A 72,089-nucleotide genomic window follows, 5' to 3' on the forward strand; every position below is an offset into this window, starting at 1 on the left:
TTACCAAGTTCCAAAGTTGCTTCCACATTTTCAGTTATCAAAGATAAAAGTCCTGGCAATTCTGTGTCCAGTGAGGGCTCACTTTCTCATAGATGGCACCTGCCTTTTAGATAACTCTACCCTCACAATCTAGTCACGTCTCCAAAGCCTCCTAATACCATCACCTTGGGGGTTAGGATATTCACACGTAAATTTGGGGGTTTGTAAGCGTTCAGTTTATTGAAGTAGGCCACTCCTGATACCCTAGTCTACAGCAGACCCCTTTAGAGGATATTCTTATGGCACTCTCTACTTCATCCATGTGAATCATCACAATTTGTAATTATAGATGCTTTTTAAATTTAGTTTTCAATTGACAAATAACATTGTATATATTATGATATACAGCATGATGTTTTGATATATGTATGCATTGTGAAATGGCTAAATCAAGCTAATTAATGTATTATTACCTCACATATTTATTATTTTTTTCATGCTCAGAGCACTTAATGCTCACTCTTCTCATAGCAATTTTCATATATAAGATCTATTTTTATTAACTGTAGTCACCACAAAATTTTAGACAGAAAGATAAAGTTCTGTCTAACTAAAATTAGAAGGATAAGTTGTTAAGCTTATCCTTCTGTCTAACTGAAATGTTGTGTCCTTTGACCAATATCTTCCTAATCCACCTACCCTCAAGCTCTGTTGACGAGCACTTTACTCTCTGTTTCTATGAGTTTGACTCTTTTATAATCTACATATACGTGAAATCATTTGATATTTTCACTTCTGTCCTGGATTATTTTACTTAACGTAATGTGCTCCAGGTTCAACCACATAGGTGCAAATGACAGAATTTCCTTTCTTTTGAAGGCAGAAAAAGTATTCTAGTATGTATATATACCACATTTTTTTATCCATTCACGTGTTGACGGAAACTTAGGTTGATTTAGTATCTTGGCAATTCTGAATAATGCTGCAAAAACAAGGGAGTGCAGATATCTTTCAAGATACTGATTTAATATCATGTGAATATTATCAGTGAAATTACTGGATCATATGGTAGTTCTACTTTTATTTATTCAAGGAAACTTTACACAGTTTTTTTTTTTTTATCATGGCTCTACTAATTTACATTTTCACCAACAATGTTCAAGGGTTGCTATCTATCCACATCCATGCCAACACTTGTTATCTTTTGTCTTTTTGATAATAGCCATTCTAACGGGTATAAGATAATATCTTGTTGTGGTTTTGCTTGCGTTTCTCTGATGACTTGTGATGTTAAGCATGTTTTTATACACTGTTTTTTTGCTGTATGTATGTCTTCTTTGAGGTCTTTGACCTATTTTTCAATTGGGCTATTTTTGTTTGGGCTAAATTGAGTTTCTTATATATTGTTAATATTAACCTTCTATCAGATTACGGTTTGCAAACATATTCTCCTATTCTGTAGGTTGTCTCTTTACTCTGCTTATTGTTTCTCTAGCCATGTAGAAGGGTTTTGGTTTAATATAATCCCATTTGTCTATTTTTGCTTTAGTTGCCTGTGCTTTTGGCATCATATTGAAAACAATCTTTATTCAGAACAGTGTCATGGAGTTTTTCTCCTATGTTTTTGGCTAGTAGTTTTACAGTTTATGGTATTACATTTAAATCCTTAATCAATTTTGAGTTGATTATTGTATATAGAGATGTGGCTCTAATATAATTTTTCTGTATGTGGATATCTAGTTTTCTCAGCAATATTTATTGAAGGGACTGTTCTTTCTTTTCTTATTACCTTTGTCAAAATCAATTGACCATATATACATGGATTTTTTTTCTCATTTCTATATCTTGTGTGGTTAGTCTGTGTGTCTGTTTTATGTGGGTACCATGATGTTTTGATTGACATAGTTTTGTTGTATATTTTGAAGTGAAGTAGTGTGATGCCTCCAGGTTTGTTCTTTTTGCTCAAGGTTGCTTTGGCTATTTCAGATATTTTGGGGTTCCATACACATTTTAGGATTGTCTTTTCTATTTCTGTTAAAAATGCCATTGGAATTTTGATATTGATTGAATCTGTAGATCAGTTTGGGTAGTATTAACATTTTAACACTATTAATAATTCTAATCTATGAACACTGGCTATATCTATCCATTTATTCATGTCTTCCTCAATTTCTTTTATCAATGTTTTGTAGTTTTCAGTGTTCAGATCTTTTTCCTCTGGTCAAATTTATTCCTGAGTTTTAAATTTTTTTTGCATCTATTGAAATTAGATTAAAATTTTTTTTTGAATAGTTTGTTGTTAATGCATAGAAATAGTACTGATTTTGTATGTTGATTCTGTGTTCTTCAACTTTACTGAATTCATTTGTTTGTCCTAACAATTTTTGTTAGAACAGTGGCTCTGGGGTTAGGGATGGGAGAGGTGGAGGATCCTTTCCCAAGGCTGATCAAGAGAAACTGCTTCTTGGCTGGGGAGGAGTGTGTAGCTGTATCTCCTTATATGGGGTTCTCCAGTGGGAATGGATATGGCTTACCTCAGTGGCAGGAGATGCCTGTGTTCTCTGCAGAGCAAGCCAATGGTGACCAACATGATTCTTGTCACTTGGCTGATATTGATAGCTTCTGCCTTTCTTTGCTCCTAGCAGTCGTCTGGTGCCTCAGATATGCTGATCTCACCAGCAATCCTTTCTATGTGGATAATATCTGGGTTTTATTTTGCTCCACTGTGTTGCTCCAGATTCTCTAATGGGCCCTCAAATCCCCTCTGAGCTATTTTGGCTTTTGAAAGCTGTCTATATATGTTTTTCTTTGTGTGGGGGGAGCAATGAGGGCCAGTACTTACACTGCACCACTGTGGTGTCATCACCCTATATATGTATTTTTTAATCGTTTGTTAATGCATATTTCTCCAGCTAGACTAAAGACCACAAGAGAGAAAGACCTTTATATTTATCAATGTCAAGCATCCTACTTGATGCATAATTGTAGGTACTCAATAAATACTTATTGAATAAATGAGTTAATGAAGGATACATAGAAGGATGGATAGGTAATGTTATTGTTATTTTAGTTCAACTACAAAATGAATGACCTTCTAGAAGATACCTCCCAATCTCAACGATTTCTTCCTGCTTGAAATTAGTTTTTCCTTTGGCTCTGGCCAAACTTCCCTCTCTTATTTCCTTTCCCATCTGACAACTTCTATCTAATCTCCTTCACAGTCCTCTATTTCTTTGCTCATCTCCTAGCTATTTAGCCTCCCAGAGTTCTGTTGTTAGGTCACTGCTCTTTTGTTCATGTACTCTCCTGAGATGATCTCCTCCAAACCAGTCACTCCTTTGTTAATAGCTCTGATGATTCTACATATCTAGCCAAATCCTTGCCCTCAAATTTCAGATCGTGTGAACTGCTGGCATCTTCATTTTGAGTTTCAAATCCATCATAACTAGAGCCAAATTTATATTTTCCTGCAAACCTGCTTCTGTTCCTATGTTTTCTATCTGCATTCTTATGTGTGGAAGTGTGTTGCCCCCCTGTGCAAATATTTATCATAGCACTTCAGCACATTTCATTAAAATTCCTTTTTTATATAAGTGGTTAACAACTTTTAGACAGCAACCATGTCTGATTTGTCTTTGTGCTAAGCTCTTAGGGATGGCCCATCATAGGGATGGGCGCAGTGGCTCACCCCTATAATCCCAGCACTTTGGGAGGCTGAGGTGGACAGAGTACCTGAGGTCAGGAGTTCGAGACCAGCCTGGACAACAAACCCTGTCTCTACTTAAAATACAAAAATTAGCCGGGCATGGTGGCAGGTGCCTGTAATGCCATCTACTCAGGAGGCTAAGGCAGGAGAATCACTGGAACCCGGAAGGCAGAAGTTGCAATGAGCCGAGATTGCGCCATTGTACTCCAGCCTGGGCAACACAGCAAGACTCCATCTCAAATAAATAAATAAATAAATAAGACTCCATCTCAAATAAATAAATAAATAAGTAATTAATAAATCAGACATGATTCCTGTCGAAAAGTTGTTAACTGCTTATACAGACTTAGCACAGTATGTGGCATAGAGTTGGTATTCAAGTACATTGCTGACATGAGTTCATGTCTGAATGCCACAATTATCTTTGCAGATTCCTTAACTTGACCTCTCATCATTATATTTGATATATCTTTGCTGCAGGATTGTGGCATTCAGTCAACCACTACATTTCATGGTTTCTACTTCTAAAATATCTCATAGTCTCCCTTCTTTCCAGTTTTTCTGCCCGTATCTAGAATCATTCACAAAACTATTGTCATGGCTTCTTAACCTTTATGATTACATATTTATTTTTCTTACCAATATCTCCTATAAAATGTTCTCTTCCTTCATTCCTATCTGACAGATGTTCAATGGCCGATTACCATTTCCCAGACAGTTTTTAGTCACTGGAGATATAACAGTTAACAGGACAGAACAATTTCTCAAGGAGCTTTCTTCTGATTGGAGGAGACCTACAATTAAGCGACAGCCAAATTTATTATATATTTTAAAACAGTGTTAAGTGTAGGAAGAAAAAGTAAAGCAGGAAAAGTGGATAGACAAGTGGTTCCTTGGTGTGTTAGTGAGGGAAATATTTAGATTGGTTAGTCAGGTAAGGTATATCTGAAGAGGTAACATTTTAATAAAGTAAAAGAGTAAATCATGTGAATATTCCTGGGAAAAGTATACAGGACAGAAGGAATTGCAACTGTAAATCTCCTTAGATGGGAGCCTACTTGGTGTAATCCACATGGCTGACATGAAGTGAACAAAAGGTAGTCAGGAACCAGAGTCATGGTGCTTGGAGACAGTAGTATAGATACTGTATTTTATTCTAAGCACATATAAAGTTATTACAGTGTTGATAGCAGTGGAGTGCCATAGTCTGATTTAAGCACTAAAAGGTGGCTGTGAGGTTAACAGAAGGTTGGAGTCTATATCAGTAAGTCACTGATACAACAATACTGAGAAACGACCCACTCTAAAACTCAGGAGCATATGGAATTTAGCATTATGTCTTCCTTAAGCATTTGTGAATTGGCTATGGGTTGAACCCAAGTATACTCCATGTCTCTCATCTTCTTTGAACTAGCAGCTACTCAAGGCATGTTCCTGTTATGGAAATAGCAGAAGCACAAGAGGGCAATACCAAACACACTCACTTCAGGCACTACTTATGTCACATTTCCTAGTATTCCATTGGCCAATGAGTCAGAAAATACATGCCTTTCATGGAGGTGAAGGAGATGGAAGTAGAAATATTTCATACCAAACGTCTAGTCTAGTCTATGCTAGATGAGAGATTGGAAACAGAGAAACCTGTCAGACTATTACTGTAGTCCATTTGAGAGATGATAATCATTCAGAAAATGAGGTGGTGAGAAATGGATAGATTTAGAATATTTAGAGTTTACATGGATTAAGGATGGTTTTAATAGGATAGATAAGAATATCACACAACACTCAGTTTTTTCATATGAGTAATTAGGTGCCTAGAGTTGTCATTTAGCAAATTAGTAAAGACCGAGGGAAGAACAAGTTCTTGATTTTTGGATATGTTAATTAAGGAAACTTATTAGACACCAAAGTGGAGATGCTTATGCAGAAGTTGGTTAGATGATTCTGGAAGTTATGAAAAAGGATAGTACTGGAGATACATATTTAGGAGTCATAAACATCCAGACGAAATGTAAAGCTCTAAGTCTGGATAAAATGATTCCCAAATAAACTTTCAAACACAACTATGACCATGCATGCTGGTCCTTGACATTCTAGTCTTGTCTTCACTACTCTGTTTCTGATATGTTTACACTCTAAGTGACACTAACTTGACATTCTCAAAATGTGCATGAACTTTCATATCTCAACTTTGTTCATGTGATTCTTTCCACTTGGAATGCTCTTTTTCACATTCTTTTCCAATTGAAATTCCCTTTTTCCAAGACCAGACTCATGTGATATGTTCTCTATAAAGCGTTCACCAATATCTACATCTGGAATTGATATTTTGATCTTTGCTGTCCCCACAGTTCTTTGGTAATATGTCAGCTATAGGACTTCTTATATACAGCTTTCTATTAGAGCCCAGTTGATTCAATTTCTCCAAATATTTTTCTATGGCCCTGTCGCATTTCGAGTTAAAAAAAAACTAAGGATCTTCATAATAGTTTGAAAAGCACTTGTCCAGGCCATTGCCCCCATTTTATAGATTTCAGTTTAGCCCCATGTATTGTAATTTACAAGCTCAAACATGTACTGGCGATCATTCCCATTCGTCCATGTATCACCTATTAGAATATGACTTCTTTGAAGGCAGGAATCTGATCTAAATTAGATTTTCTCCCACTCCTTCTGCAAATTGCTGCTGTTGCATATCATATTTGCTGAATTTAAATTCGTACTATTATCATAGACTATATGGGAAGATTCATTAAGTGATGTTTGTAGAAGAGCCATAATAGCGACAGAGTAGATAATCACTGCAATATAAGTTTTTCATTGGAAGAATACTTGCTGTACATTGGCTTATTATGGAAATTCAATGCACTGTGAATCAAAACTAACTGTAAAACCAGTATTTTTTCTTACACTTTATTTTCCCACATATTTTAGTTTTCCTATATATTCAATACTCAGAATGCTTGGATATAGATGAGGAATTCTTCACTGAGATTTATCTTAAGAATACTATAAAAACAATGAAAATTATAAATAATCTGCCATTTCTCTGAATCAAATAAGTGTCTCACGGTGCAGGTAGTGACATGGAAAGCAAACTGCTGGGCCTCACCACAGTTCCAGGAATTACCTTTTCTTTGAGGTGGGGAGTATTGAGCCATCTGCTCCAGGTTGGCAGTGTGGAAAAGGGATATATTGAGTAGATTAGAAAGCCATTTCGAAGAAGTGAACAATTGTTTGACAATAACACATTTTTAAGGTTTTGTTTGTTTTTTATCTTTATAACATTTACTGTTTACTATTATATAAGATATGCATGTTCATTTGTAGATGCAACAAAATACAGAAAAATAAAAAGAAGGAAACAAACCATCATGGTGATTTGTAATCTCATTGCCCAAAGATAATAATCGTTTGAATTTTGGTGTACCTCCTTCTAGTGTTTTTGTCCATGTGTATGTATATGTGTGCATGTGCAAAAGTGTATATGTGTGTTTGTGTTATATTTAAAGGTTAGTAAAAACATTTGAACACATTACAAAATTTGCTATACCATGCAACTTCTACTTGTGGATGTAGGTTAAAAACCTTATGTTTGTGGAACCTTTTTTTCATAGCCCTAAGGAAATGAAGGAACAAATCCTGGCTGTCACTGGTAGTGGTGATATTCTGTCATGAATAGACCACAGAATTGATGAGTGCTGTGTGGCAGGAGGAGCACATATGAAACATTTGTAAGAAGAGAGAAATAACAGAGTTTCTTTACAAATAGGTTTTGATTACATGTTCACATATAACTTAATTACTGAACAATTCAGTTTTTGTAAATATCCATTTATTTTTGAATAACTGTATTTTTAAAGTTAAGATCTGTCATATGTACAATCTATAGCTTGCTCTTTTCCTTTTTTAAACTTTTATTTTATTTTATTTTATTTTACGTTCAGGGGTGTATGTGCAGGTTTGTTATATAGGTAAAAATCGTGTCACAGGGGTTTGTTATACAGACTATTTCATCACTCAGGTAATAAGCCAAGTATCAATAGTTATTTTTCCTGAACAAATTCTTGGAAGATAAATTTTTGAATGTATTTTTGAAAGAAATAGTACTCTCCTAGATGAAAAATTGTTATATTTTAAATACAATGTAGAGTTGCTTCCAAGTAATTTTTATTGGTTTCTTGATCATTTAAGTACACATGAGTGGATTTTATTCAAATGTAGCATTGACCTTATGCTGATGTTTATTTCTACCTAGTACTTTTACAGTGAAGAGGAGAGAGCATTGAACTGAAAGGCAAGAGAACTAGCTTCTTGCCTTGGCCTTTGCTGTGAACCATTATATGATGTTGAACAAATTACTTCACTTAATATTTTCATTTATATATTCAGTCATTTATAAAGTACCTCTTAGTAATAACAATATTGTATAATTGTTATTGAATACAATCCTTTTTGTTGTAATAAGAGTATACTCGAATTAGTGTAGGCAAAAGGGGGGGATTATTATGAGAATACTAGATCATGGAGCCGAAGGTCAATATTGCAACCGAGCCTCAGCAGTGATCTGGAACTTGGGGCGGGTACAGCTTGCGTAGATTTTTTCCTCCCTGACATTCTGCATGTCTGTATCATTCAGTCAAAATGAAATTGGAATTCTATTCCCAGCTTTAAATGATTTAGGAAACAAGCATTCACACAAATGGTGTCAGAAGCCCATCTTTATCTGGTTCAATCAACCGTGGTCTATGAGTAGGGTTGGGGTAAGAGTGTCATGTTATATGACCATGTTTTCCAGGAGCCCTATTACTGTAACCATGTGGATGAGAGGTGTGTAAGGGTGATTGGATGAGTACTAAGATTCAGTGGGAAAGAGAGTTTGAGAAGTTTGAGAAGTTGTGGTATGCAGGATAATGATTCCCCCAAAAATGTCTATGATATAATCCCTAGAATTTTTGAATATATTATATTACATGGCAAGGGAGAATTAAGGTGGTATAGAGAAGTAAGGTTGCTAATCAACCGACGTTGAGATAAGGAGATTATCCTAGATTATCTGGGCGGGTCCAATGTAATGCGGGTCTTTATAGGATAGAGGCAGAAGGTCAGAGTCAGAGGAAGACTTGAGAATAATATGCTACTGGCTTTGAAGGTAAAATGGCCACAAGCTAAGGAATGCAGATGACCTCTAGAAGGTAGAAAAGGCAAGGAAATGGATTTCCTTCTAGATCCTCCAGAAAGAATATCATCCTGTTAATACCTTTATCTTAGTCCAGTGAGACTCATTTTGTACTCCTGCCCTCTAGACTGTAACATAATACATTTGTGTTGTTTTAAGCCACTACTCTCCAGTTAATTTGTTAGAGCAGCAATAGGAAATTAATATAGAGGTTAATTCAATAGTATTACTGTATATTTAGAGATGGCACCTTTACTCAAAGCAAAATATGTAATCATAAACTGTTCTAAATACAGGAAAAAATGAATTTGTTATAAAAATTATAAAACACTGGTCTCTCATAATTATAATTACTTCACTTATTTTATAAATAATTATTAAATTGCTGAGCCTACAATGTGCTAACCATTAGAGGAAACAACCATAAATGAGAGATGCAAACTAGGCACCAAAGAGATTAGCACTAAACCACTGGTGTCATTATGTACAGTCTCTAGGTCATCCCAGATGCACAAGAAATATACTTTATACATATTCATATTCAGTGAGATAAAGCTTATGTTTTACCTAAATAAGTGCAAAGTCCCCAGGATTAACTTCCAATCATTTTTCTATACATTGAAACATTCATCTTTTGTTCATGATTGTAATATAGAATTCAGCTTATTCTGAATTCTTTAGGCTCTATTCCACCATGGTACTAAAATCTCCACCCTCAACTGCTCTGGTAATTAAAATAGCATTAACTGTTTTAGATAACTTAGAATTATATCAAACTTAAAATTTCTGAAGTCTTTTTCCAGTGTGTATAAGTTCCTGCCTAAATGTGTATCCATTTGTAGCAACAGACTTTGTTTTTTTCAGAGAGATACTTTGTTTCTGAACAACAGAATTCTAAAAGACAGGTATTATACAAGGTGCAAATAGATTTTGGGATTTTTTAAATCTCGAGATAATTAGTTGCCTTTGATTAAGAGAAGTTTATGTTTGTGTACATCAGTCAGTCAGTCCATGAAATCTATTTATTTCCTACAGCAACTTTTTTTTCAGCAAAGAGTATCTATGAAAACATAAAAGTTTCAATGTAGCTGAAAATCATCACCCCATCAATTCTTGCCCCTTATTTTTTGCCGTGAGAACTCTCTGTTAAATATGTCTTTTAGAGAGAGGTTGTGCAGTGCACCTCTAGACAGTATTTTATCCTGGCACCAGATTCACAAAGGCCAAAGGCCTCCCCTTAACTTCTGGGCTGTTGATGGGGTCTTATGCATTTAAGCTCACCTCTGTCTCAGAGCTCCTTTGTGCGCATTGCCTTTTCCATTCTGTATAACACTGATAAAGTAATGCACCCCAGCCTCTTCCTCAGTTGCCACATATACATATACACACCAACCATACTCATACAAAATATGAGCTGGTACGTTAAAGTTCACAAATTTGATTGGAGTGGAAGGGCACAGAGGAGTGGTGTACCTTTCAGCAACAGAAAAAAAGTCAAATTCAACATTTTGGCATGCCTGATTGTGTTCGTTTTTTATTGTTGCTATAGCAAATTGACACAAGCTTAGCGGTTCAAAACAAAACAGATTATTTACAGCCCTTAAGGTCAGAAAGAAATCTCACTAACGTCAAAGTGTCAGCACGTCTGGTTTTTTCTGGAGACTGCAGAGAAGAAAGTGTTTACTTGCCTTTGTCAGCTTCTAGAGATGCGATCATGGATCATTTCTCTATATTCAGAGAATCGCTCAGACTTCTGCTTCCATTGTTCCATCTGCTTTTTCTTACTTTGATCTTCTGGCTTCCCTCTTATTAGGATCCTTGCTATTACATTGGGCTCACCGGATAATTAAAGATAATCACCATACTCAAGATCCTTGATTTAATCACATCTGAAAGGTCTCTTTTGCCATGTACTGGGGATTACGTTGTGTACATCGTGGGTAGGGATCATTTATTCTACCAAGAACAGAGATAACAGCATATACAAAGTTTCTTTGCATTCCTACCATCAGGGAAATTTTACTGCAATTTACATAGTGCCTCAGTCTCATACATCTTAGTAGCTCCTCTATTCTCTCCTCCCTCCAACCCCCCGTCAATTTTTCTCTTCACCATGTTTCTCCTAGATTTCTCTAGGTAACTTCAAACTTGTCCTACTTCTTATATATAGCCATTCAACTCTGTTTTGTTATTACAAGCTAACTCTAATTCAGGTCTACCTTCGTCCATCTGAAATTATCAAAGTTTAAGCAGAAAGGCAGAGTTTTTCATTTAACTGGAACCATCATCTATGGTGAATGAATGTAGAAGGAAAAAAATACCCTCATATTATGTAGAGCTTTGACCCTAAGACCTAGAGAACTCCTCCCTATTATAGTCAACTCAGCTGGATATTATTTGAATTGTGAAAACTTGCCTTTTCTTTTGTCTCCAGACTATTTCTTGGTCTCTTACCCTTGGGCTTAGTCAAAGTGGGTATTTTTTTTCCTAAGGTCCAGATGAGAGACTGCCAAAGCCAACCGTGCTACGTAGTTCATGTCTTTTAGAACATTATTTTACCACATTGAACAGATAGGAAGGAAGAACCAGAGAAATAATAAAAAGGGAGTTGTTATGATTTCAGTTGTGTTCCCCAAATTGCACGTGTTGAAGCCCTAACCCCTCGTATCTGAGAGTGTTATCTTATTTGGGAAGAGGATCTTTGGAGATGTAATCGGATTAAGACAAGGCCATTATGGTGAGCACTATATATAATAAGACTGATGTATAAAAGGGGAAGATGGCCATGTGAAGATTTAGATAACAGAGGAAGAGACTGGAGTGATATTATACAAGCTAAAATATGCCAAGGATGGATGGCCACTACCACCAGAAGCCAAGAGACAAGGAAGGATTCTACCATACAGGTTTCAGAGGGATCGTGACCTTGACAATACCTTAATTTTGGATTTCTAGCTTTTGGAACTGTAAGACAATAAATGTTGTGCTAAGCAACTCAATTCATGCATGGTACTTGCTATAGAAGTCCTAGGAAACAAATACAGGAGCCAAACAGAGAAAACGGAGAAAACGGAGCTTTTGACTTCATAGCAACTTCAAACTCTAAGTGCGTGGGCTGTACCTACCTATGTCTTACTCTTTCTTGCAATGGAAGAAATAAAGTTCAGGAAACTTGAACCCCTCAAAATGTTAGATCTGTCACTTATTCTTCACATTTTGTTGTTTGTTATATGTTATCTCTATGGCCAAACAGATCTATAGTCAATCTGGTACATGGTTGATCATTCAAGGAGGATATTTTTAGATAATCAGAAAAGTCTTACTTGCCTCTTGGTGAAGGTCATATCCCAGAGACAAAGGCCGAATATAAGACTTGGATTTAATCATAAGAATATAAATAATCTCACCACATACACCCTACTGGCACACAAACAGGACTTTAATATAATAACAGTGGATTACAAATTAAAGAGCTACAAGATGCAGACTTTCTAAGAAGAAATAGACAGGAAGTACCAAAGTGAAGAAGGGAGACATAAACAAGGATATTAGAGTTATATGAAGCCTCTGGAACCTCCAGCTACAAAAAACCTTAAGCAAAGCTTACTTCCTAGACAGCTTAAACTAAATTCTCACTAGAGTCCTATTTATCTTAGTTCCTATAGCCCACTATATGTCTGATTTTTAACACAGAATTACTATGCAGGCCAAAACACAATAAAAATACAGCATGAAGAGACAAATACCAGAACCAGACTTAACATATGACACAGTTGTTGAAGTTATAAGACAAGAAATTTAAGCTAACCATAATTAATAATGTAAAATCTTTAATACAAGAAGTAAGCAACATGCAAGCTGCAAAAAAAATGTTAAATTTTATACCAACTGTATCAGTAGTCACTTTAAATGTGAATGGTATAAAAGGAGCAATTAAGAAGTATACGGTCAGAGTATATTTTTTAAAAAAGACCCACTTCTATTTCATGTACATGGAACTTGATTTAAATATAAAGACTTAGATAGATTAAAAGTAAAGAAATTGAGAAAGATATGCAACATTAATTCATAATGAGAGGAAAACTGGAATTACTACATAAATTTCAAACAGAGAAGAAATAAAGAATATTGTTAGGTTTATTTAACAATGAAAGAGTCAATTCTCCAAGAAGACATCCCAATCCAAAATCTATATGTACCTAACAACAAACTGTCAAAAAACATGAGGCAAAACGTGATAAAACTAAAAGTAGAAATAGTGAAATCAGGTTTTATACTTGGAGACTATGATAGGTATAGTGATAGTCCTCTCCATAAGTGATAGATAAAGCAGGGAAAAAATCAGCAAGATTACAGAGGATCTGAACAGCATCACCAATCAGCTGGATCTAATTGACATTTATAGACTATCCATGTAAAAACACCAGAAAACATATACTTCTGAAGCTCTCATGGAGCATTCACCCAAAAGGACCACATTTTGTGCCATGAAGCACAAATGTAAAAGAACAGAAATCATACAAAGCATGTCTAAGACCACAATGAGTTTAACTACAAATCAGTAACAGAAAGACAAATGAAAGACCAAAAGATTCCCTTCCTTCCTCCCTCTCTCTCCTTTCCCTCCCTCTCCTTTTTCTCCCTGCCTTCCCTCCCTCCCTCCCTCCCTTCCTTCCTTCCTCGCTCTTTCTTTCAAGACAGAAAGGAATTTTAATAGGTAATAATTAGGTAAACGATTGAGCTATTTTTGTTTTATTGTGGTAAAAAAACACATAACATGAGATTTACCTCCTTAAATTTGTGAGTGCACAGTACAGAATTGTTAACTATAAGTACAGTGTTGTAGAATGGATCTCCAGAATTTTTTCATTTTTCATGACTGAAATTCTATACTTATCACATAGTAAGTCCCATTTCCCCCCTCCTTCACCTCTTGCAACTATGATTCTACTTTCTATGAGTTTGACTACTTTACATACCTCATTTAAGTGGAGTCATGCAGTATTTATCCTTCTATGACTGGCTTATTTCACTTAGATTAATATCCTAATTAATATAAGGGGCTAATTCCATAGCCCCTTAGCCTCATAGTCCATAGCCCCATTGATTTAAGGGACTAAGTCCATAGCCCTTTCACCCATGTTCTAGCATATGACAGAATTCCATTCCTTTTTTTAAGGCCGAATAATATTCCATTATTTGTACGTACCACATTTTATTTACATCTTCATTTGTTGATGAATATTTAGATTGTTCCCACCTCTTGGCTATTGTGAATAATGTGGCCATAAACATAAGAGTGCAAATACCTTCTTGAAATGCTGATTTCAATTCTTTTGGATAAATATCCCCAAATAGTATTGCTGGATCATTTTGCAGTCTTATTTTTAATTTTTTGAGGAATCTTCATACTGTTTTTCATAATGGCTGCAGCAATTTACATTCCCAGTGTACTAGGGTCCCCTTTCTCCATACCCTCACCAACCCTTGTTATCTCTTATTTGTTTGATAATAGCCACCCTACCAGGTGGAAGGAGATATCTCATTGTGGTTTTAATTTGCATTTTTCTGATAATGAATGATGTTGAACACCTTTTCATATACTTGGTCATTTGTGTATCTTCTTTGGAGCAATGTCTATTCAAGTCCATAGCCCATTCGTTAATCAGGTTGTGTGCGTGTGTGTGTGTGTGTGTGTGTGCGCGCTTTTGTGTTGTAGCAGTTCATTTTATGTTTTGGATATTAATCCATTATCGGATATAAGATTTGTAAAGATTTTTTCTTACATTCAGTAGGCTGACTTTTCAATCTGTTGCAATCTGTTGATTGTTTTCTTAGCTGTGCAGAAGCTTTTTAGTTTGATGTAGTCCTACTTGTCTAATTTTGCTTTTGTTTCCTGTGCTTTTGGGGTCACATTCAAAAAAATCATTGTCAAGACCGATGTCAAGGAGTTTTTCCCCATGTTTCTTCTAGGAGTTTTATAGTTTCAAGTCTTATATCTAAGACTTTAATCTACATTGAGTCTATTTTTGTGGCTAAAGTAAGATAAGGGTCCAATTCCAATCTTCTGTATGTGCATATTCAGTTTCCACAACATCAATTGTTTAAGAGACTATTTCTTTTCCCATTGTGTAGTCATGGCAACCTTGTCGAAGACCATTTGATCATATCCATATGAGCTTATTTCTGGGCACTCTGTTTGGTTACATTTGTCTATGTCTTCTCTTATGCCACTCCCATACTGTTGTAATTACTATAGCAATGTAGTATATTTTCAAATCAGAAAGGGTTATGCCTTCAGCTTTTTTGTTCTTCTCTCTCAAGATTGTTTTTGACATGTGTGGTACTTTAAGACTGCACATAAATTTTAAGATTGCTTTTCATTTTTTGTGTGTGAAAAATGCTATTGAGATTTTGATAGATTTTTAATTGAATCTGTAGATTGCTTTGAGTGGTATGGACATTTTAACAATATTAAATCTTCCAATCCATGACCCAGGGATGACTTTCAATTTATTTAGGTCTTCTTTAATTTCTTCCAACAATGTTTTTTACCGTTCAGTGTACAGGTCTTTGGCCTCCTTTATTAAGTTTATTCCCAAATATTTTATTCTTGGTGGTAATGTTGAAAATTGGGTTTCTTTCTTAATTTCATTTTTGGATTATTTGTTGTTAGTGCATAGACACAACTAATTTTTAATGTTGATTTTGTATCTTGCAACGTTACTGAATTTGCTTATTAGTTATAGCAGTTTTTGTGAAATATTTAGCATTTTCTACATACAAGATTATATCATCTGCAAAGAGAGATATTTTTAACTTCTATTCTGATTTGGATATCTTTTATTTATTACTCTTGTCTAACTGCTCTGGCAGGCACTTCTCTTGCTATGTTCAGTAGAATTGCCAAGAGTGAGTATCCTTATCTTGTTTCTGACCTTAGGGAAAACACTTTCAGGTTTTCAACATTTAGTATGATGTTAGTTGTAAGCTTTTCATATATGCCCTTTATTATGTTGAAGTAATTTTCTTTTATTGCTAGATTTTTGCATGATTCTATCATAAAAGGATGTCAAATTTCTTCAAATGCTTTTTCTGAATCTATTGACATGATCATGTGATTGTTATACTTTGTTCTTTTAAGGTGGTATAAAACATTGTTTGATTATTGTATGTTGACCATACCTACATACTAAGGATAAATCCCAGTTGGTCATGATACTTGATCTTTTAAATGTGCTGTTGAATTTGTTTAGCTAATATATTGTTGTTGAAGATTTTTGCATCTATATTCATCAGGGATATTCTCCTAAATTTTCTTTTTTTAAATTGACTTTACCTGTCTTCAATATCAGGGTAACACTGACCCCATAAAATGACTTTCAAAGTGTTTTCTTCCTCTTCAATCTTTTGGAAGAGTTTGAGAAGAATTGGCATTAATTCTTCTTAAGTGTTTGGTAGAATTCACCAGTGAAGCCATCTTGTTCTGTGCTTTTCTTTTTTGGGAGGTATTAGATTACTTAAACAATCAGCTTACTAGTTATAAGTCTGTTCAGACTTACTATTTCTTCATGATTCAGTCTAGAAAGAGGCAATTTCTTAGTGGTTATCCACTTTGTTGATGAATAATTGTTCCTAGTAGACTCAGAATACAGTTGGCCTTCCATATCTGTTGGTCCATATCTGCAGATTCAATTTACTGTACATAGAAAAAAAATTAACAGAAAAACAATATGAAAATAAAAATAATACAAATGTTTAAAACACAATGCAGAATAGCAATCATTTACATAGGATTTACATTGTATAAGAAACCTTTGTATTGTATAAGAGATCTAGAGATAATTTAAAGTATACACAAGGATGTGCATAGTTTATATCTAAATACTGTGCCATTTTATATTAGGAACTTGAAAACTCATAGATTTTGGTATGGATAGGGATCCTGAAACACTTCCCTGTGGAAACCAGAGGATGATTGTACTTTTAATTTTTGTAGCACTGGTTGTAACGCCCTTTCTTTAATTTTTTATTTTATTTTTTGAAACTTCTTTTTTTCTTAATCTAGCTAAGGGTTTGTCAATTTTGTTGATCTTTAAAACAACTTCTTTGTTTTATTGATATTTTCTATGTTTCTGTTTCCTATTTCATTTATTTCTGCAGATTTACCATGTCTGTATCAGATTGAGAATGTAGAGAGCTCCCATTTACTCCTACCAACTGCCTCCCCAACCCCCACCCTGCTTCTGTTCTGCCAGTCACTTACAGGAGGTAGTCATTTTTATGAATTAACTTGTGTATGGCCTTATTTCTGGGCTCTCTATTCTGTTCCGTTTGTATGTGTTCCTGTTTTTGTATCAGTATCAGTAACTTGTTTCCTCCTAGAATTCATATGTTGATGTTATAATTTCTAGTATCTCAGCATGTGACTTTATTTGGAAACAAGATCCTTGTAGGTTTATAACTAGTCATAATTATGTATGATAAGGTCATATGAGAGTAGATTGGGCCCCTAATCCTATATCACTGGTGTCCTTATAAAAAGGAGAAATTTGAATGCAGACATGAACAGAAAGAATGCCCTGTGATGATAAAGGCAGAGATGGGGGTGATGTGTCTACTAGTCAAGGACTATCAAAGATTGCTAGTAAGACCTCAGAAGTTAGGAGAGAGACTTAGAGCAGATCATTCATTCTCTCTCAGCCCTCAGAAAAAATTCAACACTGCTGACAAGTTAATTGTGAAATTCTACACTGCATAACTATGTGAAAATACATTCCTGTTATGTAAGCCGCCAAGTTTGTGATATTTTGTTATGGCAGCCTGTATTAATCCATTTTCATACTTCTATAAAGAACTGCCCAGGACTGGGTAACTGATAAAGAAAAGAAGTTTAATTGACTCACAGTTCTGCATGGCCGGAAATCCCTCAGGAAATTTACAATCATGGCAAAGTCACCTCTTCACAGGGGGAGGCAGGAGTCGAGTAAAGGGGAGCCCCTTATGAGATCTCATGAGAACTCACTCACTATTGTGAGAATACTATGGGTGAAACCACCCCCATGATTCAATTATCTCCACCTTGTCCTGCCCTTGACATGTGGGGATTATTACAATTCAAGGTGAGATTTGGGTGGGGACACAGAGCCAAACAATACCTTTCCACCCCTGGCTCTTCCCAAATCTCATGTCCTCAAATTTCAAAACACAATCAGGCCCTTCTGACAGTCCCCCAAAGTCTTAACTCATTCCAGCATTAACCCAAAAGTCCAAGTTCAAAGTCTCATCTGAGACAAGGCAAGTCTCTTCCAACTATGAGCCTGTAAAATCAAAAGCAAGTTAGTTATTTTCCAGAAACAGTGGGGGTACAGCCATTGGGTAAATGCACCCATTCCAAATAAGAGAAATTGACCAAAAGAAAGCAGTTACAGGCCCCATGCAAGTCCAAAATCCAATAGGGCAGTCATTAAACCTTAAAGTTCCAAAATGACCTCCTTTGGCCCATGTCTCACATCCAGGTCACACTGATGCAAAAGGTAGGCTCCCACAGCCTCGAAATATTGATGATTACATGTCTTAAGGATGATCTTCTTGTGATGGAGTTCTCTGTATTTCCTGAATTTGACTGTTGGCCTCTCTAGCAATGTTGGGGAAAAGTTTTCATAGATGATATCCTGAAATATGTTTTCTAAGTTGTTTGCTTTCTCTTCCTCCCTTTCAGGGATGCCAGTGATTAATAGATTTGGCCCTTTTACATAATCCCGTAATTTGTGGAGTTTTTGTTTATTGCTCTTTATTTTTTTGTTGTTGTTGTTGTTGACTGTCTTATTTCAGAGAACCAGTCTTTAAGTTCTTTCATCAGCTTGGTTTATTCTGCTGTTATACTTGTGATTGCATTGTGAATTTCTTGTATTGTGTTATTCAGCTCTGTCAGATGTGTTAGGTTCTTTTTCATACTGGCTATTTCATCCTTCAGCTCCTGTATCACTTTATTATCATTCCTGTTTTCCTTGGATTGGGTTTTGCCATCCTCCTGAATCTCAATAATTTTTGTGTCTATCCATTTTCTCAATTCTATTTCTGTCATTCCAGCCAGTTCAGCCTGGTTAAGAACTCTCATTGGAGAATAGGTGTGGTCATTTGGAGGACATACACACTCTGGTCATTTGAGTCACTGGGGTTCTTGCATTGATTCGTTCTCATTTCTGTGTGTGAATGTACCTTTAACTGCAGTGTAGATTGAGTAGTCAATAGACTTCTTTTCTGGATGTTTTCAGCAGGCTGAGGCTTTGTGCAGGGTCTTTATTTGAAACTGACTTCTTGTCTCTGGTTTCAGAGGGGTTATGTTAGTTAGGTATTTTTGGTGTTGAAGTTTTGAGGTATGATCCAGCAGGTAGCACTTAGGCTTATTGGTCAGTTGGTAGACTCTTGCTCAGTTGTGTGGCTCCCTTATGCTTCCTCACAGTTGCAGCTGTATTTCTTCTCAATGCTCCAAATGTGTGGGTTGTTCTCCCCCTTGAGTGCTGGCTGTAGATCATAACTTGACACTCCTGGGCTGCCCACAGCAGCTTTGTGAAAATCTCGGTGTTTATGTTCCTTCCTCAACTTGGAGGCAGCAAAGGAAGGGAACCTCGTAGTGCTTGTGGCTGAGGGTTGTTTGCTTGTCTCCTGGGGGCTCCACCCCAGAGTGATACAGATCAGCAGTCACTCAGTGCAACTGGCCCAGGGTGGAGGGTCTGTGCTTTTGTCCCAAGTCAAGGGTTCCCTATCTGGGGATGTGCAGTGGGACGTGTGTGGGACCTGAGGGAGACTGACTGGCCTCTTCTCCTTGGATCGGCTGCAGCTTGTTGGAAGTATGGATAAGGCGCTTAGGGTCTTTGCTCATTCATTAGTCTAAGGGTGGCAAGGGCAGTTCCACTGCAGAGGCAGTGGCAGAGGGGCTTTTAGTTGCCCCTGGAGGCTCTGTCTGGGGAGTTGCCAAGTTGCTGCTGGCTTGATAGCTCTGGTGTAGGTTGGTTGGAGGCCCAGGCCTAGAGGACCTGACCACTGAGGGGATATGGGAATGAGCACCCACATAACAGTTTGGCTGCTTTTCTGTAGGGCTGCTGTCATATGCTTGGGACCCATTATAGTCTCTTGTCATCTCAGATTTTTCAGTACCTGGAAGCATCACTAGTGAAGGCTGTGAAACACCAAACAGGGCAGCCTATCCCTCCCTCTTGGAGCTTTGTCCCAGGGAAGCATGGGCCTGTTCCTGACCCTAAGGCACCTGTAGGAGGTGACTGGAGGCCTGGTTGGGTGGTCCTGCCCAGTGAGGAGGAATGGGATCGGGGTCTCGCTTAAAAAAGCACTGTGGCCATGTTTTGGTAGAAGAGCTGCACTGTGCTGGGGGTCCACTTCAGTCCCTAATTGCCTTGCACACTCAGATTCATGACGGCTTGAAAGGCTAAGTCGCCAAAACAGCAAAGATGATGCCCTGCCCCTCCCTCTGAGAGCTTGGTTCCAGGGAGGTTATAAATCTCTGTCAACCAGCTCCAGAATACTGACAAGGGTGGCTGGAGGCCCCCGTTGGGAAGTCCCACTCAGTAAAGAGGAATGGGATCGGGGACCCGCTTAAAGAAGCAGTCTGTCCACATTTTGGTGGAGCAGCTATCCTGTGCTGGGGAATCCCTTTTCCCTTGGTCAGCTCGAACTCCTCAATGGCCAAAGGCTGAAACAGCTAAGTCTCCTATACAGCAAAGATGGCAGCTCCCCTCCACCTGGAATCTCCTTATGGAGATGCAATGCCACTACTGGTAGCTGACTGGAATTCCAAGCCAGTGGATCTCACCCTGTGAGGTGCCATGGAAGTGGAGCCTGCAGGATGTTTCTGCTCAGCCTCCTGGATTCAGCCTCCTACCTAGAGGTATGTACAGGGATATAACCTCCCACTTTTTCAGAGCTGCAACTACTTTTTCCAGAATACCCAAGTACCTAAGGCTTCAAGTTCTCCATGCATGCTTGAGGTGATGCTCTGCCAAGAATCCACATAGCTGTCTGTCAGACCGAAGGCCCTGATAGAGTGGGTCCACAAGAATATCTCCTGACCTGAAGGTTGCTAAGATCCATGGGAGAAACATGGTTTCCTGGGGTCACACATTCACTCACCACTTCCCTGGGCAGGGGGCAGTTTCCCTGGCTCCACGTTGCTCCTGGATAGGCCATTGTCCTGTCTTGTTTTCTTTATTCTCTGTGGGTCAAGTTGTTTCCTTGATGAGTCCCAATGTGAGTACCTAGATGTTTCAGTTGAAGGTGCTGTAATTACTTGCCCCTTCTGTTTCACTTAATGACAGCCATGCACGCTAGCTGCTGCTTGTCAGTTATCTTGGCCACTCCCCGTCTTTTTCTTTATTAGTCTAGCTAGTGGTCTTTCTATCTTGTTACTTTTTTTCAAAGAACCAACCCTTAAATTCATTGATCTTTTGTATGTTTTTTTCGTGTGTCAATTTCCTTCAATTCGGCTCTGATTTTGGTTATTTCCTCTGCTAGCTTTTGGGTTGGTTTGCTCTTGTTTTTCTAGTTCCTCTAGGTGTGATGTTAGATTGTTAACTTGTGATTTTTTCACATATTAATGTGGGCGTTTAGTGCTATAAGCTTCCCTCTTAACATTATTTTAACTGTGTCCCAGAGATTCTGGTATGTTATGTCTTTGTTCTCATTAGTTTGAAAGAATTAATTGATTTCTAACTTAATTGGATTATCTACCTAAATGTCATTCAGGAGCAGGCTGTTTACTTTCCATGTAACTGTATGGATTTGTGTGATTTTGTTAGCATCGATGCCTATTTTTATTGCACTGTGGTCCAAGAGTGTGTTTGCTATAATTTCTAATTTTTATAATTTGCTTTGGATAGTCTTCTTTTTACTTTTTTTTTTTTTTTTTTTGAGACGGAGTCTCGCTCTGTTGCCTAGGCTGAAGTGCAGTGGCCGGATCTCAGCTCACTGCAAGCTCCATCTCCCAGGTTTATGCCATTCTCCTGCCTCAGCCTCCCAAGTAGCTGGGACTACAGGCGCCCGCCACCTCGCCCGGCTAGTTTTTTGTATTTTTTTAGTAGAGACGGGGTTTCACCGTGTTAGCCAGGATGGTCTCGATCTCCTGACCTCGTGATCCGCCCGTCTCGGCCTCCCAAAGGGCTGGGATTACAGGCTTGAGCCACCACACCTGGCCTTCTTTTTACTTTTAAGTTTAGGGGTACAAGTGTAGGTTTGTTACACAGGTAAACTTGTTTCACGGGAGTTTATTGTGCAGATTATTTTATCAACCATGTATAAAGCCTAGTACCATTAGTTATTTTTCCTAATCCCCTCCCTCCTCTCACCGTCCTCCCTCTAAAAGGCTCCAGTGTGTGCTGTTCCCCTCTATATGTCCTTGTGCTCTCATCGTTTAGCTCCTACTAATATGGAACAAAAAAAAGAGCCTGGATAGCCAAGGCAATCCTATGCAACAAGAACAAAGCTGGAGGCATCATGCTACCTGACTTCGAACTATACTACAGGGCTACATTGACCAAAACACCATGATACTGATACAAAAACAGACATACAGACAAACAGAACAGAATAGAGGGCCCAGAAATAAGGCCATACACCTACAATCATTTGATATTTGACAAAGCTGACAAAAACAAACAATTTGGAAAGAACTTCTTATTCAATAAATGGTGCTGGGATAACTGGTTAGCAATATGCAGAAAATTGAAACTGGCCCCTTTCTTACACCATATACAAAAATCACCTCAAGATGAATTGAAGACTTAAATGTAAAACCCAAAACTATAGAAACCCTGGAAGACAACCTAGGCACTAACATTCAGGACACAGGCACGTGCAAACATTTCATGACAAAGATGCCCAAAACAATTGCGATGTAAGCAAAACTTGACAAATGGGATCTAATAAAACTAAAGAGTTTCTGCACAGCAAAAGAAAATATCAACAGACTAAACAGAAAACCTACAGAATGAGGTAAAATTTTTGCAAACTATGCATCCAACAAAGGTCTAATATCCAGCCTCTATAAGAAACCTAAACAAATTTACAAGTAAAAAACAAACAACTCCATTCAAAAGTGGACAAAAAACATGAACAGAGACTTTCCAAAAGAAGACATACATGCAGGCAACAATTATAGGAAAAAAAACTCAACACCACTGATCATTAGAGAAATGCAAATCAAAACCACAGTGAGATACCATCTTACACCAGTAAGAAAGGCTATTATAAGAAAGTCAAAAAAATAAGAGATGCTGGTGGGGTTGTGGAAAAAAAGGTATACACTGTTGGTGGGAGTGCAAATTAGTTCAACCATCGTGGAAGACAGTTGGTAATTCCTCAAAGACCTAAAGATAGAAATACCATTTGACCCAGCAATTTCAGTACTTGATTGTTTTATGTCTGATTGTGTGGTCTATTTTAGAGTATGTGAATGTGCAGATAAGAATAATATATATTCTGTTATTTTGGGATGGAGAGTTCTGTAGATGTCTATGTACAGGTCTGTGGTTAGCCTGATGGGGTTCCCTTTGTAGGTGACCTTCCCCTTCTCTCTAGCTGCCTTTGTCATTTTTTTTCTTTAATTTTGACCTTGGAGAATCTGATGACTATGTGTCTTGGGGATGTTCTTCTTATGTACTATTTAGCAGGGGCTCTCTGCATTTCCTGAATTTGAATGTTGGGTTCTCTAGTGAGGTTAAGGGAAATTTTCATGAATGATATCCTGAAATATGTTTTCCAAGTTTCTTGGTTTCTCTACCTCTCTTTCAGGGATGCAAATGAGTCATAGATTTGATCTGTTTACATAATCCCATATTTCTCAGAGGTTTTGTTCATTCTTCTTTATTGTTTTCTTCTTCATTTTGTCTGATTGAGTTATTTTGGAGAACCAATCTTCAAGCTCTGAGATTCTTTCCTCAGGCTGACCAATTGTGATGTTAATACTTGGAATAACATTATGAAATTCTTCCAGTGTGCATTTCAGGTCTATTAGATTGGTTTGTCTCATTATTATAATGGCCATTTGGTTTATCACCTCTTGTATTGTTTTATTGTAATCACTAGAATTCTTGGATTGAATTTTGACTATCTACTGTATGTTAATAATCTTAGATCCATATTCTGAATCTCATATCTGACATTTCAGTCATTTCAGCATGGTTAAGAACCATTGCTGGGGAATTAGTACAGTTGTTTGAAGGTAAGAAGACACTGTGGCTTTTTGAGTTGCCAGAGTTCTTGCACTGATCCTTTCTAATTTGTGTGGGTTGTTGTTTCTTCATTCTTTGACATTGCTGTCCTTTGAACTTTTTTTTTTTTTTTTTTTTTTTTTGCTTTTTTTTCTCTTTGATGCCCTTGAGGCTTTTATTATGGTATAAGGTGAGTTCAGTTGACTGGCCTCTAGTCCACTTCTAGGTCTTGGAGGAGTTCCCTCCAATTACTGTCTCCATAACGGCATTTCTTTTGTTGGGTGTTCTTGTCCATGGGGCTCCCTCAGGCATGGGCTGCAGTTAGCAGATGAACTGTATTCTTGCCTGGTCAGCCTTAATCTGCTTTCCACGTGCTTCGTGGGGAAATATCCCACAGAGTTTCAAGCAGAAGTGGGATTGCTGGGTTAGAAGCACTAGTAGGTGTGGCCTATCTGGCTACAAAAGGTGGGGATGGGTGGAGTTGCCTGTCCTTCCATCTGCATGTTTCCAGAGTAACAGGAGGCTGTGTCCCCAGACAAAAATTCAGGCAGAAAAAGGACTGCTGGGCCAGAAGCTCTAGCAGGCATGGTTCACCAGGTTACCAGCAGTGGGAGTGAGCGGGAATGGCCTCCATGTTGTCTGGGTGTTTCCTGGGAAAGCCCTCTATTTGAGTTCACACTGAAGCAGGGTTGCTGTGTCAAAATCTCTAGCACACTTTGCCTGCCTGGCTATCAGTGGCAGGGATGTATGGAGTCACACACCCTGACATCTGGATGCTTCTAGAGACAACAAGAAGCTGTGCCCTCCAGCTGAGTTCACACAGAAGCAGGGCCACTGAGGCTGAAGGTTCTAGCAGATGTTGCCCACCTGGATACCAGTGGTGGGGTGGGCGGGTTCACATGTTGTGCCATCCTGGTGTTTCTCAGGACAACAGGAGGTTGTGCTGTACAACTGAGTTTGCACAAAACTGAGACCACTGGACTAGAAGCTCTAGCTAGCATTGCCTGCCTGGCTACTAGCAGTAGGGCAGGGTGGAGTGGGTGGCAGAGTTTGGGCTGAGGCAGGACTGCTGGACCAGAAGCTGGTGCCAAGCCTCAGCTGCCAAGGAGGACTGGAGCAACCTACTGCTCCCAGGTGCCACAACTCCAACCTCTATAGAGCTGTGGTGCAAGTGCTGGTCTTCTCTGGGCCCCAAAGCTTGTAGAGGTCCCCTTGGACTTGAGCATTGCCACTGCAAAATGTCCAGGTGGCTCTCTGCCTCAGTCTAGAAGCGTGGTGGAGTACTGGGGGTGGTGCGGGGGGCAGGGATATTTTTCCATTCCCAGTCTTGCACAGTTCCCTGTGGAGAGCGTGAATTACCCTGGGGGTTCCCACTCCTGAGGTGTTGGGAGAGGTTCTCCTGGCTCTGTTCTGAGCCCAGACAGGCTGGTGCCCGGCTTCGCTCCTCTCTGCTGTCTGTGTTCCCTTGCTGCCTTGATGGACCTCAATGTAAAACTAAATTTTAAAACAGAAGAGTCTGGGACAATATGAGGTTGAACCGAAATATGATAAAATAAGTTACCTTCTCTGGGCATAGTGGAAGTTCCAATCTAAGCAGAGTATGTGCAATTTTATGAATAGATTAAACTTTATGTTTTTTCCTGAACAGGGCTGCCATCCTGGTGTTTCCCAGGACAACAGGAAGTTGTGTCTACAGCTGAGTTCACACAAAAGTGAGACCACTGGGCCAGAAGCTCTAGCTAGCATGGCTATTAGCAGCAGGGAAGGGTGGAGTGGGTGACCAAGTTCCACTCTCTTGTACAGTACACTGCTCTGATTAGGCCTTTCAAGGTTGTGTGTGTGTGTGGCTGTGTGTGTGTGTGTGCTTGTGTTGGGTGGTTGGTAGTTATGAGGTGTCAGCCCAACCAAGGCCCATTATATGAAATCATATTAGCCACATCTCAGTCACTGAATATTTGAAATAAAAATCAATGCTAGTTTTAAAATATTCCATAAATCGTTTTATGTCCAGCTTAGCAAGACTTTAGCTGTTCTCTCAACATAGAACCTTTGGCATTCATATAGTTTAAAAGAAAGTTTAACACGCTACGTAAGGTACAGATCTACCTCAGATTTATCAAAGATTCTTTGGGTAGTTCATAGATGCATATGTTGGGTGCATGAAAATTGAATATGTCCAGAACGTGTTTTACTTTTACATGACTATCTGGGCAAAGTCTATTTTATTCTAAAGAAGTAAAGTTGGGACAAAATGCAACATAGACATTTTCAGAATGATAATAAAATTATGGAGGAATTATAGGTATATTGTAATTCTGAAAATACCTTAATTAGGTCCTGAGTGCTCAAATATAAGGACTCTCACCCATTCTCATATACATTTCAAATCATTCTCTCTACATGGATGCTTCCTATACACTCTTTTATATACATTTATTTGGATTCGTAACTAGCAACTTTTTTATCTGCACATTGAGATTGAAAATTTAGGGTTTTTGCTTGGGGAAGTTTTGCAGAAATTGAGAAAAAATATTATATGGCATCAAATGTGTACATTTGTAGTAATAAAATGACTCTTTGATTACTGTAATGCCTGAAAAGTTTACATGAATTCCATTTTAAACATATTAGTGCTGGATAGTATTGCTGAGTGGAAAGAATTCTTTGTTTAAAGAATGTGTTCTAGTGTTTATTAGAAGATGGCTGTGAAACCTCAGCTCCTTTGGATCTCATTTACCTCACTGATAAAGTGAATGGATTAGACTAAACTCTCAATTTTCCTTCAATGCCAAAATTCTAAATTCATTTAATGAATATGCATTGCTTCTTGTGTATAAGGCACTGGGCTAAGCATTGATAGTACATCAGTGAATAAAATGGATAAACATGCCTGCTATAGTGCAAATAAAAAAAATTAAACTACTGTTGCTCTCCTGGACTCTAGTGTCTGCCCAATGCTTCCATTTCTATATCCAGTGCTATCCAGTTTGTCTTCTTAAAGCAAGATTATAAGGAAGCCCTTCCAATACTCAAAAGCTTATGACTCCCTACCATTTGCAAAATATGCTCCAAATTCTTTAATTAGGTATTATCTGTGCAATGTGCCCTGTTTCAACACTATGTTAACAATCTCATTACTCAAGAGGAAGTAGTGGGTAGTAGGAAAGGACCTGGCCCAGGAGCCTGAAGCCCTGGGTTCAGGCCCTAGTGCTACCAGTACTAGTTAGATAAATTTTGGAAAACCATATACATTCTCTGAACTTTCATTTTCTTATTGGGAAAATAAGACCAATAATAACTTTGCTCCATAGAACAATACATAAGCAATAAGTTGCACCTCATGAAAATATATAAGTGCCTTGTAACTATTAAAGTGAAGTGGCTCAGTTGAAAGGTTGTAAATTTTGCAATCATATAGAACTAAGTTTAAAATCTGGCTCAGTACTTCACTAGCTTTATGACTTTGAACAAGTTAATTAATATTTCCAAACTGCTTATCTATAAAATTGATTAAAATAGCTATTCTGCATTACTATTATGAGTGCTAAATAAGAGATTATAAGGAGAATATTTGACAATTAATAGGTAAATAAGTGACCATTGACTAGTAGCTATTATTAAGGCAGTTAGCATTTATTTTAACTCTTTATGACTTGTACAGATACCATGTTTCTACTTGTTGACAAGTTAGTTCAAAATTTCCTCAGGAGATAAACTTGGAATTTATCTATCCCAATCTGTGTGTGTGTGTGTGTGTGTGTGTGTGGTGTGTGTGTGTGTGTGTGTGTGTGTGTGTGTGTAGTATATATGTACAAGAGAGGGGATGAAAAGAGAGGAGAGGGGAAAGGAGATGAGGTTAAGGTTGGAGGGGAGAGGGAAATCATAAAAAGTTCCAACTGGAACAAGGATGAAATGCAGTCTAAATTCTGATATCAGACTTATCCTACAGGATTATTAAATAGTAGTAGGCAGTTCACACTTAGAAATACATACAAGATTAAGGGCAGGGAGATTGATTTAGCCTTACTTAGCTTCACAGTTCCTGGCTAGAGTGATGAGAGAGGACATTGTTTTGATTAAAGCTCCTGAGGAAAGGGACTACCAGTCCAAACATCAAAGACTAATGAGTATCAGAGAGCTCAAACCGCCACCAGCCCCTAGCAAACTTGTGGATCTATATATCACATAATATGTATTATATGTCACATTTCTCCTTTTTATTTAAAAATTTTATTTTAAATTTTTGTGGGTACATGGTAGGTGTGTATATTTATGGGGCACATGAGATACTTTGGTTCAAATATTACATGATGGAAAATAGGGTATCCATCTCTTCAAGCATTTATCCTTTGTGTAACAAAACATCTAATTATATACTTTTAGTTATTTTAAAATGTGTAATTACATTATTATTGACTATAGTCACCCTGTTGAGAGATCAAATAGTAGGTTTTATTCATTCTTTCTATTTTTTTGTATCCATTAGCAATCTTTACCTCCCTCTCACACTCCCCCCACCTACCCTTTGCAGCTCTGATAACCATTCCTCTACTCTCTATCTCCATGAGTTCAATTGTTTTGATTTTTAGGTTACACAAATAAGTGAAAGCATGCAATGATTGTCTTTCTGTTCCTTGCTTATTTCATTGAACAGAATAACCTCCAGTTCCATCCATGTTATTGCAGTTACTGGATCCCATTCCTTTTTATGGCTGCATTGTACTCCATTGTGTATGTGTACCATGTTTTCTTTACCCAGTGGACACAGATTTCTTCCAAATCTTGGCTACTGTGAACAGTGCTACAAGAAGTAAAGTAGTGCAGATATCTCTGCAATATACTGCTTTCCTTTCTTTTGGCTATGTACACAGTAGTGAGATTGCTGCATCATTCAGTAGCTCTATTTTTAGTTTTTAGAAGAACTTCCATACTATTCTCCAAAGTGGTTGTATTAATTTACATTTCCAACAACAGTGTATGAGGATTCCCTTTTTTCCACTTCCTCACAACATTTGTTATTGCCTGTTTTTATATATAAGCCATTTTACACTGGGATGAGATTATATCTCATTGTAGTTTTGATTTGCATTTCTCTGATGATCAATGATGTTAAACACCTTTTCTTATGCCTGTTGCCATTTGTATGTCTTCTTTTCAGCAATGTATTTTCACATCTTTTGCCCATTTTGGAATTTTGGGATAGAATTATTAGTTTTTTTCTCCATGGAGTTGTTTGAGTTTGGGAAGTTTGCAAACATTTTCTCCAGTTCTGTGGGTTGACTCTTCACTTTGTTGATTGTATCCTTTGCTATATGGACGCTTTTTAACTTCATGTGATACCATGTGTCCACTTTTGCTTTGGTTACCTGTGTTTGTGAGGTATTACTCGATACATTTTTGCTTAGACCAATGACCTGGAAATGTCTGTATATTGATATTGTGTCTGTAATTTTACTGAATTTGTTTAATAATTCTAAGTTATTTTGTGGTGTCTTTAGATTTTTCCAAATATAAGATTATATCATCTGCAAACAAAAATAATTTGACTTCTTCCTTTCCAATTTGGATGCCCTGTGTTTCTTTCTCTTGTTGGATGGCTCTGGCTGGGACTTGAAATCTATGTTAAATAACAGTGGTGAAAGTGGGCATCTTTTTTGTGTCCCAGATCTTAGAAGAAAGGCTTTCATCTTTTCCCCATTCAATGTGATGCTAGCTGTGGGTGTGGGTGTCATACATGACTTTTATTATGTTGAGGTATATTACTTCTCTGTTTTTTATTTTTATTTTTATCGGGAGACGGTTATGTGACATCTCTGTTTGTTGATGTTGTTGTTGTTGTGTGTGTGTGTGTGTGTGTTTTTTTTTTGAGACGGAGTCTTGCTCTGTTGCCAGGCTGGAGTGCAGTGGCCTCAAATTGGCTAACTGCAACCTCTGCCTCCCGGGTTCAAGCGATTCTCCTGCCTCAGCCTCCCCAGTAGCTGGGACTACAGGCTCGTGCCACTACGCCCAGCTAATTTTTTGTACTTTTAGTAGAGACGGGGTTTCACCATGTTGGCCAGAATGGTCTCGATCTCTTGACCTCATGATCCGCCCGCCTCAGGCTCCCAAAGTGCTGGGATTACAGGCGTGAGCTGCAGCGCCCGGCCAACATCTCTTTATTGGTTCAGTGTATGTCTGGCCTGGCGGCAGCCCCAGGTCCAGGGGGCTGTGACTGGAGGTCTCTGGACAGTCAGTGGCAGCATCAGCAGAGACCCCGGGTGTCGGGGGGCTGCGGGAGTAGCAGCACTGGTCTCCGCGTTGACAGGTGCCCTCCTTAAACCTTTTGCAAGGAAATGTCTTGAGCAGGGCAGCTCGCTGGGCCCTGCCCTCTGGCGGCTCCTTCGGCTTGTTCCGAAGCAGCCTGCGTCTCTACTCCATAGCTTTGCCGGCCGCCTTGTTCCCTGGCCAGGCATGAGGATGGGGACCCCAGTTGGCTTCCGGGTTGGCCCGGAAGCGCTTGGGTCCTCGCTGGCGGGAGCTGGGGTTGGTAATTTCCCGGATGGTGAAGTTGGCCTGCAGCCTGGGCTCCACACTGAAAATGCGGAATACTGGGCTGGTCTCTGAGAGTCACTCCCGTTTCACCGGACATTCCTTCTTTCAGCAGCGCATGATGTTCCAGAGGGCGGAGGCGAGGGCATCCGTCTTCACAGCCTTCTTACCGGCCTGGGAGAGCGAGACCCGGAAGTGAGCGTGGAGGAGGGCTGACGGCAAGGACGGGAGGCTGGGCATGTTGCAGCGGATGGGGCTGCTCTGCTGGTCCAGGGTGCAGTGCAGAGGCATATCCCGGAGCTCCTCAGTGATGACGCTCAGGACCCTTCGGATCCGCCCCGAGGTGTGGAAGCGGCTGGGGTTAGTGCGCACAGCCTCTGGTACACAGCCCACGAAATCCAGGTCATGGATGGGCTCTGCCCACATGGAGCAACCAAGCTGGTGTCGCTGCCCACAGTGTTCACACTCGGGGTCACGGGGGGAACATAGGCTGCAGAGAACTTGACCCGGCCGCTGGGGAACTCCTGACGCTCTGCCGAGGCGCTGAAGGTGGAAGGCCCCACAGCCCACACACTGGAACACCAGCGCCTGCTTGCTGGCTGAGGCCTTAACCTTGGGTTGGCCGGTGAAGACACGGACAAAAACACGCACGTAGAAGTTGGCGCTGTGCTGGGCAGCGGCACCACGAAGCGCTGGTAACAGTTGGCGCAGAGGTTCAGGCTGTGCAAGACGATTCTCAGGGCCATCTTGTGACAGGCCCGGCTCTTGAGGGCCATGGCACCGTATTTGCTGTAACAGTCTCCCCGCTGTTCCCCGCCAGCACCGCCATGTCCGTGCAGGTCACGCACAGCAACTCTCCTTCACTCACAGCCTGCACAGCTGCATCCGTGAAGGGGCCAGGGCTGCCATAGGACTCCAGATGGATGATGTCGAACCTCTCTGACACCCTCTGGTGCTGGTACATCAGCATCCGGGCGTCTACTTGGCTGGGCTGTACCAGGTGGGCCATATCATTGAGCTGCACATGCCGGCGTATGAGATCCACAGCCCGGGCAGAGGCTTCGTTTGCAACCACAGATCTGAGCCCAGGCACCTCTACGGCAAATCGAATGGAACATAGGCTTGAAGCTGCCAGGCCTTCCAGCATATGCAGGCCTTCCTCACAGATCTTTCTCACCGCCGCTGTGCGAGGTTGGTCTCCTGAGGCCAGGTTTGCACTCTCTTTCAGTTCAGCCTTTTCTTCCTCTTGCTTTAATGAGTCCACGACCACCTTTTGCGTATCCTTCTCTCCTGGCACCTTGATCTGGATTCCTTTGGCCCCAAGCTGAATGCGAGCAAACTCGATGATCACAGCACATGTCAGGTTCCGATTGAATTCCTGCACCAGGTTATAAAAGACCTCGTTGGCGCTGGGATTTTGGCAGCCCCCTCAGTGACTGTCATCTGCTGGACTTCACGTGGGCGCTCTTCTCCGCAGGGCCCGGTGCCGCTCTCCATCGCTGCTGATTCGGCAGCCCTGGGGACTGCACCTCGGTAAACCGGGCTCTTCTTGTAACTACAGGAAAGCAAATTAGGACCTGGGTGCCACCATGTTGACACAGTCGAGGTATGTTACTTTTATTCCCAGTCTTTTGGTTTTTTTTTTTTTCTTAATCATGAATGGATGTTAAATTCTATCAAATAATTTTTCAGCCTCAATTTACATAATCATATGGTTTTTCTCCTTCATTCTGCTGATATGATGTATCACATTGATTGATTTACATATGGTGAACCATCCATGTATCACAAAGATAAATCCCAGTTGGTCATGATTAGTGATGTTTTTAATGTATTGTCGAATTATGTTTGCTAGTATTTTGTTGAGGATTTTTGCATCCATATATATCAGAAGTATTGGTCTGTAGTTTATTTATGTATTAATTTTTGATGTGTCTTTGTCTAGTTTTAGTATCAGTGTAATACTGACCTTACAAAATGCATTTGAAAGTATTCTCTCTTCCTCTATTTTTTGGGAATAATTTGAGTAGGATTGGTGTTAGTTCTTCTTTAAATGTTTGGTGGAATTCAACAGTGAGGCCACTGGGTCCCGGGCTTTCATTACTGGAAATAGTCTGTTCAAGTTTTGCATGTCTTCCTGATTTAATCTTGATGGGTTGTTCCTCTCTAGGAATTTGACCATTTATTCTAGATTTTTCAACTTATTGATATATATTGGCATATAGTGGCCACTAATGATCCTCTGAATTTCTGCAGTATCAGTTGCAGTATTGCCTTTGTCATTTCTGATTTTATTTAGATCTTCTCTCTTTTTTTTTTCTTAGTCTGGCTAAAGGTTTGTCGATTTTGTTTAACTTTTCAAAAAACCAATTTTTTGTTTCAAATTTTTGTATAGTTTCCAAAAATTTCTCTTATTATTGATTTCTAGTTTCATTCCATTGTGGTCTGAGAAGATGGTTGATATAATTTCAATTGTTTAAGTTGTGTTTTGTGACCTAACCTGTGGTCTGTCCTTGAGAATGATCAATGTGCTGAGGAAAAGAAATGTATATTCTGCAGCCATTGGATGAAATGTTTTGTAAATATCCGTTAGATCCATTTGGCATAGCACAGATTAAGTCTAATGTATCTTTGTTTATTTTCTGTCTGCAAGATATGTCCAATGAAGAAAGTGTAGTGTTGAAGTATGCAGCTCTGATTGTATTGGAGTTTATCTCTTACTTTAGCTCTAATAATACTTGCTGCATCTACCTGGGGACTCCTTTATTCAGTGCATATATATTTAAAGTTGTTATATCCACTTGCTGAATTGACTCCTTTATTATTGTATAGTGTTCCTCTTTGTCTCTTATAGATTTTGTCTTGAAATCTGTTTTCTCTGATGTAAGTATAGCTACTCTTTCTCTTTCTTTTTTGTTTTCCATTTGCATGGAATATGTTTTTCTGCCCTTTTATTTTTAGTATATGTGTGCCTTTATAGATGAACTGTATTTTTCTTAGGCCACAGGTGATTGAGTCTTACTTTTTTAATTCATTCAGCCAGTGTATGTTTTTTGATTGGAAATTTTAGTTCATGTCTTTTGATTTGAGAGTTTAGTAAATTTATATTCAGTGTTATTTTTGATAAGTCATAATTTACTCTTGCCATTTTGTTATTTGTTTTCTGGCTTTTTTTGTTGTTTTCTCTTCTTTCCTCTCTCTTTTTTTTTTTTTTTTTTGCAAAGGTGATTTTTTCTGGTGATATGATTCAATTTCTTGCTTTTCAGTTTTGGTGTGTCTGTTGTAAGTTTTTTGGTTTGAGGTTACCATGAGGCTTGGAAATACTGTCTTATAATCCATTATCTTAAGCTGATAATAATTTAATGCTGTTTGCATGGACAATCAAACCAGCAAACAAAAAGAAAACTAATAAAAACTATGCCTTAACTTTGTTACCTACTTTTTAACCTTTTGTACTTACTGTTTGCATCTTATTGTGCTATCTCTGTCTTCAGAGGTTGTTGTCATTATTTTTGACTGTTTCATAATTTAGTCTTTCTACTAAGGATAAGAATAGTTTACATACCACATTTACAGTGTTATAATATTCTGTGTTTTTCTGTTTAGTTACAATTACCAGTGGGTTTTGCGCCTTCAGTTATTTCTGATTAACATCTTTTTATTTTTGAATGAAGTACTCCATTAAGTGTTTTTTTTGTGGGGTAGGTCTGGTGTGACTGAAATCCCTCAGCTTTTGTTTGTCTAAGAAAGTATTTCTCCTTCATGTTTGAAGGTGATTTTTACCATATGTATTATTCTAGGGTAAAAGTATTTTCCTTCAGCACTTTAAATATGCCATGCCATTCTCTTCCAGCTTATAAGATTTCCACTGAGAAGTCCAGAAGTTTTGGAGCTCCACTGCATGTTATTTGATTCTTTTCTCTTGCTGCTTTTAGGATCCTTTCTCCATCCTTGACCTTTGGGAGTTTGGCTGTTAAATGCCTTGAGGTAATCATCTTTGGGTTAAATCTGCTTGATGCTCTATAACCTTCTTTTACTTAGATATTGACATCTTTGTCTAAGTTTAAAAATTCTCTCTTATTGTCACTTTGAATAATATTTGTACTTCTAACTCAATCTCTACCACTTCTTTAAGGCTTTTAGCTCTGATTTTCCCCTTTGAAGTTATTTTCTAGATCCTGTATATGTGCTTCCTTGTTTTTTTAATTTTTATTTTTTGTTTTTTATCCTCTTACTGTGTATTTTCAAATAGCCTATCTTTAAGCTCACTAATTATTTCTTCTGCTTGAAGAATTCTGCTATTTAAAAAATGTAATGCACTCTTTAGTATGCCTATTGCATTTTTCAGGTCCAAATTTTCTGCTTGCTTCTTTTAAATTATTTCAATCTCTGTTAAATTTCTCTGATAGAATTCTGAATTCCTTCTCTTTGTTATCTTGAATTTCTTTGAGTTTTTACAACAAACTATTTGGTATTCTCTGTCTGAAAGGTCACATATCTTTGTTTCCTTAGGATTGGCAACTGGTGCCTTGTTTAGTTAGTTGGTTGGGTTTATGTTTTCCTGGATAATCTTGATACTTGTAGATGTTCATCTGTGTCTGGGCATTGAAGAGTTACATATTCATGGTAGTCTTCACTGTCTGGGTTTGTTCATACCTGTCCTTCTTGAGAAGGCTTTCCAGATATTCAAAAGGACTGGGGTGTTCTGATCTAAGCTGTGTCTACTTTAGGGGGCACCTCAAGCACAGTAACACTGTTGTTCTTGCAGACCTGTAGAGGTACTGCTTTGAAGGTCTTGGACAAGATTCAGGAGAATTCTTTAGATGATCAAGCAGAAACTCTTGTTCCCTTCTCTTAGTTTCTCCCAAACGTACAGAGTCTCTCCCTCTCTGTTCTGAGCCACCTGAAGCTGAGCATGGAGTGATATAAGCACCCCTGTGGCCTCTACCACTGTGACTGCACTGGGTCAGACCTGAAGCCAGTGCATCACTGGGTCTCACCCATGGCCTACTGTAAGCACTTCCTTTCTCCCACCTATGTTTGCTCAATGCCCTGGGGCTCTACAATCAGCAGGGGGCAAAGGCAGCCAGGCCTGCCTCCTTCCTTTCAGGGCAGCAAGTTCCCCCTAGCCCCAGGCAGTTCCAGAGTTGCAGTCTGGGAGCCATGGGCTAGATTCAAAAACCTTTTAGAAGTCTGCCTAGTGTTCTGTTGCACTGTGGTTGAGCTGGCACTCAATCCACTGGATGCCGTTCTTTCCACTCTTCCCTCCTTTTTCCAAAAGTAGAGGAGTCTCACCCCATGGCCACCACCACCACGGGCACATGTGGAATGCTACCAGCCTACTACCGATAGTCCCGTAATGTCCCAGGTCTCTTCAGTCAGCATGTGGTGAATGCTGCCTTGCCTGAGACTCACCCTCCAGAGACATGAACTCCTCTCTGGCCCAGAGCAGGTCTAGAAATGCCATCCAGTAGCCAAGTCCCAAGTGCCTGCTTGGTGCTCTGCACACTCTGGCTAAACTGGTACCTAACATGCAAGAGAAAGTCCCTTTTACCTTTCTGTCTGCTTTTCTCAAGCAGAAGGAGTCTTTGCCCACAGCCACCACAGCTAGAAATTTGCTGAGTCTTACCTGCATCCATCAAGTCTCAGACCCACATCCGAAACCCTCAATCTAGTGCTTGGTATCATTGCTGGTTATTCAGGGCCCAGGGGCTCTTCAGTTAGCAGGTGATGAATGCTGCCAGAACTAGGTCCTTCCCCTCAAGGCAACAGGTTCCCTTCTGGCTCAGCGTGTGTCTAGTAATGTCATTTGGGAGCTAGGTCCTGGAAACAGGGCCTCAAGACTCTGATAAGTGCCCTATCCTGCTGTGGCTGAGCTGGCATCAAGGATGAAAGACAAAGTCCTTCCCATTCTTACCTCTCTTATCCTCAGGTGGAAGGAAGGAGTCTCTTTTGGGGCTTTGAAATTTGCATACTGAGGTGAGGAGACGGGTCATGTCAACACTCCCTTGGCTGCCCAAGCTGGTGTTTCAGTAGGTCTCCTGCCTCCCAGTTCACTGACTCTGGCCCCAGTTCCTCACTAAGACTCTTCTAGGTGTTTCAGTCCTTGTTTCCTAGACTGCATTTCATGTTTATTTAGAGCCCCAGAGTACTTTAGCTTAGGTTGGTGAAGTTTGAAGGAACTCAGTTTCCGACCTCAGGGACTGCGTGATTCCCTTCTTGCTAGGGCTGGCTTAAATTCTCCCTTCATGGGCAGGCATTAGTTGAGCTTGGTCTGGTTTTTCTTTCTGCTCTTACACAACATCACTGAGTTCAATGCCTCACAATTGCTGTGTTCTCCCTCTTGCAGTGCACTTAAACACTCTTGGCATCTTGCTGCAGCTGCCATGGGGTGGGGGAGGGTGCCATTGGTGAATCAAGACTTTTTTTCTAGCTTTTTAGTGCCTCTTTCAATGATATGAAGTTAAAACCAGTACTGTGAGTGCTCATCTGATTTTTGGTTATCATAAAAGTGCATTTTTAATGTATATAGTTGTTAAATTGGTGTACTTCAGGGGTGGAGTGGCAACTGGTAAAGCCTTCCATTTATCTTTCTCTGCCTCCTCAGCATATGTATTTTTTGAGAGTTTAGAAGGACAGAGCTGTTAAATACAAAATGTAAACAAGGCAGAAACAACCTAAGCATGTCTCCTGTAACGAAGTTAATTTATATTCCTCTGAGATTACATGCTAGGACTTTATAACCCTCTTTCAATGTGCATATTGTCATGGGAACAGCATGCTGAACCTTGGAAGAAAATATAGAAGAGATGAAATATTTTGTAAGGTTCCATTTCATGAAAATGCAAAAGATTTGATATTTTATCCTGTAGTTAATGTTTATTTGCTGTAATTGAACTTTTTTTTTTTTTTTTTGGAACAGAGTCTCACTCTGTCACCCAGGCTGGAGTGTGGTGGCGCAATCTCGGCGCACTGCAAACTCCGCCTCCCAGGTTCACGCCATTCTCCTGCCTCAGCCTCCCGAGTAGCTGGGACTACAGGCGCCCGCCACCACGCCCGGCTAATTTTTTATATTTTTAGTAGAGACGGGGTTTCACCGTGTTAGTCAGGATGGTCTTGATCTCCTGACCTTGTGATCCGCCTGTCTTGGCCCCCCAAAGTGCTGGGATTACAGACGTGAGCCACCGCGCCCGGCCAATTGAACATTTTTTTATGTGTACAGAGTATGCTGGTGATAGAAATTCTTTATTTTGGCACCCTCCTCTACTGCTTCTTTGATTACTATGAAATAAATCTAGAAATTAAAAATGAACAGTTGAAATTCATAGAAATATCCAACCAATATTTTAAAATATTGTTCTAAATAACACTTAGGTTAAAGGGGGACTTCAAACTCCAAATGCAGACTATTTGTATACGTTACCAGTGAGCACTACATCTCACTCAAAGTATATGGATGGTGGTGAAAGATGAGTTTAGAAGATTAATCATCTTATGTGTTTATCAGTAATTCAACTAAGTAGAATAAAATAAATTGAAATAAATACAAGAGAGCATTTATTTAATACACATTTATTTTGTGCCTACTTTGTGCTAGACACTGTGCTAGGTACTAAAAATAAAGCAGCAAATGCAACCAAGTCTGTGAACCCATGAAGCTTACATTATAATAGAGAGAAATGGAAAACTAACCTGTAAATTGTTAAGTGAGTAATATATCAGATGGGAAGTGCTTGAGATGTGAACAGATGTGACATGTATTTATTCTCAGTGAAAGCTTCAAGAATCAACATGCATTATTTGCCATCTTCTCTTTTTTTTTTGACTCTGATCATGAAAACAGGTGAAAAGATGGAACTTCCATCAGCCATGGTCCATGAATAACTACAATAAGTAGACCTCTTGCTGATTCCCTGGCATGAGGTATAAATGAGAAATAAACATTGTTGTTTTAAGCCACAGGCATTTTCATGCTTTTTCTTATTGCAGTATAATCTGACTCATACATCTAAGTGAAAATGTCACATAGGTAACTGGTGATATAAAATACTGGAAGATAAATCAAGAATTATTAGTATATAGAGGGTATTTAAATCATGTAACTGGAAAATATTACTGAGGGAATAAGTGTATAGAAGGAGTCTGAGGATTGAGCTCTGAGTTTCTCCAAAGTTAAGAGATCAATGAGAAGATAAGGCCTCAGCAAAGGAGAAAGATAAAAAAACAATAAACAATACATGAGAAAGATGAAACAAGAACAAGTATTCTTGAACACGAGAATAGAGTATTTCAAGGAAGAAGAAATACCAATGGTTCTGATGTTGCCAATGGATCACAGAAGAGGAGAAATGAGAATTAATCACTGTATGTATAATGTGGAGGTCACTCCATCTTTGATAGAGGGAGTTTTGGTGGAGTGATAGAAAATTCAGTTTTAATGGAGTGAATTGATGAGAGAATGGATGTAAGGAAGTGGAAGAAATGAGAATAGACAATTTTTAAAGCCATTGTTCGGTAAGGGGGAGCAAAGACTATTTTAGCTCCCATATATAAGTGGAATCATGAACTATATGCCTTTCTGTGCCTGGCTTGTTTCACTTAACATAATGTTTTCTGGGTTCATTCATATTGTCACATATGTCAGAATTTTATTCTTTATTAAGGCTGAATAATATTCTATTATCTATCTATCTATCTATTACATTATCTTTATCCATTCACCTGTCAATAGACAATTGGGTTGTTTCCATATCTTGTCTGTTGTGAATGATGCTGCAGTGAAGGAAGAAAGGAAGAAGGGAAATAAGGAAGAAAGGAAGAAAAGAAAAATTAATAAGAGTCAACAGACAGTGAAATAATCAAATAAGCTATGATATGTATATAGAGAGATAGATAGATATCAGCTTATTTATACTATTTTCATGGTATATATATATGCAAGTATATATATATATGCAAGTGTGTATACATATATATGCACACAGCTTATTTATACTATTTCCATGGTGTGTATCTGTATATTACCTAATGTACATAATATATAATTGAATTTTAAAATGTTTAATTTTAAATGTGAAAAAGAGTGTCTCATATATAATGACATACGCCACATTGTTAAGTGAGAAAATAAAGTTTCAGACAGTTGTTTATAGTATGATAGTATTTTTACTTTTTTTTTTTTTTTTTTTGTAAATACCTACTTTTCTTTTAGAGCTATTTGTGAATGAGGAATGGAAATGCAAGGATTTTAATATAGAAAGAACTCTAAGTGAAAAAAAGGGGTAGAACGGTAACACATTTCTAAACTTGGGTTTTTCAAATGCCACTATCTAAGCAGAGAGGTGGTATATGCGGTAGGATTCTTCTTCAAGGATTAGGAAAGCTGGCTCTTAAAATTAGCATCTTGATTGAAGGCTAACTCAAAGTTGAGTGTTAATTCATTATCTGTCAAGTATAGTCAACTGTGGTAGGTTGAATGGAGTCAAAGTGATGCTGAAACTCAGAGTGTTTACTCACTTTTCTTACCCCATTTGAATACCTTCTTCCAGGTAATACTAAACATCTGCCCAGGTCTGCAGCTGGCAATAACAATACTGGTCAAGATTTTGATGTGTGTTTCTTTGGAGACATTATTTTTGTTCGTCCTGAAGACATAATTTTGTTGTTTCTTTTGTTTATGTTTTTATTATAAGCTTTTGAAGCATTGAAAATTTTGTTCAGTTTTTGAGATGTTACAGGTATGAGGCTGTGTGTCCTGGTAAGTCTTTAGAACTTTGGAAGGTGGGACACAAGAGAGACTTAAAGTCATATTAAACTCAGTTTTGAAGCTGCTTGAAGCACTACCAATCTTTGATGGGAGACAGCCTTGGTTATATTTGCTGAAGGATGTATCAAGACTAACGAGGTACCTAAGTGAGACCCCTCTTAATAGTATCAATCATAGTGATAATATGGTGAAGGAGAGGCTTAGGGATTATTACTTCTATTGCAAACCAGGAGGAAGGAAATAAATTCACATTCTATTAAAAGTAGAAACATATTTAATGTGCTATCAAATAACGGCACATAATAAATAAGCTATTATTGTTCTCCAGCAACTTCTGTAATGTTACTGTCAATGGACATCATAATTTCTGTGATGGCTGATGCTGGACTCTGGGAGTTGATGGGTTGGAGAGCAGAGTTTGAGATCACCCCATTTTCCAAAAGTGTATTGTCTGGGGATCTAGGGAGAGAGGCAAACAACATTCCCCGATGTTCTGCCTGATCTAAGTATGGTGATGCCTTGGCTGTGGCTCGGTTACAATATTAGTATGACCTCTGTCTCTGTCTTGTGTTCTGCGGGTGGGGGTGTAGAAGCCAACGTGAAGTGATCTCTGCCCAAGCTTCTGTCACTTCCTTTCTGCTGAGTACTAAATGATTGCATACTACACACAGGAGAGGCCCTGAAGATATAACAAGTGACAGAAGTATTCAATAAGGGGTTAAGAGGACAGCGTGATTTTCACCTTTGTTACCAGGGACAGATGATAATGGGATTCCTGTCATCATGGCTTATAGAGAAGAAATGACACAATCAAACTACGTTGACTGCTCTGTTACCATCAAGAATGATGGAAAGAAGAGAAAGACAGCTTTAATAATTCATTTCAATCAGCTGTTTCTTTGGTTTGGTTAACTGTCAGTTTTCGTATATCCATATGATGGAATGATATACTACCAGTAAAATTATATTTTTGAAGAATATTTAATGACAAAGGATAGTCTTATGATATAATTTTAAATGTTAAAAAATGAATGCCACACTTTAGGTATAATATAATCCCATACAGGAAGAAAAGCCTTTGAGTTATAAACAATGATGAAATCTCAGTGATGGAAATAATTTTGTTTCCTTTTTCTTATGTTGATATATTTTCCAAATTTTCTATTTTAAACTCTTGCTTTTGCAGTTTGAAAAATCAAAGACATTATTTTTTTAAATGTCATTTTTTCTTTCTTTGTAAAAACCACAGGACTTAATTCAAAGAACACTTGAAATTACACAAGTAAAAGGTAAGATTGGAAGATGTAAGGGGGAGGGATGGCATAGTTTTCTAATTTTGCTTTCTGCTGAGTTGTTTTGGCAGCTCAATTTGAATTACTCAAGCTGATGGGTTTTATTTTAACCTTGTCTTTCAGAGAACCAAGATGGATAAAGTAAATGGAATGAAAAAATATAGGGTTGGCTAGAAATTCCATTATAATAAAGAATTAGAGAGCTAATATAGGCATTGGCACAGATAGCTAAGTTTATTAATTCTTAGTAAAAGCAAAGGCAAGGACATCAAGGGGATCCATCTCCTCTGACATCATTTGGGAATGTCTTGGTAACAGACTCGGTACTCATAGTTTATACTCTGTAACAAAACAAGAGCAAATAAAAACAACTTACAAATCCAGGAAATGAAGAATATTTAATCAGTTCATCACTACATCTCCCTACATTACACTTATGCTTTAATTACCCTTTCCCAGTTTTTAAACCTTAAATTTCAATTGTTTTAGATAAAAAGTCAACATAGTAGGGAAAAAGTTTCAGAGCTACTTGTAGTAAATCCATAATTACTGTACCCCATTGGTCATTTCCATGAGGTTCCTGGTTATCTAAGCTGCAAATGCTATCCTTAAAGTGCACAGATGAGACTACATTGAAAGAACGTTTGTGGCTGGGCGCTGTGGTTCATGCCTGTAGTCCCAGCACTTTGGGAGGCCGAGGCAGGCGGATTGCCTGAGGTCAAGAGTTTGAGACCAGACTGACCAACATGGTGAAACCCCATCTCTACGAAAAATACAAAATTAGCCGGGTGTGGTGGCACATACCTGTAATCCCAGCTACTCGGGAGGCTGAGGGAGGAGAATCACTTGAACCGGGAGGCAGAGGTAGCAGTGAGCTGAGATCACACCATAGCACTCTAGCCTCTGTGACAGAGTGAGACTCTGTCTCAAAACAAAAAAAAAATTAAAATTAAAAAAAGAAAGAATGTTTGTGCATGCTGTACACTCTGTTCAATTTTAACAAGTAAAGAAAATAAAAAGTTGGCAATATAATAAACTTTACATCTCCAAACATCACTAGATCCCAAGGCATTTTATACTATACTGTGGTTAATGAAAGCCAATTCACAGAATAATTGATTTTTAAAAAGCAGAACTTATTTTAGAAATATAAAAAAAGCCAACCACTTCACCTTACAGATTAGAAAATTGAGACTGAAGAGGTAAAGAGAGTTTCAAACCTAGGACAAAACTCGTCTGTATAGTTGTCATTGCACAATAATACCTATTTAACTTGTCAAATATCAGAGATAATTGATGCTTTTATTTGAAAGGTCATTAAAGTCAAAATGAATCAGCATAATATTTTAATATTAAAATATTCCAGATGACTCTGAGCTGTGAAATTTCTTCTGCAGCATTCCCAATTAGGTGTCAGGAAGTTTCTGTTAATGAGTGGGAAGTTAGGCTAGAAGTTTCTGCAAAGTAAAATATGTTATTTGTGCGTGTGGACAAGTAAAGAGTTTGCCAAGCAGAAAGAAATACAATGCCTTTTAAAAAATATTTAATTCATCACATAAAAATATAAACACATAGGTTTAGGTTTCACATATCTTCAACATTATTTTTCAAACAATGGTGGATGAACGAGAAGCTACAGCATTTATCTTTTTCTACTTTCGTAACACATGACATTTATTTCCCTTTCTGACCCCCTTGCTCCTGCTGATGGATGTAGTATCATTTTCATGTTACTGTGTTTTCGTTCATTTGTTATGTATACTTTTCTTATTTACTTTAAAGCAATTATCATTAGCTTTGTAGTTTTCGTCGCTTTCTTTGGTCGTCATGTCCAGTGACTGATATTCTTGGTTGCAGTGGGTAAGACGATGAGCATATAAAGCGCGCCTTTTGACCAACAAATACAGACCCTAAATGTTCACCCTAAATCCAAGTAAAGTTCAAAAACCAGGCCTTTGCTTGAACAAAGATTATCTAATGAAATTGCAAAGGGCGAGTCCAGTCCATTCCCAAATGCTATTTTAAGCCTCTAACTGGACCTGCTGAAGTAGTATTAACTCATACTTAATGGAACAGCTAATCTGTTACATTTTAGAGGAATTCCATTTAACAAGTTGTTTTTAAATACATTATTTCATTCATTCTTCAGATATTTATTGAGTTTCTTTAATGGGTCAGGCATTCCTGAGGATCTGAGAATACTGACATAAAGAATCCCATTTTCATTTAGTTTACATTGTACTGGGGATGGAGGCAGATAACTGAAAACAAATGAATAAATAAACAACATGAGTTCAGTTAGTTATAAGTACTAGGAGGAAAAGAAATTAGATGGGTGTGAATAAATGATTGGAGGAGAGGTAATTTAGTCAGGGTTGTTAGGAATAGCCTCAATGAGGGAATGTAAGCCAAAACATAAATATTGGGAGATCTACAGGACTAGAACATGTGAGGATGTGAGGAAAGATTGGAAATGGTAACGACAAGCCAAATGAAGGTCTAGGGTAAGACTGTTCTGAAGAACTGGGCAAACACTCTAAGGGAAAAAGTAATGGCAGGTTTAAGAATTAGAAATCCAGCGTGGCTGGAATGTAGTTAATGACTAAGTTAATGGTGAAAGATAAAGGAGTCTAGTACTGGGCCATCAGGTACTGGGACGTTTCTGGTTCCTTGATGTTAAAAAGAAAGCTGCTGCTGGGCGTGGTAGCTCACACCTGTAATCCCAGCACTCTGGGAGGCCGAGACAGGCGGTTCACAAGGTCAGGAGTTCAAGATCAGCCTGGCCAATATGGTGAAACCCCCATCTCTACTAAAAATACGAAAAAATTAGCCACGTGTGGTGGTGCATGCCTGTAATCCCAGCTACTCAGGAGGCTGAGGCAAGAGAATTACTTGAACTCAGGAGGCAGAGGTTGCAGTGAACTAAGATTGTGCCACTGCACTCCAGCCTGGGCAACAGAGTGAGACTCCATCTCAAAAATAAAAATAAATAAATAAGTAAATAAAGCTGCTATAAACATTGTATACAGGTTATTGTGTGAACATAAGTTTCTATTTTTTCTGGTATAAATGCCCAGGACTGTGATTGCTGGGTGAGAGGGTAGTTGCATATTTAGTGTTTAAAGAAACTGCCAACCTGTTTTCCAGAGTACCTGTGCCATTTTGCATTTCTACCAGAAATGTATGTGTGACAGCTTCATTACATCCTCACGGGCATTTGGTGCTGTCATGGTTTTTTTTTTTTTTTTTTTTTTTAGCCATTCTGATAGGTATATAGTAATATCTCACTTTACTGTTTTAATTTGCATTTTCCTAAATAGCTAATAACATTGAACATCTCTTCATTTGCTTATATGTAATCTATATATCCTCTTTTGTTAAATATCCTTTCATGTTTTTTGCCCATTTTTAATTATATTGCTTACTTTTCTACCTTTGATTTTTGATAATTATTTATATATTCAAGACATTAGTATCTTATCAGATATGTGGTTTGCAATTATTTTTCTCTCATTTGATAGCTTGTCTTTTTTTAACTTTTGATGAGGTCCAAGGCAGCAATCTTTATCGATTTATCAGTCTTTCTATAGTACTTTCCTATGTAAACTAGTCTAATGCCATCTCAGAGTCTTCCATGAACTGCCTGCAACCACTGTCTTATTCATGCTATACTCTTGTATCTCACATTCTGTCTGTTGAATAAACTCCTATACAATCAATGAAAATGTTCGCTCCTCCAGCCAGCCTACTGTGATCATTCCAAACCAAATCTTCTAATGGTTTATCTTACTATACGAATAAAATTCAAGGGCCTTACCACTGCCTGCAAGACCCTACCTGGTATAGCCAGTGTTAGCTCTATGACCTCATCTCATCACTATTTCTCTGCTGCACACTGGGCTCTAGTCACGCTGGCTTCCTTGCTTTTGCTTAAATACACCAAGCATATTCATACCTCTAGCCCATTTCACTTACTGTTCTCTCTGTTTAGAAAACCCTTTGCTCCTGCATTAGTTTGCTACTGAGGCTTTTACAAACTGCCATGCATTTAGTGGCTTCAAACAACACAAATTTATTCTCTTACAGGTCTGGAGGTCAGAAGTCTGAAATGGGTCTTGCTGAGCTAAAATTCAGATCTGGGCAGGGCTGCCTCCCTAGTGGAGACTCTAGGAGATCGTTTGTTTTATTGCCTTTCACAGCTTCTAGAGACCATTCACATTCCTTAGCTTGTGGCACTTTTCTCCATTTTCAAAGCCAGGCAAAGAGCATCTTTAAATCTTTCTCTCACCCACACTTCTGCTTCCTTCTTTCACTTACAAGGACCCTTGTGATTACGTTGAACCCACCTAGATAACCCAGGATAATTTTCCCATCTCAGAATCCTTAACTTAATCACATCTGCAAAGTCCCCTTTTCCCTGTGAAATACTACATTCACAGATCCCAGGGATTAGAACATGGATGTGTTTGGGGAGCATTGTTCTGCCGGTCACACCATCCAAATCTTCATGTGTTATTTTCTCACTTCAGTCAAGTTTCTGTTCAAATTTCACTTAATCATTGATGCCGCTTCTGAGCATTCTAAATGAAATATTGTGCCTTTCTATTGCTCTATATTCCTCTTCTCTGTTTTCCATTCCTCAATAACACTTATTACCATTAAATGAATAATTTTGTTTTTGTTTATTGTTTGTCTGTACTAATATACAAACTCCATGAAAACAGAGATTTTACCTTTTTTGTTCACTGCTGTATCCCCTGCCCCTCTTATCTAAAACAATGCCTGCCGTTTGGAAGGTGCTCAATAAATGTTTATTGAATTGATGAATATTGAACTTCTGGGCGTATTATTTTCTATTCCAATGTACGTTCTTAGACTATCATAACCATGTTTTGTGTGAAACATTCCAAATCCATAAAATTTAGATACTGAAGGAATCTGATTGTGTTATGAGGATTCTGTCTCACCTAGTGAGAAGTTACAAATCCTCTCTTCTGCAACACTTATTCTGACCTTGTTCACCTTTTTATTTTTAGAAGATTTCATTCAGCTATTTTTGTATAATAGAAAGAGCTCCCCTCACCCTTCTCATGAGATGGAAGGTACAGACAATGATGTGAATTTCCTTAAAGGCACTGGGCTTCAGCCTTATTAAATGGTTGGGAAAACAAAAACTCATAGAAACACAGAAAATTCGGTATCATATTATATATGGTGTACATACATATATATTCAATTTATTGGAAACAAATTTTAAATAACTATTTGCATAAAATCATGTCTTAAATAATGGTTACTTTATATGGTTTTTAAAGTTGCAATAAAGCTTAATGCACATTGACTTTTATGAATATTTTTAATATAAACAGAAACAGTATCTTATACAGTAGTGTTGAAGGAAGAAGTGAAGGACAAAGGAAATCTGTGTCATTAGCTTACTGTGTAGTGTTACATACTTTTTTATTGTTTTGAGTCTCATTTCCTTATTTACAAAATGGTCATCATAATAGCAACTACATTTGGCTAATATCAATTGGTAAAAAGAGTGCTAATATGGTGAACAAGTCAGATGTGGTTTCTAAAAAGCTGTTATTATAATGGCCAGACAGAATGCTTGGAGGAGGGTGGCACAGAGGAGTGGGATAAGGGGCAGAAACAGAGGAATAAGAAGGGTGCCCTTCTCCCCTGATGGAATTGGCAGTCTTCTTTTTCCTTAGGAGTTAGAGGACAAACATTCTTGACAAAAGGACCTAGGAAAATATTAAACTTCAGTAGAATCTGAAGTAGAGGTCAGAATCCAAGGGGGTTTGAAAGTGTAGAGAACAATATTGGGAATGAAGTTTCAAGAGCGTAAAACAAAGATTGCAGGGGCAGGAGATCCCTGGGAAGGAAAGTTGACTTTAAGAAAGGAATAGAGAGGTTCTCTAGCAACACAGCTAGCTAGGAGGAATGGGGCAAGAAGCAGGGCTGGGTACTCTGAGGGACCAAAGTTTACACAATAAATAAGAGGCCTATTTCCAGAAGTTCTGAGCAAAGGAGAACCAGTCATGAAAACCACACATTTTCCAAGGTATATGCATGCTGCTATTCCTGGATCCTTGGGTTCTATGTCTGTTATGTGTCAGACACCAGTATATGGCAATATCCGCTTTTCAGGTGAATCATCTTAATACATTGAGAGACTTAGCTCATATTGTTCCTGATTTATACATGAGCTCCTATTATTTTTCAGTTTACATGTGTGTGGAGGGTAGGGGAGATGTCTGGGGGTAAGCCTTAATAGAGGCGGATGGATCTGGGAGCACCTATGATCAATAGATGACTGATCACTTGTATTAGCATACATAGCAATAAACATGGCAATAGAATTTTAAAAAGCAGCATACAAACAAGATCCGTACAAATGTAATGTGTACTTTAAATTAAAGTTTATATTTTTTCACAGTACTCAAATAATTCAACAAGGACAGTAGAGAGACTCCATAGCTGTTAAATGGCTACTCTAAAACTAGAGTAGTTTTACTCTGGTGAACAGCATGTTACTAACACTCTTGCTTTAACAATGCTAAAAATACCATCTTAAAATGACCCCACTGTCATTGTAAGACTGGGGAAGGAAAACATAAAGAAGGTTAACTAGGTTATTTATCAGCAATGATTGAAAATAATCTAAGCAAATCATTTGGATATGCCACTGCTGAGAAAAGAAGGTATCCTGATATTTTGACCTGTTTCCTAAAGGCCTCAAAAATTTGTGGTTTGTTTGCCTATTGGTTTGTTTGTTGTTATGAAGCCAACTTGACATAATGCTATAACAACTGGTATTTTGATCACATTAAAGAGTGAGTCAGTTTGTTGAAAATAGATTAAAATGTAATATGCTTTTATCAGATTATGACAATTTTTTTTTTTGAGACGGAATCTGACTCTGTCTTCCAGGCTGGAGTGCAATGGTGCCATCTTGGCTCACTGCAACCTCCACCTCCTGGGTTCAAGCAATTCTCCTGCCCCAGCCTCCTGAGTAGCTGGGATTACAGGGGTCCGCCACTATGCCCGGGCTAATTTTTGTATTTTTAGTAGAAACGGAGTTTCACCATGTTAGTCAGGCTGGTCTCGAACTCCTGACCTCTGGTGATCCACTGGCCTCGGCCTCCCAAAGTGCTGGGAGTACAGGCACAAGCCGCCATGCCCAGCCGGCTATAAAATTTTTAACTCCCTCCACTCATATCCCTAAGGCGTCAAATGCCTGTTTGACCAAATTTTTCCCTTTTTCATTAGTTGGCTGGTTTACTGTAAATACAGTACAAACAATTGCCATAGTTCTCTTATCTCTGTGAATTGTTTCATTCCTTCAACAAATATTTATGGACAATTTAAGTGCTCAGTAAACCTCTAAGCCCTGGGTATACAAATTTGAGGCAGACAGAGACCCTGCCCTTAAGGAATTTAGAATCTAGCCTCCAATCTACACCTAACTGCTTACTTACTGTTACAGGTTTCAGTGCTGAGGCAATGAAATCAGTCCCTGTTCCTTCATCTCCCCCAGTATTCTATGAATACATTTATAATGACATTTTACATACCTAGTTGAATTGCCTATTAACTAGAAGTACCCCTAAGCGGTGAGCAACTTGAGAGAAGCCTGGGTGCCGACTAAAGAGACCCTTCTTCAGCTGAGATCCTGGAGAGGTAACTGCAGGTGTTGATTATATGCCCCTACTTGTTCATCTAGAATATAAGCCAGGGGAACAGGAGTCTTATCTTGTTCATGGTTGTATCTCCAGCCCCTAGGACAGTACCTGGAATATAATAGGCACCCACTTAATATCTGTTAAACTTATAAATTAACAAATAAATCAGTTTTTCTGATTTCTAGGTCTTAATTCTTTCCATTGCAACACACTATTTCGTGCCTTAAAGCACTGTGTTCTTGCTTATTTCCCAGGGCATGTGTTAAAACTGCCAAAAGGGAAGATATTGTTGTGTTGTATGCCACAATTTTGGCACCCGCGTAACCAGTGTAGTTTGTAAGACTGGATTTTATGTTGTTACATTATTTATGACCATTACTCCAGCTGATTCTTCTCTTTACAGCTGGCACCCAGCTAGAGAGAACTCCAAGCCCTTGAGCCTCATTCAGGGATAAAGTCCTTTACCTTCTTTTCTTAATGTCACTGTTGCCTGACATGTCCCTTCTTTCTTATTTCTTGTGTTACTTTTCATTTTGGATCTTGCATTCACCCCCTTGGATCTTCAATTATTTCCATAGCTTTGAAACTAACACAGCAGTACTGAAATTGCTATGTAGTCTGTCCAGTCTTCTCGGGCTGCCTTCAGTAACATTTCTTGATAAGTTCACCAAAGGTTATAATCCTCCTCAATGTTGGCTGCCATGGCCAGCATCTAGCCATATTGACTTCATCCAATTCCCAAGAAGAGAAATTGAATAGGCATTCAACAAATGTTTGTTCATTTGCACTCATTCATAATAGTAGTGGCTATAAAATGAGGATCACTGCCTGGCTCACAATAATCCCATCAGTGAACATACTTGTGCTACACTCCTTTTATGGAGGACTTCTCCTCTGCCCCCAAATACATCGTTTAAATGGAATCTACTATTTTCTTAAATAACATACATTCCTAGTCATAGCTTGTGATCAAGAGAGTGAGAAATTATCCAAATATAAACAATGTATGTAGCCTAAATTTAACTCAAATTCTCTTATCAGGAGTAGCCTTGAAAGACATGAAAGACAACCACCTCTGGGCTGTCTTTGATGGAGGAGGCCTGGAGAGTGCAAGTGGGAAAATTGCAATAGTCTTGGTGCTGATCGTAACATCAGTAGAGGTATTTTTCACTCTTATGGGAAGAAGGTGTGTGTGTGCTAAGTAGTCAAGGGGTAAGATACATTTTTCAGAAATTGACATGGCTGTCTGGCTTCCGTTGATTCTTTTAATTGTGACATTTTTCTGCTATCACCCATTTCTTTTTTTTTTTTTTGCAAATACGACATATTCTTGCACCCCTAGTACTACCTAAGGTTACAGTGAGTGTTTCCATGTCATTACATTGACCTTACTAAGTTGGCCACAATAGTCAGGTATTGGTTTGGGGAGAGGGCACACGTCCCAAGCTAGTCTAATCAGAGTTTGCTCTCCCGATATATTTCAAATTCCTCTGAAGGGCATAGCTTTAGCTTCACCAAGAAGGAAGTCAACACTCAGAAGCAGAGGTGAGGGATGGAGAAAAATAGAATGAGATAGAAACAGAAAAAGAGAGAGACAGAGAGAGGGTCCTGACAGTGGTCAAGTCCCTGTTTCTGGTTCCAGAGTGTTATAGTTACTGCCTTCTGGAAGTTTGGTTGGTTGTTCATCTTTTCCTTCTTTTTTTTTAAACACATGTCAGCCTTCCAAAACATACTCCATTTATGTAGGCTACTTTATATTAGATTTTATTTACCTTGCAATCATAATTGTCCAGACCAATATACTGTACCAGTTTGCAGTCCATCCTTTGATGATGAGATAAAAATAAAAAATAAAAAAAATTGTAGAACAATATAAAATTGAATATTTTTGAGTGTGTCATAGGAAGTAAGGGGAAGTATTGGTTTGATACTTTTGTTTCATTTGTGAGTTTGTGTGGTGTGTTTGTATGCGTGTGTTTGTATGTGTGTGTTTGCATGTGCATACACTGGGTCACTAGAGGGTAATGTTAAAATTTGAAATCTATGCACTGAAGGATCTTAATCTCTAACTCAGTGGGGCCACTTGAAGACTGTAGAAAATCAGTCTAGATGATTTCAGTTTTAATGAACACCACAGGAATGTAGGAGGTGAACAAAAGCATGAGAAAAGCTGATTCATTCGAGAAACTTCTTTGTACTTGGGGCAAAATATTCTCCTCAAAGTGACACTCTATGAAATAATTTATGTTTATGAATTTGGTAAAGACTGTAAACGAGAAGGCCAGAAAGAAATTCCTTTGAGTAGCTGCAGCCTCGTAAGCTGTGGAAGAGTCCAGTTACCCAGGCAATTGGCTTTGTGTGAAATCTTCATATCGTGCAAAATCTGAGAAGGAATCAGAGGAAGTTAATAGAATCAAGACAGTAAGGATTGCACAATCACAGCAGGATGATGGGTGTGCACCAAGACTCATTTAGAAAAATAAACCAAAATATGAGGATGACTCAGCTATGAATGGACACTGAAGCAGATTTCCTTCAGTACTGCTGGAATGACGCGAGCCTCCTACTTATGGAATTCAGCTGCATGAGGGAAGGATTCAATCTCTAAAGAGAACCCATTGTGAGAGAACAGCTTTATTACTGAAGTGGATAACTTCAGGGTAGTGACTGTTAGAGCTGCTCTATGGTTAAGGGATAGAAAATGAACCTGTACCACGTAGAGACTAGAGTAGCTATGTAGGGAGCAGTGTCTTATGTGAAGAGGGAGGTAATACCTGGCACTGATCAAATTATCCGGAAGAAAACTATGATCTTAATAACAGAAACTAAAACGATGGGAGAGTTTTAGATGTGCTTGAGAGTGAGGACCAACTCCTGGTTGAGATGAACAGCGCTGTCCAATAGGGTTTTCTGTGATAGATTCTATGCGGCCCCATGCAGTAGCCACTATGCATATTTTACCATTAATTACTTGCAATAAGTCTTGTGCACCTGAGAGCTGAATTTTAAATTCTATTTAATTTGAATTTATTTAAATTCAAGTTGAAATAACTACATATGGCTAGTGTCTTCCATGGTGCAGAGTGGAGCCCAGCTTATGAGAATGTTTAGGTGTTTAGGAAACAGGATGGGAGACAGGTAGAATGGGTATCATGGAGAGCTTTGAAAACAAGCCAACTGTGATAGAAAGCAAAATTTGTCAGTCGGTCAAGCACTGCTTATTTCCTGCAAACTCCTAATCCTTGAATTCTCACCTATATTGGTGAAGTCCTTTGGAAAAGCCCACTCTACTTGATTTGTGCTCCAAAGCTTCACAAGCAGTGTGTCCACAGGATGACTTGGGTGTTAATAGGAGAGCAGTGCATATTTGGTCTCTAGAAATTATTGTTGCAGGGGAATCAAAATAAAAGAGCATGACCCAAACGTATGTGAAAGTTTTAGCATCACTGAAACTTTTAGTCGAATTATTAATTTTGCCATATAACCAGATTAAGCAAACACACAACTTTGTTGAATTTTATATTTTGAGAGATAAGCTGAGCTAAAAGGGTGTGTCTAAATAGATACAGACTCACGTTGTGTCAAATTCATGTAATGTTGGACTTGTTAACTGATTCTAAACAAGTTTTGTATGTCCCCTACAATAAATAGTGCCATTATCTTCACAAAAGTCATCAAGTCAGAAACTCAAAAACCTTTTCTTTTAGGTTTTGAAATAATCTTCTAAAGTATTGCACGTTTACTTTTCGATTATAAAAACATTAACAAATTAACACTTTGCATAAATAAGCAAAAATAAAATTAATGAAAACTGTATGCGTTAACTTCATCCTCCCATTTTTTGACTTTTTGTTGTTTTTATTCCTGTCTTATTGTGTTGACTAGGTCTTGACAAGTTGTTGTAGTTACTATTTTTGATTGGTTCATCCAAAGCCCTCGAGGTAGTAACTAGATATCACAGCTGGTCATTCATGGCCCAAAGGCTTTTCAGTTAGCAAGCGATGAATACTGCCAGGACTTGGCCCTTTATTTCAAGGCTTCCAGTTTCCTTCTGCCCCAGGGTGTGTCTAGATATATTATCTGGGAGATAGGACCTGGAATGGGGGCCTTATGACTCTGACTGCTGTCCTATCCTGCTGTGACTCAGCTGGTATGCCAGATGTCAGACAATGTCTTTTCCACTCTTCGATCTCTTCTCAAGCAGAAGAGATCTCTTTTGGAGCCATGAGCTGTGCAGCTTGGGGTTAGGGGAGGAGTGATGGCAGCACTCCCTTCACTGCCCCCAGCTGGTGTATCAGTAGGTCACATGCACCCTCCCCCAATCTACTGTCTCTGTGCCTAGATCAGAACTAGAATTTACCTGAGAGTTGTAGTCCTTATGGCCTGCACTGCTTTTCAAGTTTACTTGGAGACACAGAGCACTGTAGGCCTCCATGGTGAGGCTTGTGGGAACTTAAGTTCTGACCACTGGGATCTGCGATTCCCCTTTGGCTAGGGCTGGTTGAAATACTACATTCTTGGGTGGGCATCAGCTGAATTTGGTCTGCTTTTCCGTTCTGTTCTAACAGGACGGCACTGAGTTAAATGCCTTATAATTGCTGTGTTCTCCCTCCCCCAGTGCCCAGAGATGCTCTCTGCTCCTCACTGCTGCTCCTTGCGGGTTGTGGAATGACAGCCTCAGTGATTCAGGACGGTTTTTTTTTTTTTTTTTTCCTTCTATCTCTACAGTGCCTCTTTCAAGGATAGGTGGTTAAAACTAAGTACTATGAGTGCTCCCCTGATTTTCGGTTCTTATAAAGGTTTTCTTCTCTGTGGATAGTTGTTAAATTGGTGTCCTTATGGGGGGTGGGGGAAGATTGGTGGGGCCTTCTATTCCACCATCTTGCTTTGTCTTCTTTGACTTGATTTTTGCATACAGTGAGAGATAGGAATGTAGTTTCATTATTTGTGTGGCTATTGTGAATGCAATTGTTTCTGATTTGGCTCTCAACTTAGATGTTGTTAGTGTATAGGAATGCTACTGATGTTTGTGCATTGATTTTGTATCCTGAAACATTACTGAAGCTGTTTATCAGATCAAGGAGCTTTTGGCCAGAGACTTTGAGGCTTGCAAGGTATAGAATTGTATCATCTGCAAACAAGCATGGTTTGACCTCTCTTTTCCTGTTTGGATTCCTTTTCTTTCTTTCTCTTGTTTGATTGCTCTGACCACGACTTGGTGTGTTATGCTCTATAGGAGTAGTGAGAGAGGACATGCTTATCTTGTTCTGGGTTTCAAGGGTAATGATTCCAGTTTTTTCCCAGTCAGTATGGTGTTGGCTGTGAATTTGTCATAGATGACTCTTATCATTTTAAGGTATGCTTTTCAATAAGTATTTTAAGGGTTTTTACCATAAAACGATGTCAAATTTTATTAGAAGTCTTTTCTGCATCTATTGAGACATTCACGTGGTCCTTGTTTTTAATTTTGCTAATGTGTTTAATCACATTTATTGATTCATGTATGTTGAAACAACCTTGCATCTCAGGGATAAGCTTACTTGATCATGATGGATTACCTTTCTGATGTGTTGCTAGATTCAGTGTGCTAGTATTTTGTTGAGGATTTTTTGCATCTATTTTCATCAACGTTATTGGCCTGAGGTTTTGTTGTGTGTGGTGTTTCTGCCAGGTGTTGGTACCTGAATAATGCTGGCCTCATAGAATGAATTGAGAAGGAGTTCCTCTTCCCCAATTTTTTTACAATGGTTTATGCATGACTCGTATGAGCTGTTCTTTATACATCTGGTAGAATTCAGCTATGAATTTTTCTGGTTCTGGTATTTTTTTTTTTTTTGGTTGAGGTAGGCTTTCTACTAATATTCAATTTTGGAACTCATTATTATTATGTTCAGGAATTTTGTTTATTCCTGGTTCCATCTTGGTAGGTTATATGTGTCCAGAAATTTAGCCATTTCTTTCAGATTTTCTAGTTTTTGTTCGCAGAGGTGTTTGTATTAGCCACTGAGGGATTTTTATATTACTGTGGGGTCAGTGGTAACATTCCCTTTGTCATTTCTGATAGTATTTATTTCGATCTTCTCTTTTTTCTATATTATTCTAGCTAGTGGTATATCTATCATATTAATTTTTTCAAATCACAGTCTCTTGGACTACTTGATCTTTTGTATTGTTTTTCATATCTTAGTTTTCTTCAGGTCAGCACTGATTTTGATTATTTCTTGTCTTCTGCTACATTTGAGATTGGTTTGCTCTTGTTTCTCTAAGTGCGATGATAGATTGTCAACTTTTGATCTTTAGGCTGTTAACTTTTTGATGTGGTTGGTAGGAAAGTTAGGTTGTAAACTTTTTGATGTGGGTGTTTAGTGCTTTAAACTTGCCTCTTAACACTTCTTTGGCTGTGTCCCAGAGAGTCTAGTATGTTGTATTCTTATTATCATTAGTTCAAAGAATTCTTGATTTCTGCCTTGATTGCATTATTTACCCAAAGTCATTCAGGAGTAGACAGTTTAATTTCCATGTAATTGTATGATTTTGAGCAATTTGCTTATTACTTCTATTTTTATTACACTGTAGTCCAATAGTATGATTAGCATCTTTTTTTCAATTTGCTTAGAATTGTTTTAAGGGCGTTTATGTTGTTAATTTTAGTGTATGTGCCACTTGCAGATGAGAAGAGTGGATATTCTGTTGTTTTTGGGTGGAGAGTTCTGTGGATGTCTATTAGGTCTGTTTGATCAAGTGTTAAGTTCAGGTCCAAAATATATTTATTAATTTTCTTCCTTGATGATCTGTCTGATACTATCAGTGGGGTGTTGAAGTCTCCCACTATTATTGTGTGGAAATTAAAGTCTCTTTATGTGTCTCTAAGAACTTGCTTTATGTATTTGGGTGCTCCTATGTTCAGTGTGTGTATATTTAGAATAGTGAGGTCTTATTTAATTGAACCCTTTACCAATATATAATCACCTACTTTGTCTTTTTTAATCTTCATTGATTCAAAGTCTTTTTTTCATCTGAAATTAGAATAGCAACCTCTAATTTTTTCTGTTTTCCATATCCCTGGAAGATTTTTCTCCATCCCTTTATTTTGAGCCTATGGGTGTCATTATGTGTGAAATGGATCCCTTTAAGACAGCATAACATTGGGTGTTGCTTCTTTATCCAGCTCACCACTCCGTGCCTTTTAGTTTTGGCAGTTAGCCCATTTACACTCAAGGTTAATATACCTATGTGCAGATGTGATCCTGTTTTCTTCTTGTTAGCTGGTTTTTATGCAGACTTGTTTGTGTGGTTGCTTTAATATATCATGTATCTTTGTACTTAAGTGTGTTTTTCAAGTGGCTTATAATGGTATTTCCTTTCTATATTTAGTGCTTCCTTCAGGAACTCTTCTAAGGCAGGTCTGGTGGTAACCAATTTCCTAAACATTTACTTGTCCAAAAAGGATCTTATTTCTCCTTCACTTTTGAAACATAGTTTGGCTTCATATGAAATTATTGGTTGGAAATTATTTTCTTTTAGAATGGTGAATGTAGGTCCCCAATATTTTCTGGCTTGTAGGGTTTTTGCTAACAGGCCTGCTGTTAGCTTGATGGAGTTACCTTTGTAGGTGACTTGCCCCTTCTGTATAGCTGCCATATATATATACTTATACGTGTGTGTGTGTGTGTGTGTGTGTGTATAATTTTGACCTTAGAAAAACTGATGATTACATGTCTTTGTCTTGGGGATTGTCTTCCTGTGTAGTATCTTGCAGGGGTTCTCTGAATTTTCTGAATTTCAATGTTAGCCTCTCTAGCATGATTGGTGACGTTTTCATGTATGATATCTTAAAATATGTTTTCCAAGTTGCCTTTCTCCCCATCTATTTCAGGGACACCAATGAGTCATAGATTTGGTCTCTTTACATAATTCCGTATTTCTTGGAGGATTTGTTCAAATTTTTAATTTGTTGTTCATTTATTTTTGTCTGACTGAGCTAGTTCAGAGAACCAATCTTCTAGCTCTCAGATTCTTACCTCAGCTTGGTCTATTCTACCATTAATACTTGTAAGTATATTATGAAACTCTTGTAGTGTGTTTCTCAGCTTTATCAGATTAGTTTGGTTCTCTCTTATAACAGCTATTATATCTATCAGTTTCTGTATCTTTTTGTTGTCATCCAATGTTTCCTTGAATTGGGTTTCAACTTTATGCTGAGTCTCTGTGATCTTTGCTCCTATCAATATTTTGAATTTTATTTCTATCATTCCAGGCATTTTACCCCAGTTAAGTACTCTTGCTGGAGAACTAGTGTAGTCATTTGGAGATAAGAAGACACTTGGGCTTTTTGGATTGCCAGAGTTCTTGCACTGGTTCTTTCTCTTCTGTGTAGGCTGGTATTTCTTTAACAATGGCATAATTTGAGTACATTACACTTCTTTTCTGGATGTTTTTAGAGGGCTAAGACTTTGTGCAGGATCTGTATTTGTAGTTGGATTCTTGCCCTTGGTTTCACACTGGGGTATATTAAGAAAGTATTTTTGTTGTTGAAGTTTGGGCTGTGATCCAGTAGATGGCACTTAAGCATAATGGTCAGTATGTAGGCTCTTCCTCAACCACGTGGCTCCTCTGTATTTCCTCATGATTGCAGCAGTGCTTCCTGTCAGTGCTCTGAAAGTGTGGATTCTTCCCCCAGTTGAGTGCTGGCTGTAAATATTGGTGCAAACATCCTCTCCCCCTTGCAGTGCTAGCTGTGTTGTTTGGCCCAGGAGCTTGGCAGTCCTGGGCTGCACACCACAGCTCTGGGTCATGCTCTGGCTTTCTGTATCCCTCCCCATCTTGGAGGCAGCAGAGAAAGGAACCTTGGTAGTAGTTGTGGCATAGGGCCTTTTCCTTTTCTCTTGGGGCTCCACTACCAGTCAGTCCAATAGGCTCAGTGTGGGGACAGCTGCATGTGGGGTGGCAGCATAGTGATGAGCAGGTGCAGGTCACAGGGGAGACAGACTGGCCTCTTTTTCTTAGGGCAACTGCAGTTTGCTAGAGGTATGATTAAATCACTCAGGGTATTTTCTCCTTCCCCCGTCCAAGGGCAGCAAGGGTAGCACCAATGCACTAACAGTGGCAGAGGGGCTTTTGGTTGACTCTGGAAGCTTCACTGCATGGAAACGTGATGCCACTGCTACTGAGAATGTACAGCCAGGGGTTGGGGTGGATCCTCTGCTGGCCTAAGCTGTGGGCTCCACTTGGTGAAGAGCAGAGGGTTGAGGACTCACAGAGAGAAGAGACTGGGCTCCCCTCCATATAGTGACTCCGGCGTGCTAGAAGTGAAAGTGAAGCTCTCAGGCTCTTTGTTTCTTCCCTAGACTTAGGGCAACAGGGGCAGGACTGCTGGGTGAGATGGATCTCTTTAAGACAACATCATATTGAGTGTTGCTTCCTTATCCAGCTTGCAACTCTGTGCCTTTTAATTCGAGCAGTTAGCCCATTTACAGTCAAGGTTAATATAAATATGTACAGATGTGATCCTGTCTTCTTGTTGTTAGCTAGTTATTATGCAGACTTGTTTGTGTGGTTGTTTTCAAGTGTCATGTGTCTTTATACTTAAGTGTGCTTTTTTACTGTTTCATAATGGTGTTTCCTTTCTATATTTAATGCTTCCTTCAGGAACTCTTCTAAGGCAGGTCTGGTGGTAACCAATTTCCTAAACATTTGCTTGCTAAAAACGATCTTATTTCTCCTTCACTTATGAAACATATCAGCAAAAAATGGCAGCCTGCCTCTCCTTCAGGCGTTCCTTCCCTGGAAGTTCAGAGTGGCTACTGACCTGAGAACCCAAGTTGAGGGTGGCTGGAGTCCCAGGTTGAGAGGACTTGTCCAGAGAGGAGAAACAGAAATGGGGCCCCACATGAGAAACTCTGGACACTTTTCTCGTGGGATGGTCGTACAGTGCTGCAGATCCACATAAGTCCCTAAGCACTTTGCACCCTACAGAGCCTGAGAGCAATAGCAATGAGGGCTGTGGGGCAGCAAAAGTGGCAACCCGCTCTCTCTGGGAGTTCCATCCCAGAAAAGTACAGAGATGCTACCAGCCCAAGAGCCCAGGTGGAGCTGGTATGGCCACTCTAGGGTCCCAGGCCAGTTGGGTGTTATTCTGTGAGGTACAGTGGAGGCAAGGCCTGCATTATTTCTCTGCTCAGCGGTGTAGATTCATCTTCTTTCATGTGGGCATGGAAGGGAACTTGACATCCCCCATTGATGGTGCTGCAGCCATGAGTGCCAGGATGCTCAGGGATCCATGGCCTCCAGGGCTCTTCATGTACCTGAGTGTTGGCTCTGCCCAGACTCCATGTAGTTTTCCATGTCAGTCTAGAGGTCCCAGTGACGGGGCTCATGAAGGAATCCCCAGAGCCCAGAGTTATAAGATCTCATGGCAGATATGTGGATCCCTGGGGACTCTCACTCAATCATCATTTCTCCAGAGTGGGGGTAGGTTCTTATGGGTCCATGCCACTCCCAGGTTGGTAGCTGTCCTGCCTCACTCCTCTCCATTCTCTATGGGTTGAGTTGCTTCCTTGAAAAATCTCAATGTGTCCACCTGGATGTTTCAGTTGAAGAGCTTTTATTTATTTATTTGTTTGTTTATTTATGTATTAACTTTTAAGTTCTGGGGCACATGTGCATCATGTGCAGGTTTGTTACATAGGTAAAAGTGAGCCATGGTGGTTTGATGCCCAGATCAACCCACCACCTAGGTATTAAAACCAGCAATCATTAGCCATGCTTTCTGATGCTCTCCCTCCACCCACACCATGACAGGCCCCAGTGTGTGTTGTTTTCCAACATGTTCCTATGTTAGTTTGCTAAGGATAATTGCTTCCAGCTCCATCCATGTCCCTGCAAAGGACATGTTCTTGTTCCTTTTTATGGCTGCGTAATATTCCATGGTGTATGTGTACACATTTTCTTCATACAGTCTATCAATGATGGGCATTTAGGTTGATTCCAAGTCTTTGCTATTGTGAATAGTGCTTCAATGAACAGAATGCATACATGTTTCTTTATAATGTAATGCCTTATATTCCTTTGGGTATAGAGTCAGTAATGAGATTGCTGGGTCAAATGAAATTTCTGCCTCTAGATCTTTGAGGAATCACCACACTGTCTTCCACAATGGTTGAACTAATTTACACTCACACAAACAGTATAAAAGCATTCCTTTTTCTCCACAACCTCATCAGCATCTGTTGTTTCTTGTCTTTTCAATAATCGCCATTCTGGCTGGTGTTAGATGGTATCTCAATGTGGTTTTGATTTGCATTTCTCTAATGATCAGTGATGTTGAGCTTTTTAAAAAATGTTTATTGGCTTCATGAATGTTGTCTTTTAAAAAATATCTGTTCATATCTTTGCCCACTTTTTAATATATTTTTTTGTAAATTTGTTTAAGTTCCTTGTAGACTCTGGATATTAGACCTTTGGGAAATGGAGAGACTGAAGAATTTTTCTCCCATTCTGTAGGTTATCTCTTTCCTCTGGTGATAGTTTCTTTTACTGAGCAGAAGAAGAGCTAGTATTTCTCAGTACTCATTCTTCTGTCCATGAGAGTGGCACATACTAGATACTTCTAGTCAGCTACCTTGGCCCCCTGTGTTGATGAACTGTATGTTGGTCTTGAATCCTGCAAATTTACTGCATTCATTTATTAGTTCTAATAGCTTTGTGGTGAAGCCTTTAGGTTTTTCTCAATATAAGATCATGTTGTGTGCATAGAAGGCTAATTTGACTTCTCCCCTTCCCATTTCCTTTTCTTGCCTAATTACTCTGGCCAGGACTTCCAGTATTATGTTGAATAAATGCTGTGAAAGTTGACATCCCTGTTGTGCTTCAGATTATGCAGGAAAGGCTTTCAATTCTTCCCTTTTCAGTATAATGTTGACGTGGGTCTGTCATATATGGCCTCTATTTTGTTGTATTTGCCTTCTATACCCAGTTTGATTAGGGTTTTTAACATCTGTTAAAATGATTATATGGTTCTTGTTCTTATTTTTCTTAATGTGATGTCTCATATTTTTTGATTTGCATATATTGAACCATGTTTGCATACTGGGATAAATTCCACTTGACCTTGATGAATGAACTTTTAAGAATTGTTGTTGAATTATCTTTGCTAGTATTTTCTTGAGGATTTTCACATCTGTCTTCATCAGGGATGTCGGCCAGTATTCTTTTTTTGTTGTGTCATTGCCTAGCTTTGGTATCAATATAATGCTGGTAGCATAGAATGAGTTTGGAGGAATTCCTTTCCCAATATTTTTGAGGAGTTTAAGTAGAATTGGTATTACTTATTGTTTAAATATTTAATATTATTCAGCAGCAAAACCATTGGGTCTCAGGCTTTTCTTCAATGAGAGACTTGATGTTATACCTGTTATTCATTTGTTGAGGTTTCCTATTTCTTCATGGTTCAATCTTGGTATTTTGTATGTGTCCAGGAATTTATCCAGTTCTTTTCAGGTTTTCTGATTTGTTGGCATATAGTTGTTTGTGGTAGTCTATAACAATTCTTTGTATTTCTGTGGTCACAGTTGTTATGTCTCCTTTTTCATTTCTGATTTTATTTATTTGGGTCTTCTTTCTTCTTTGTCTAGGTAAAGGTTTGTCCATTTTCTTTACCTTTTCAAGAATCAACTTTTCATTTCATTTTCCTGTATTTTTTAATTCTGAATTTTTAAAAATTGTGCTCTACTCCAATCTTTATTATTTCTTTCCTTCTATTAATTGTGTTTGGTTTTATTTCACAATTTGTTGAAACCTGTTTTGTGTCTTAAAGTATGGTCTATTCTGGAGAATATTTTATCTTCTGTTAAAAGAATGTGTATTCTGCAGTGGTTGGGTAAAATGTTCTAAAAATGTCAGTTAAAACTATTTGTTGTAGCATGCAGTTTAACTATGATTTTTTTTGTTGATTTTCTGTCTAGGTGTCTATTACTGAGATGGGAGCATTGAAATCTACTATTATATTATTGTCATCTATGTCTTTCTTTGAATCTGTTAATGTTTGTTTTATATACTTAGGTGCTCCAGTGTTGGACGAATATTTATACTTTTTATATCCTCCTGCTGAATTGATCCCTTTATCATATAGTAATGTTCTCTGTCTTTTTTGTTTTTACAGGCTTTGACTAGTATTCTCTTTTATCAGATATAACTCTTTTTGCTCTTTTCTGGTTTCCACTTGTGTGGAATATATTTTTCCTTCACTTTCAGTCTGCACATATATTTATAGTTGAGGTGGGTACCTTGTAGGTGGCATATAGTTGGGTCATGTTTCTTTATCCATCCGGCCACTCTCTTTCAGTCACAGAATGCAGCCTATTTACATTCAGTGTTAATATTGATTTTTAAAAAGGGTTTACTACTGGTATTTGTTGCTTGTTTCTGTTTGTTTTGAAACTTCTCTCTTCTTTCTTTCTTGCTGTCATTCTTTATGATGAAGTGATTTTCCTTGGTGGCATGTTTTAATTCATTGCTTTTCATTTTTAGTGTATTTATTATAGGTTTTAAACTGTGATTATCATGAAGCTTAAAGGAAACATCTTATTACAATGACAAGTTAATTTAAAGAGATGACACCTTATTTTACATCAGAAAAAAGAAAACAAAAAGAAAGAACTAAAAATATTTCTACATTTTAACTCCATCCACCCCAACATTTTGACTTTCGGTTGTCTTAATTTACATATTTTTATATTGCCTATCTCTTAATAGGTTAGTGTAGCTATTATTGTTTTCAATAGATTTATCTTTTAGGCTTAATACCAGAGTTGTAACTGGATTGCACACTACAATTACAGTATTAGAATATTCTGGGACTGTCTTTGTATGTAATTTTTCCTATGGGTTTTATACCTTCAAATGTTTTCTTTTTGTACATTAGTGTTGTTTTTTCCTTTCAGATTGTGGAACTCCCTTTAGAATTTCTTGGAAGATGGCTGTAGTGGCGATAAAGTCAGTTGTTTTTATTTGTCTAGGAAAGAATTTATTTATCCTTCATATTTGTGGGATAGATTTGCTGAATAAATTATTCCTGAATGTCAGTTTTTTTTGTTTGTTTTGTTTAGCAATTTGAAAATGTCATTTTTCTCCATCCATAGCCAACATGGTTTCCATTGAGAAGTCTGTTGCCAGACAAATAGGAGCTCCTTTATTTGTTAATTAGTTTTTTTTCTCTTGTAGGAGCATCTTTCTCTTTTCGTCTTTGACATCTGAGAATTTGGTGATTATATGCCTTCAGGTAGTCTTATTCTGGTTGAATCTGTTTAGTGGTCTCTGATATTTCTGTACCTAGATATTTATATCTTTCTCTAGTTTTGAAAGGTTTTCCGCAATTATTTCATCGAATAAGCTTTATACCACTTGCTCTTGCTCAACTCCTTCTTGAACATTAATAATTGTTAGGTTTGGCCTTTTGAGGTAACATTCTATATCTTGTAAGCAATATTCTTTCCTTTTCATTTGTTTTTCCTCCATGTTATTTCAAATAGTTCACTAGTTGTTACCTCTGTTTCATCCTGTCTGTTTTTGAGAGAATCCAATGAATTTTTTAGTTCAGCAAATGTAATTCTCAGTTCCAAGATTTCTATCTGATTTTAAAAAATTATTTCGACCTCTTTGATAAGTTTCTGAATTCTTTTTCTGTGCGATGTTGGAGATCACCAAGTTTCTTTAAAACTGCTATTTTGAATTATTGGTCAGAGAGCTCAGGTCTCATTTGGGTAATTCATTGGTTCCTTGTTTTGTCTATTTGGCGAGGTAATGGTTCTCTGTTTGCTGTGTTTCTTGTGGTTCTACATCTATGTCTTTGCATTGAAAGATTAGTTATACATTCCAGTCTTCTCAGACTTACTTTTTGAGGACTTATTGGATATATCTGCTTATCCCAGGTTTGCCTCAGCTCTAGTAAATGATCAGAGTGCTGCCCATCCTAAATGGGGGAGGTCCCAAAGGAAATATCCTGGCAGGGTGGGAAGGCTGGCTAGGGGTTCACTCCCAGGAGACCTGTGGAACACATCTCCTATAGCATGCTGATGCTGAACAGCCACTTTGATTTGGTGTCTCCTTTGCCTGAGTTACAGAGCAGTATTCATAGGGCCGGGGATAATAGTCCCAACTCTCCATTTGTTTCTGCCTTTCTTCAGGGATATTACTCCTTTCAGTCACTCTTGATGCCTCACATGGGTGAAAGCAAGGACAGGTCCCCTTCTAGGGAACCCAGAATGGTAGAGAAGCTGGTTGTCTACTTCAGCCTCATTTTTCTAGCATTCAAAGTACGAGTTGGAGGGAAATTTTCCACATGTTCAGGTCCAGGCAGAATGAGGGGAGGGAGAAGTCTGATTTCTCTTGGCAACTTCTCTGAGTTTTTTTCATTTCTCTGTAGCCCTAAAAACTATCTCTTCCTGATATTTGAGTTCTGGGATATTGCTGGTAATAACCACAGTGCTGTATATTTGGTTTTGGTTTTCTGCTGATGGTGGGGAGTTAAGCCAGCTTGTTACTATGCAGCCATTTTGGAACTAGTAGTCCAGAGCAAGTGTTTCTTTAAGGTAATCTTTTGACTGGATATATACATTTGAGTGGTTATGAATTAAAATATGATAGTCTATGTCTTTAACATTATTAACAATAATAGCTGAGATTACTGAACATTTACTATGTGCTAAATGTTTTAAAAATTGCTTTCCATGGATTAATTCACTTATTTCTAATAAGTGCTACTATTTCCACCATTTTACAGATAGTACAATGGAGGCAGAGAAAGGTTCATTAACTTGCCGAAGATCATTTAGCTAGTAAGGAAAAACCAGGAATTAAATTCAAGAAGTCTGACTCCAGTCTTTGCCCTTCATCAAAATCTCTGTGGTACTCCTACTCTATGAGTTTTGCTTTGCGTGTTTAGATTTGAAATCCCTTTTTACTATTACTTCTCATATACAGGGATGCCTCTTGGGTGTTTGCTGCTCTAGTCACATTAAAAAATGCCCTGCCACTCATGTATCACAATGTTTCCAACTGACAGGAAATTCCAGTTTGGGGTACTCCCAATCTCAGAGATAGGAAAATGATAACACTTAACAACAAAAACAACAAGAATTATTATCACATTCATTCAGTTTCTGTATTCTGGTCAGCAATTACAGTAGCCAGTATTTTCCTTATACTTCTGTGGTAGTGTTTGTTTAACTGTATCTTGTGCTGTGATTTTATATACCACATTAGCTTTATTCTCACAGGATTGCATAGGAGGAGGGGTAATGATCTGTAACATATTAATTTCTGCTGTATAGGGCCTACCATGATGTGCTTTAATTCCAAAAGTGATGTAAGCACACAATCTTACGAGCTTACTTGGCCACAAAGTACTGTCCATGAATCCTGTAGCTTCAACAAATAAAGAAGCAAACTTGAAATCTATTTGCTAAATGACCGTTGATTCATAAGATAGTTGGCCCCTGAGCTCTGTCAGGTGCCAACACTGGTGACTCTTTGATGTGGCTCTCAGAAGCAAACTAAATATGTACATTTAAGGGCTCTTTTTTTTAAAAAAAATCTTGTATGGGGACTAGATTATTTTTTTCAGTTTATATTACTATCTTACACTATCCCTAAGAGCTAAGAATCAAGAATAAGCTAAAAGTTATACATTACTCCACTGAATCAGAGAAGATAGATAAGATTTTGCCAGTAATGTAAATGCAAAAAGTCATTTCGATATTTAATATATTACAAAAAGAATTCAGAAAAATGAGTGCCCTGGAGAGATGACATGAACATGTCTATTTTCAATCCTATTCCTTCTGTCCCTGCTCATTTTAATTAACAATTGAATTAAACATTAAAGTATTTTAGACAATCAATTGGATTTGCCTTTTCATGTGGAAGTGCAGGCATATCTGCTGAGAAATCTCAGATGTGACAATGCAATCAGAAAAACATAACCAAATGCAATTTATATCACTGCTCACAGAAAATTGATTGTGATATTATTTATATCAGTTTTCTCTGCATTCATTTGTCTAGCCAGGCATATAAAAATGTTACTTTCTAATTCATGACCTGTAGACACAATAGATTATATACAATTCATCGTATATTAAAGATTTTAGAATCTTTGAGGAAAAATATGTTGTATATAGTGATCCCTCTGAAATCAGAATATCCATATAAAGAGAATTAATGTCCCTTTTGCTTTCACTAGGCCACAATCAGCATGCTCTACACTATACTATGTTAGGATCAAGTGCTCCAGCATACCAATATGGTGGCCAGCCACCACTGGCAGCAGTAGCCATTGTGTGGGCTAAGCTGCAGCTGAAACTCACATTTGTATATATGAAGCAACCCCTCCCCTCTTTATTTGTACGTATGACATTTTTAAATGTATGGCCAAAGCAGCCACACTGTGGGGAATTGTGACCTCTGCTTAGGAAAGGTCCTCAAAGGCAGAAAACAGCCTTGTGAGAGATTATAGGAGTCATGTTAATATGAAGGATCCGTTTTCATCATGTTATGCTCTGGTAAAATGCATTCATTTTTTTAAATAACATGAGTTTTTTGTGTGGCAAAACCTCATTGCATCATGGAGGAATGGGGCATAAAAGAACCATATGTAGTCCTTAAATCCAAAAGGTGCTGGAGAATGAAAAATAAGTTATGATAAAATAGGCATAAACATGAAACAGGAACAATAATTTCTAGTGCTCTATTGCATAGTAGGGTGACTATAGCAAATAACAATGTCACGCAGATTTCAAGATAGCTAGAAGAGAAGAATTTGAATAATCTTACCACAAATAAATTATAAATGCTTACAGTGATTGATATATTAATTACCCCAATTTGATTACTATACTATGTATACATGCATCAAAACATCACACTGTACCCTACAAATATGTACAATTATTGTATTTTCTTCATAAATGAAAAATGAAATTAGAAAAATAAATTAATAAAGCTCTTAGAAAAAAAGAAGATAAGAAATGATCTGGTCTTATCTTTAGGAGGGAATGCTATGTTTTTCTTTTTTTCCTTTTAAATAACAACTTTATAGAAACATAACTCACAAAATATAGAGTTCTAATGGCCAGAGGTATAGATATAAAAAAAAATGCTTGGCTGGGCGCGGTGGCTCACACCTGTAATCCCAGCACTTAGGGAGGCCAAGGTGGGCGGATCACGAGGTCAGGAGATCGAGACCATCCTGGTTAACGCGGTGAAACCCCGTCTCTACTAAAAATACAAAAAATGAGCTGGATTGGTGGTGGGCGCCTGTAGTCCCAGCTACTCAGGAGGCTGAGGCAGGAGAATGGCATGGACTCACGAGGCAGAGCTTGCAGTGAGCTGAGATCCAGCCACTGCACTCCAGCCTGGGCGATAGAGTGGGACTCCGTCTCAAAAAACAAAAAAAAAAACCAAAAAACAAACAAAAGAAAGCTCAAATTCACTGTATTAGCCCATACCTATTACAATGGCTATTATCAAACAGATAAAAGATTAAATGTGTCAATTAAGATGTGCATAAAAGGGAACCCTTGCACGCTGTTGGTAGAAATGTAAATTAGTATATCTATTGTGGAAAATAGTACCAAATTTCCACAAAATATTAAAATAGCACTATCACATTATCCAACAATTCCACTACTGGATGTATAACCTAAAGAAATAAAGTCTTTTGTTGCCTGTGCTTTTGATGTTGTATTTATAAAATCTTTGCCTAGACCAACGTCCTGAAGCATTTCCCCATGTTGTCTTCCAGTAGTTTCATAATTTCAGGTTATACCTTTGCATCTTTATTCCATTTTGAGTTTTTTTTTTATATATATGGTAAGAGACAGAGGTCTAGCTTCATTCTTCTGTGTATGGATATCCAGTTTTTCCAGTACCATTTATTGAAGAGATTGTCCTTTACCTAATAAATGTTCTTGGTGCCATTGTCTAAAATCTGATAGCTATAAATATGTAGATGTGTTTCTGGGTTCGATACTCTGTTCCGTAGGTTTATGTAGCTGTTTTTAATACAAGTAGTATGCTATTTGGGGTAGTATAGCTTTGTAGTAGATTTTGAAGTTAAATAGTGTTATGTCTCCAGTTTTGTTCTTTTTGCTCAAGGCCATTTTGGCTATTCAGGGTCTTTCATGGTCCCATACAAATTTTAGGACTTTATTTTCCATTTCTGTGAAGAATGTCATTGGTATTTTGATAAAGATTGCCTTGAATCCATAGATCATTTTGGGTGATATGCTTATTTTAACAATATGAATTCTTCCAATCTATGAACATGGGATGTCCTTCTATATTTTTTGCATCCTTTTCATTTTTGTAATCAATATTTTATAGTTTTCTTATACAGATCTTTCATCTCTTTGGTTAAATTTATTTCTAGGTAATTTTTTGTAAGTATTGTAAATGCGATTGCTTTCTTGATTTCTTTTTCAAATTGTTCACTGTTGGTATAAATTTTGTTTATTTTTTCTTTTTTTTCTTCAATTTTTATTTTGAGTTCCAGGTTACATGTGAAGGATATGCAGGTTTGTTACATAGGTAAATGTGTGCCATGGTAGTTTGTTGTACCGATCAACCCATCACCTAGGTATTAAGCCCAGCATCCATTAGCTGTTCTTCCTGATGCTCTCCCTCCCCCAGCATTCCCCCAACAGACCCCAGTGTGTGTTCCCCACCATGTGTTCTTATCATTCATCTCCTACTTATAAGTTAGGAATATGCGATGTCTGGTTTTCTGTTCCTGCATTAATCTCCTGAGGATAATAGCTTCCAGGTCCATTCATGTCGCTGAAAAAGGCATGTTCTCATTTCTTTTTATGACTACATAGTATTCCATGGTGTACATGTACTACATTTTCTTTATACAGTCTATTATTGATGGGCATTTGGGTTGAGTCTATGTCCTTGTTATTGTGAATAGTGCTTCAGTGAACAGAATGCATACATGTATCTTTAAAATAGAATGCTTTGTGTTCCTTTGGGTATATACCCAATAGTGAGATTGCTGGATCAAATGGTATTTCTGCTTCTAGATGTTTGAGGAATCTCCATGCTGTCTTTCACAATGGTTGAACTAATTTACACTCTCACAAACAGTGTAAAAGTGTTCCTTTTTCTCTGCAACCTCACCAGCATCTGTTGTTTCTTGACTTTTTAATAATCGCCATTCTGACTGGTGTTAGAGGGTATCTCAATGTGGTTTTGATTTAGCATTTCTCTAATGATCGGTTATATTGAGTTATTTTCATATGTCTGTTGGCCACATGAATGTCTTCTTTTGAGAAGTGTCTGTTCATGTCCTTTGCCCACTTTTAATGGAGTTGTTTGTTTTTTTTTTCTTATAAATTTGTTTAAGTTCCTTGTAGACTCTGGGTATTAGACCTTTGTCAGATGGATAGATTGCAAAAATTTTCTCCCATTCTCTAGGTTGTCTGTTCACTTAGATGATAGTTTCTCTTACTGTGCAAAAACTATTTAGTTTAATTAGATCCCATTAGTCAATTTTTGCTTTTGTTTCAATGCTTTTGGCATTTTTGTCATGAAATCATTGCCCATGCCTATGTCCTGAATGGTATTGCCTAGATTTTCTTCTAGGGTTTTTTTTCAATAGTTTAGAGCTTTATATTTAAGTCTTTAATCCATCTTCAGTTAGTTTTTGTATAAGGTGTAAGGAAGGGGTCCAGTTTCAGTTTTCAGTTTTTTAAATATTTTGTACTTTTCTGTCTGCATTTCATTTATTTCTACTCTGATCTTTATATTTTCTTTCCCTTTTTAAATTTGGGGTTTGGTTTATTCTTGCTTTTCTGTTTTTTTGGGGGTGTATCATTACTGTTTTATTTGAAATCTTTATTTTTTTATATACGTGTTTATTGCTATGCACATTCCACTTAATATTGCTTTTCTTTAGTTTAATTAGATCCCGTTTGTCCATTTTTGCTTTTGTTGCCATTGCTTTTAGTGGTTTAGTCATCAAGTCTTTGCCCATGCCTGTGTCCTGAATGGTATTGCCTAGGTTTTCTTCTAGGGTTTTTATGGTTTTAGGCCTTACGTTTAAGTCTTACATTAAGCCTTATGTTGAATCAATGTACTGATTTTTGTACAATGATTTTGAGTCTTGAAAGTTTGCTGAAGTTATCATATCTAGAAGTCTTTGGGAAGAGACTGCGGGGTTTTTCAGATATTAAATCATATCATTGTGAGGAGAGATAGTATGACTTCTTCTCTTCCTATTGGGATGCCTTTTATTTTTTTCTCCTGCCTGATTGTGTTGGTGATGACTTCCAGTACTAAGTTGAATAGGAGGGGTGATAGTGGGTATTCTTGTCCTGTTCTGGGTTTCAAGGGGAATGCTTCTAACTTTTGCCAGATCAGTATGATGTTGACTACAGGTGTCATTGGTGGCTCTTACCGTTTTATCTGCTTGATCGTGGTGGATTAGCTTTTTGATATGCTGTTGAATTTTGCTTGCTAGTATTTTGAGGATTTTTGAATTTATGATCATCAGGGATATTGGCCTAAAGTTTTTTGTTTTGTGGTGTCTCTCTCAGGTATTAGTATCAGGATGATGCTGGCCTCATAGAATGAGTTAGGGAGGAGTCCCTCCTCAATTTTTTTTGCAATAGTTTCAGTAGGGTTGGTACCAGCTCCTTTTATACATCTGCTACATTTTGGCTGTGAATCCACCTGGTCCAGGGCTTTTTCTGGTTGGTGGGCTTTTTATTACTCTTTCAATTTTAGATCTCATTATTCATCCATTCAGGATTTCAATTTCTTCCTTTTGCAATCTTTGGAGGGGGGTGTGTGTTTCCAGGTATTTATCCATGTCTTCCAAGTTTTCTACTTTTTGTGCATAGAGGTGTTTGTAATAGTATCCGAAGGATGTTTATATTTCTGTGCAACTGGTGGTAATGTCCACTCTGTCATTTCTAAGTGTGTTTATTTGTTTCTTCTCTCTTCTTTTGGTCTAGCTTGCAGTCTATCAATCTTATTTATTCTTTCAAATAACTGACTTTTGGTTTTGTTGATCTTTTGTATGATTTCTCATGTCTCAATTTAGGTAAAACAAAATTTTACCTGATTTTGGTTCTTCTCTTCTGTTATTTTTGGGGTAGTTTTGCTCTTGTTTTTCTACTTCCTCTAGGTGTGATATTAGGTTGTTAATTTGAGATCTTTCTTACTTCCTGATGTGTGCCTTTAGTACTGCATACTTTTCTCTTAACACTGCTTTAGCTATGTCCCAGAGATTCTGGTATGTTGTATCGTTTGTTTTCATTAGTTTCAAATAATTTATTGATTTCTGCCTCTATTTAATTGTCTACCCAAAAGTCATTCAGGGGCAGGTTTTAAAATTTCCATATAATTGTATGATTTTGAGAACTCTCCTTAGTATTGATTTCTGTATTTATTGAACTGTGGTCCAAGAATGTAGTTGATATTATTTCAGTTCCTTTAATTTGCTAAGAAGTGTTTTATGGCCAGCTGTAAAATATAGGACCCTGCAAGGTGTATGAGTGGTGATTGACTTTTAGGGATAGCCATGGAAAAGCTTGATCAAAACATGGAGGCATCACTGTGGCAAAGACAGAGGTTGCAAGTTTTGTTTTGTTTTCACAGCAGTAACAGTAGAAATAAGATATTCTAGCTGAATTGTCTGAAATTATATGGTTTAAAAATGAATTATT

At 38.1% G+C, this 72,089-nt stretch overlaps 1 pseudogene; it reads right to left on the minus strand.

Annotated features, from left to right (window-relative positions):
• Positions 1–30,248: 30,248 nt before the first annotated feature.
• On the minus strand, positions 30,249–36,609 carry LOC103232982 (tRNA (guanine(26)-N(2))-dimethyltransferase pseudogene; annotated as a pseudogene).
• Between the last annotated feature and the right edge of the window lie 35,480 nt (positions 36,610–72,089).

The sequence above is a fragment of the Chlorocebus sabaeus genome, chromosome X, assembly GCF_047675955.1.
Source record: "Chlorocebus sabaeus isolate Y175 chromosome X, mChlSab1.0.hap1, whole genome shotgun sequence".
Classification (NCBI taxonomy): Eukaryota; Metazoa; Chordata; class Mammalia; order Primates; family Cercopithecidae; genus Chlorocebus; species Chlorocebus sabaeus.